Source organism: Wyeomyia smithii, chromosome 2, assembly GCF_029784165.1.
Source record: "Wyeomyia smithii strain HCP4-BCI-WySm-NY-G18 chromosome 2, ASM2978416v1, whole genome shotgun sequence".
In the NCBI taxonomy this organism is placed as follows: domain Eukaryota; kingdom Metazoa; phylum Arthropoda; class Insecta; order Diptera; family Culicidae; genus Wyeomyia; species Wyeomyia smithii.
The window spans coordinates 51,569,007-51,641,095 of NC_073695.1; the positions used below are offsets into that span (position 1 = coordinate 51,569,007).

General features: G+C 39.6%; 6 protein-coding genes across 6 annotated transcripts in view; 3 read left to right on the forward strand and 3 right to left on the reverse strand.

The window, feature by feature from the left end:
- Nucleotides 1-30,008: 30,008 nt before the first annotated feature.
- Nucleotides 30,009-46,618, forward strand: LOC129720239 (collagen alpha-1(IX) chain-like). The gene is made up of 13 exons (XM_055671689.1): nucleotides 30,009-30,137; nucleotides 38,642-38,691; nucleotides 38,772-39,199; nucleotides 39,258-39,626; nucleotides 39,691-39,762; nucleotides 39,821-40,009; nucleotides 40,065-40,175; nucleotides 40,232-40,318; nucleotides 44,599-44,866; nucleotides 44,921-45,319; nucleotides 45,380-45,502; nucleotides 45,571-45,657; nucleotides 45,719-46,618. Exons 1-13 carry the CDS (start codon nucleotides 30,133-30,135, stop codon nucleotides 45,841-45,843), a joined length of 2,313 nt encoding a protein of 770 aa, XP_055527664.1. The 5' UTR covers nucleotides 30,009-30,132; the 3' UTR covers nucleotides 45,844-46,618.
- A 7,354-nt stretch (nucleotides 46,619-53,972) lies between these two features.
- Nucleotides 53,973-54,616, reverse strand: LOC129720241 (uncharacterized). Its single transcript, XM_055671691.1, has 2 exons — nucleotides 54,513-54,616; nucleotides 53,973-54,448 (listed from the first exon to the last, which is right to left on the reverse strand). Exons 1-2 carry the CDS (start codon nucleotides 54,528-54,530, stop codon nucleotides 54,155-54,157), a joined length of 312 nt encoding a protein of 103 aa, XP_055527666.1. The 5' UTR covers nucleotides 54,531-54,616; the 3' UTR covers nucleotides 53,973-54,154.
- Nucleotides 54,617-55,126: 510 nt separating this feature from the next.
- Nucleotides 55,127-55,684, forward strand: LOC129719613 (uncharacterized). Its single transcript, XM_055671004.1, has 2 exons — nucleotides 55,127-55,270; nucleotides 55,334-55,684. The coding sequence occupies exons 1-2, from the start codon at nucleotides 55,127-55,129 to the stop codon at nucleotides 55,682-55,684; spliced, it is 495 nt and encodes a 164-aa protein (XP_055526979.1).
- A 415-nt stretch (nucleotides 55,685-56,099) lies between these two features.
- On the forward strand, nucleotides 56,100-56,651 carry LOC129723695 (cuticle protein 18.6-like). The gene is made up of 2 exons (XM_055678057.1): nucleotides 56,100-56,202; nucleotides 56,261-56,651. The coding sequence occupies exons 1-2, from the start codon at nucleotides 56,188-56,190 to the stop codon at nucleotides 56,492-56,494; spliced, it is 249 nt and encodes an 82-aa protein (XP_055534032.1). The 5' UTR covers nucleotides 56,100-56,187; the 3' UTR covers nucleotides 56,495-56,651.
- Nucleotides 56,652-69,716: 13,065 nt separating this feature from the next.
- Nucleotides 69,717-70,580, reverse strand: LOC129725400 (calphotin-like). Its single transcript, XM_055681188.1, has 2 exons — nucleotides 70,483-70,580; nucleotides 69,717-70,409 (listed from the first exon to the last, which is right to left on the reverse strand). Exons 1-2 carry the CDS (start codon nucleotides 70,495-70,497, stop codon nucleotides 70,002-70,004), a joined length of 423 nt encoding a protein of 140 aa, XP_055537163.1. The 5' UTR covers nucleotides 70,498-70,580; the 3' UTR covers nucleotides 69,717-70,001.
- Nucleotides 70,581-71,854: 1,274 nt separating this feature from the next.
- Nucleotides 71,855-72,089, reverse strand: part of LOC129723788 (pupal cuticle protein C1B-like) — a 639-nt gene continuing 404 nt past the window's right edge. The window contains exon 2 of the mRNA XM_055678210.1: nucleotides 71,855-72,089. This exon is cut by the window's right edge and continues 206 nt beyond it. Within this exon, the coding sequence (XP_055534185.1) occupies nucleotides 71,996-72,089 (94 nt within the window). The 3' untranslated portion in view covers nucleotides 71,855-71,995.

Genomic DNA, 72,089 nt, shown 5'->3' on the forward strand with positions numbered 1-72,089 from the left:
AACTTAGGAATTGTAGAAATTCATCTCATATATTTCTGCTAATTCAAACTTGTTTTAGGAAATTTGAGCTGAACATTTCAAAGATTAAAGTATTTTTTGGTGTAGTGAGTGATTTTGTTGAGTGATTAAAATAAAAAGTGGTCCGCTAGTGATGAAAAAACTTTGGTTGGCTGCTGAACGAGTCCCGTTGTTGCCGTATAGAACAATGAGTGGATTTTGTTTTCTGAGGTAGGTGATTGAAATAAATGTGTTTTCAAGTGCAGATGCTCGACTATAATATCAAATTTTGTGCTCCCAAGTGAGTTTTTGAAGATTATACTTTATGAGGAATCTAAAGTGAATTACTTTGATGATTTTGTTTCAGTATTGCCTGCTTTAGGTGGAGCGAGCTACACATAGCGAGTGTTTCACGAAAGAATCGTAAACGATTGCACTCGAGTGATCGCAACGATACTTTCAAATGTTGGTTGCTTGCAGGCGTAATTCGGCTACTCCACGTCGTGCTTTCACCGTGATATACCGCGATGATTCTTAGTGATTTTAAATATCACATGCTAATGCACCATGCTATCTTTTCCATAAGCATTGATGATACCTATTTGCTTCGGTAAGCAAACAGTTGAACGCAATCTAACGTTCATTTGGATTCATAATTTTGTATCACTGGCCATAATATCTCAAAGATTCTCGCGATACCGTTGAAGGCAAGTGAACTTGGATACAATAAATACTATCGTGTTTGAATCATTCAGTCTCCTTCTACGGTATTCGGAACTCTTAGAAGCGAAAAACAATCAGCAGCGTTTCTATGGAAAACTTGTACGCGAGCGGAAATAATTGAACGATACTTGATGAATCAAAGAACACATTTGCATGAAATATTGCTAGTGAGTGAAAATTTTCATGCTTGGCGGGGCCTACCTCGAAGTCGACGGCCTCTATCGGGATTTCTGCTAAGTATAGTCTTCGCTGGTCGTTCTTCCGGCATTCTAGCTATGTGCCCAGCCGACTGCAACCTGCCGTGTTTTATCCGCTTAACTACATCCGCCGGTGTGTACACCTGATATACTTCATGGTTCATGCGTCTGTGCCCAACACCATTTTCTAGTTTGCCGCCAAGGATTGAACGCAAAATCCTACGCACAAAAATACCAAGAGTTCGCCGATCGGCCTCTTTCAACGTCCACACTTCATGGCCGTAGAGAGCCACGGGAAGGAATAGTGTTTTTTAATTGTGTGCAAAGCAGAACTGATTAAAACTGTTTATTACATTATTTGCAAAAATCAAATTAACCGTTTTCGTAAGACAATGTTCATTTTAGACCTAAGTTGTAAGTGGCTCTGCCATTTTTCATATTATTCACGTTCCTCTATTTTCCCAATTTTGCATTTTATTTTATTCCACAAAGAGATTTAATTCTGTATGAAATACGAATAAATGAAACGAGAATCATATTCTGCGTTTCAAATTCTAATGGAACAATGGTTCCATTATACAAGTACAATTTTCTGTATACGCCGTTATTTTCCAATCAATTGCTGGAAGAACGAAAGAAATCCTTTAAAAACTAATTCAGTTAGAACCATTAGAAATTTTGTGATACTTGAATCTGACAAATGAATCAGGGATTCATTACTTGCATTAATCGAAGAAAACAGGTCCCAAGCTCTTGAATACTCATCAATATTGACAATTTCTATGATGGGAACGAAAACTCTGCTTAATTAGCTGTCTTATGAACATATAGAATACCTTTCTACACAGAAAAAACTTTAAACAAACATCTAAAGTCAACAAAAACTATAGCGATTTTCTGAGTACTGAACCCTCTGCAAAACAGATGCAAACTGCTTAAATTACTGGATTGTTGGAAATTATTTTTCTCGATTGGGAACATTATTATTGTGATTATTGTGAAAGTATGCTAAACCAGTGCCAATATATATTAAACAAATTGATATACCCTATTTTTGATTTCAACAGAATTGGTTCCTTTTTCTACATATCTTGTAAAATAGCCTGAAATCTGATACACATAACTATCGTGGTATAGCCATAGCCTCATAAATTCATAAACCATTTGAAGCATTTGACAATCAAAAAATATTTAGTGTTAAGGTAGAACTTCTGAAATGACTTGAAGCATGTATAACCAATTGAATGCAATGAGCAAAGTCTGGTGTCTTTTAAGGTTCCGTAATAAGTTATACATATTCTACATGTGACGCAGAGAAAGTTTGTAATTGTAAGAACATTCAACCTGTTATCTTTCGAGACTCATAAACTGTTGAAATCCTACATACCTGAGGAATAGAAAAAGTACAAGAGTAATTTCTATCGTAAGCCAGATTGGACTTCATCTCCTTTTTCATCTCGTATAGCACGTCGTATGCTTACTACCATACCACCATGCTTCGCACTTTTGCCAAGTTGCATTTTTACACACCTTAATCGAAAAATGCATATATTTTTTGCAAAAGAGATTACCGTTTGGATGAACCAATAGCAATATTAGAATCCTAGTTACTCATTCAACAACTGCTTACTAAACAACGTTTAATTGAAGACACATAACGGTTAAGATCGACCCTTGTCCCAAGTATGGTATTTTCGGTTTTCGTGTAAAAAATGGTCTGCAGCCAGGGCAGCAAGCTTCATTGTCGTCACGACAAGCACCCACTTCACAAACATGTTTGCCCTATCCACTGACGACTACGAAACGAAAAGGTTATTTGTACCACTTTCGTTCCGTATATAAAAGCCCATTTGATAGTCATGTGGCTGTACAGCGAATTGTATAAAATCCCCCAGTACACACCCTTTAATGCCTTCTATACTTGCGAAGTATAATAAAATTTATGACGCAATCAACTCTCAAAACAAAACTAAATGCTACTTGAGCGCTAGCGAAGAATTCGTTGTTTATATCCAGGAACTAAATTCTCAATCGACTGATCTCACAACCGGCACTGTTCCAATTCCATACCGACCATCGCGCCGATTCAATCCGGATCTAAACAATCGCAATTTTCAGGTTGCCGACCTTCATCGACATTGAAACCATAAATCTGATTTACACGGTTGGGTAAGCGGAGTCCGATGCTTTAATTGTCCAAACGAGCGCCTGCCGATACGTACGCACGTAGGAGCTTACTCACTACTGCCCTGCTGATCTTGCCCGGTTACATATCAAGCTGCCTTCGGTGTGTAACATCGACCGAGAGGGGACCTTCACCGGAAACTTACAATATCCAGTAACATTGTCGCCGGAGCGCGTTTGTCCCCTGTTGTGGCCAGTTTCTCGGTTACTGCCTTCCTTCGGCATTGATCGCTCCAGAGAGATAGGTCAAGCCGCCGCGCCGACCGGGTTTCAGGCTGCACCTGGTCGATTCTAGGCATCGCGATTGTCAGTCTCGTTTACTCGAGGCTGATGATTGAAAATGTAAATTGCTCTTTGCAGCGGCGGAGGGCAGCTGTTGTAAGCGAGCTTCCACTACTATGCTAATACCTTCACACGTTGCTGGCGAGAAACTTACGGGGTTTACCCGAGACACGAATGGGGCGGGCAAAATCATCGATTGAGCGATCGGTATTGCGCCGGGTACGGGACGCGTGGTAGCGAGCGACACTTTCGATTTCAATAGCGCGCAAGCAGAACATCGCTTCAGAAACGTGAACCAGGCTGGAAATTAATTATAAACATTGGAATATCGAGCCGAGAATTGTTGGCGGGCCATAGCGTGACCCAAACAGATGTCAGTAGATTGTAAATTGATTGTCGAGATCATGAATCTGTGATTGGGTTTCTCAAGAACTAACCCAAGTTTGATGATTTATTAGCGATTCATATTTCTAAAATTGAATTTAGAACAAAACGGACGTTGTACTTGTTTTCATATGTTGCTTATTCTGGCTTTGTCTTCACACAATAACTTTAGCAGTGTAGCATTTTGGACCACTAGAAGATTGATACAGGAATAAGGTGGTCGGTATTACCGTCTTTTCGAAAAACCGGTATTTCGGTATTCATAAAAATAAAAACCGGTAAAACCGGTAAAAAACCGGTATTTTTATTTTTTTCTGACTAATACAAACCAGGGGCGAATCGTGATCTTTAAACCTACTTGTCAACTACAAAATTCTGAAAATCATAGTTTGGGGAAATAATGACGATCATGTCCGCGGAAAAACGCAAGTCATTTTCTCTATACTATTTGAAAATAAAACTGAAAAATAATTAAATATTCACAGATTTTAGGATTTGAAATTTATTTTTTGCCTAACGTTTTAGGTCGCGTTATGGACGTGTCGCTGCATAATTATGTTTTTTGCGTTTATGAGTACCTATGCTTTATTTCGACTCAGTTTTTTTTCTGTAAGATTTGGACCACTTGTTTTGATCTTTTGTGGTGTTATACGATCCAGATACAACACTGGATAAATTTAATAGTGCTTGTAAAATTTTAATGAATGTATCCAGTGATATGATTTAGAGATACACCGAATAATAGGGCTGCGAAAAAGTTATTTTTGAAAAATACCGAATATTCGGATTATCGAATAATGATTTTAACTAGACTTTGTCTAGGGTAATCCACTTTAATTCATGAGTAATTTGGTTTTTATTTTTTCTCGTTTAATCATCATGTTCTGCTGAATATTTGGCCATCCGTTCGGCCGAATATTCGGCTGAACAGACGGCCGAATCTTCAACAAAACATGATGAAAAGATGAGAAAAATATAAAACCAAATTATTCTTGACTTAATGTGACTTACCCTAGACAAGCTCAAGTCAAAACCATTATTCTGTAAACTGAAGATTAGGTACTTTCCACAAAAAAACTTTTTCCCAGCCCTATTATTCGGTGTAACGCTAATATGATTACGACGAACATAATTTCGAAACTCATATTAATAAAAAAACATGCAGAATTTTATTTCAAATTTCTTTCACATCGCGAAACTTAGTTTTAAATTAAAGAATAAATTGAAAATTCTTAGAGGAACAATTATTGAAACTGTTGAGAAGAGGAAATGAATGAAGAAGAAAATCGGAATGTAATCCGGAGAAATCTAAGGTAAATACTTCTCTATTCTGTTAGATGCTCTTTAAACAGTTCTTCCAATGTCAGTAAAACCTGAGAAAGCGACGAAGCTTTGACCATGCTACAGCTATTTTAATTTCCATTTCTCAAGAATAAGGAGCAGTAATTTTTAGGACGAAATTCTTTACTGATTGACAATTCCATCCTGTAAACGCTTTGTATCAGGAACAACTTTGGGGCCATCCACATACCACGTGACCTGCTTGGGGGGTGTGGTTCTGGAATGTCCACGGTCCTTACAAAAAAATAAAAGAATTTATATGGGCATTTGTCCACGGGGGGTAATAATCGTTAAAAATCTGTCCACGTGGTATGTGGATGGCCTCTTGTTCATAACTAGGTGCAACCTGTGCAATGCATACGGAGACACACAAAAAATAAATCCCAAATCCAAATGTATTTGTATATTATTTTTTTAGTTTTACCTTTGAATAGCACAAAACGAATAATGACATACGTTTGCTCGCGGACAAGATTGGGATTACTGCCCCAATCTATGATTTTCAGAATTTGTGGTTGAACTGGTAGGTTCAAAATCCACGGGTTGCATCTGTAAGTATGAGTGTGTAAAAAGATTTGCTGTTCTACTTGAATAATAAATGTCTTGCTTTTTTGATATGAAGTTTTTTGACATATTATCGATACACACGAATACATCATCTGAACCCAAGCAGATCAAACAAGAAGGAAACTAAAATTGATAAATAGGTAAAAAAATTAATATTCAAGGTTGCTTCTGTCTAAATATATTTATTATATACACCGTCATGTGTTTCGTAACGCCTACCTAAGAGGGTAGCATTCATTAACCTTACAATGATTTATGAATATTGTGACAATTTTCTTTTTTAATTTTAAGAAAAATACCGGAAATACCGGTTTTTCGCCTCTCCAATACCGGTATTTCGGTATTGGAAAAAATATCGGTTTTACCGGTTTTACCGGATTTTGTTTTACCGGTAAACCACCCTATACAGGAAACTCTATATGATAATACAAGAGAAGTTCGAGGCATACTGGTTATTGGATTGATAGTACCTTTCCAAATTTCAGTTAAACCTTGTGAATTTGGTGACATATTTCGAAAGTCTTTCATACATTATAGTATGGGCCCTTTTACAAGAAAAAAGTGTTCCTCAACAGTAATAAAAGAACCTGATGAACTAATTGATAAGCTCTAAAAGTTTAAAAACTACTCAAGAGCGGTCTGGCTATATAACAAATAAAAATATCAAAAAAAAACTCAAGCAAACTATTAATAAAAATATCACCGGCAAAAAGAAATTTCATTGTTGTGTACCTACTAACAACAATCAAACAGCTTTAAAAAAAAATTCTTATTTAAAAAAAATTCAAAAGTTAATAGATTTTTTGGAACAGCCAGAAAAAGTGTGTTGTAGAACTACAACATAATTAATAAAACATTTTTGAAAGATGTTAAAATTGTTAGTTGTAAATTATCAAGAAACGTAAACGTTTTCACAACTTAAAAACCAAATCAAAAATAAGTTTTCTGATATTATTTCAAGCTTTTCCGAATATAAGCCTTCGCTTGACACTCATCCGGCATTCTCGCTACATGCCCAGCTCACTGAAGCCTGCCGTGTTTTATCCGCTGGACTATATCCGCCGATTTGTATGCCTGGTACACTTCATGGTTCATGCGTCTGCGCCAAACACCATATTCTAGTTTGCCGCCAAGGATTGAACGCAAAATCCTACGCTCAAAAACACCAAGAGCTCGCCGATCAGCCTCTTTCAGCGTCCATGATTCATGGCCGTAGAGAGCCACCGGAAGAATCAGTGTTTTATAGAGTGCAAGTTTAGTACGGATTTGCAGACTGCGGGACCTTAGCTGGTTACGTAGTCCATAAAAGGCCCTGTTTGCGGCTGCTATCCGCCTCTTTATCTCACGGCTAACCTCGTTGTCACATGTCACTAATGTTCCCAGGTAAATAAATTCGTCGACTACTTCAAATGTTTCCCCATCTAGCACCACCGCAGCATCAACCTCCGACGGACTACCACGCACTCTGCCAGCCACCATGTATTTCATTTTGGCAGAGTTTATGACAAGCCCTAATCTCGCAGCTTCCCTCCTGAGAGGTCCGAAGGCCTCTTCCACTGCTCTACGGTTGATACCAATGATGTCGATATCGTCCGCAAAACCGAGAAGCATGTGCGACTTTGTAATGATGGTGCCGCTTCTCTGCACACCAGCCCTCCGTATAGCACCTTCCAATGCGATGTTGAGCAATAAGTTCGATAGCCCGTCACCCTGATTCAAACCATCTAATGTCACGAACGAGTCCGATATCTCACTGGCTTTCCTGACGCTTGATGTAGAACCTTCAGCCTAATCAACTTTGTTGGGAAGCCATGTTCGATCATAATCTGCCATAACTCATTTCTCTTGACTGAATCGTACGCTGCCCTGAAGTCTATGAACAGATGGTGCGTCTGCAAGTTGAATTCTCGAAATTTATCGAGGATTTGCCGCAAGGTAAACATTTGGTCCGTCGTGGAGCGTCCCCCTCGAAAACCGCATTGGTACTCGCCAACAAAGGTCTTCGCAACGGCCTCAGTCTGTGGAACAGGATGCGGGAGAGAATTTTGTACCCGGTATTGAGAAGAGTTATGCCCCGATAATTGCTACAGTCCAGGCGATGACCTTTTTTGTAGATCGGGCAATTCTTCAGCAGTCCACACTCTCAGCTCTCAGATGGATGGCACAATGCAGCAGTTCGCTCCCGACTTTGAAGAGTTTGGCGGGAATGCCGTCCTTCCCGGCTGCATTGCAGTTTCTTAGCTCGTTCACTGCTTTCTTCACCTCGACCATCATTCTCAATAGTCATCCTGCTCCTTTCGACTCCACTGTTTCCCTCACCGTTCAACAGCACACTGAAGTGTTCTTTCCAACGCCTGGCCACCTCTGTTTCATCGGTTAACAGGTTCCCCTCACCATTGTGGCACATGACAGGGGCTGACACGTTTCGATTCCTGATTCCGTTCACCTTCTTGTAGAAGCTCCTCGTATCGTGCCTGGAGAAGCAACCTTCCGCCTCCGCAAGAATACGCTCCCAATGCTGTCATTTTTTTCCGGCGATGGAGTCTCTAGCATCTTGATATCTACCCATGCTCTGACGAGTCACAGCCGTGGCCAACATGTGACCCCTGGCGCGGTTCTTTTCCTTCGTCACTCGCTGGCACTCAGCGTCAATCCACTCATTGGACGTAGCTGCCTCACTTCTCGCGCTGTAGTGCTGATCGAACTGTGGATGTGCTTCCACTGTTCATTCAGGTTCCCTTCAACTCTTTCCTCAATCCGTTCATCAACCTTCTGCGAGTACTCTGCAGCCACTCCTTCAGTTGATAGCCGCTGGATGTTCAACTGCATCCTCCTCATTGCCTTGGATTTCAACACGTTGGACAGCCGGGCGCGGATTTTGGCTACTACGAGATAGTGATCCGAGTCAACGTTCGGTCCTCTGAACGACCTCACGTCTGTAACGTTTGAAAAGTGCCGTTCATCAATCAGAACGTGGTCAATTTGAGAGCAAAGCTCTCCATTCGGGTGCATCCAGGTGCGCTTACGTATGTTCCGGCGTGCAGAATAAGTGCTACAGATAGCCACCCCCCTAGCTGCAGCGAAATTAACAAGCCTCAAGCCATTGTCGTTCGTAGTAGAGTGGAAGCTTTCCCTACCAGTTACGGGGCGAAATAAGTCTTCCTGCCCGACCTGTGCATTTGCATCTTCGATGACAATCTTTATATCGTGTCCTGGACACTCATTGTATGCCTTTTACAGGAGCTCATAGACTCGTAGACTCGTATCCCGGTCGGCACCACGTAGAGGTTGGGATAAGAGTTGCTGGACAGAGGTGAATGACCACAATAGAATCTCAAGTGACACGTGTCCAACCATTCGTTGGAAAGTTATAGATGGTTACAAATATTTTTATAGCCAGAACTGTTTGTATGATCGGTGTGACGTTTTCGGCAAAGCAGTAGATAATAATGTTGTCTTTTATGGAAAAAATATACACTCTAAAAATTAGCTTAGCTTGACTGACTGCACATATCAATGATTGCACTCCGTGATTGATCCGAATCAGTAAAATTGCACTGTGAATCAACTGAATGGGGTTGGGAATGACCGACCGTTCTCATTGTACAAGTTTTAGTGACTCAATACTTTAAAGGATCAATAACGACGCCGGCCACGTCCTTGCAATCAGGTGGAAAGAGAGAAGGGATGTTAGTGTGACCCTTGCTATTTGGAGACCGTGTTTACCTCTGCATCTCCACAAAGGTCACATACACTCATACAGGTCATATACACTCTTAAAATTGTTTCTAAAGTTGAATGAAAAATTAAAAAATTATTTTTAAAAGCCGAATTTTCAAAACCTTTTTTTCTTTATGAAAACTACAAAAGATTAGTTTAACATTGACGACTTTTCGATCATGAAAAAATCAAGAAAAAAAATTATAATTCTTTGAAAAAAAAATTTTGTTTTCACAGGGTATAATTTTTGGAAGGATAAAAATTTATCTGCAACTTTGCCAATGGCACTGCTTATCAAACTATAATTTATTTTCACATTTGATTTCTCGGTATTTTTCTTTTTTTTTTCTTTTGAAACTAGAAATAATTTCCTTTAAATTGGACAAAAAAAGTTTGAAATCGCTTATCTGGTTCAATAGTTATGAATTTTTGAGAATGAAATGTATCGAAAAAAGTCATTTTTATGGTCACCCTATTTCAGAGCTGATCGCTTAAACGACCCAATGAAAAAATACAAAAGCACGATTGAAGCACTTCAGGTGTCCAGTTCATATTCGTACCAAATGGCCATAGTCTAATTTTACTCCCACGGCCAGTTTTGGCCGCCATTCCTCTGCGTTTTTTCGAGAAGACGAAAATTTTGAGCTGAAATTCAAAACATCGATTTCCATTGACACCCTACTGTATATTCAATAAAATTTTTATAATTACTTAAATTAGTTTTAGAATCACGTGTATAGTACTCAAATTATTTGCAATAAATATAGAACCCTCTTAATGTCTTGATTGTTTTTCCATGCAATGGGATGATTAACCATCAATTTAAATATATACGCGAAATACATCAATTCTACCCTAGATTCCTCCCTTAATGTGTTCCACATACGGTCGCGAATATACATCACTCGTTGATAAATTAAATACATTGAGTACATCCGACCACGCTTGTTAATTCGGGTCAAATCGTTTTGTATTGTGCTTCCAGCCTCGGCTGTGACGTTCCGGACACAAAACACCAGATATCTTGTTTTTTATCCCTTCTCCATATTTTACTTTGCCAACTCTGCGTCAACGCTAGCTTGCCGATTTCCCAACTCAGCAGCGGCGGCATGTACTCGGCTGGTCGTTGTTATCGGAGCTATAAATTCAGTCGGCAGCTTGCGGTATATCCATTACCAAAGACCAGCGAAAACCCTGCGACCAGACCGGCCACAGACGGGTCCGTATAACACCCAAGGAACGGGTGGGTCTCTGCCGCAACCGCGTGGTACGGTGATTTTATTCCACTCACAGAAGTGAGCCGTATTTTCTTTCGCTGTGGGAAAATATCGCGATCCGGACTCGCTTGTCAGATGAGTAGCTAGGATCGGTGAGAACTTTAATTAACTCCACCGCGTAGCTTTTCCACCCCAACAGACGCTTCTGCTGTGACCTGAGCCAAGACAGCTGGACGTATTAATGAAATGTTGCTTTTCTATTGCAACCAACTGACGCGATACTGCAGGTTGGTGTACTATTGCATAAGCGGAGACCCTTGCCTGACACCACATCGTGGTACTGTAAGAGGATACACAGGTGTGCATTTAATTAAATCACCTTCACACGTTTAGCTGCAGTGCAGCACCATACCTCAACAATGCTGGGTTCTACAGTAGGAGTCCACATCACCAAGACTACCGGGGGACAAATTTTTCATGTCAACCAGATAATCGAGTGTAAGAGCGAATCGATTAATCGCTGCAGTCAGTAGAGGTTCCGCCAAATGAGCGCTGGAAGTAGACCGACCTGATTGACTGGACTGACGTCAATCATGGGCTGGTAGCTGCACCGTCTAAACTCCAAATCTGAATCACTTTCCGAAAGTCGCTCGAATTAAGTACGGTAGATCTAGACGATTGATAGTAATTGCTAACATTATGGGAACACAGACGGCGTCCATTCCAAATGATTTGCATCAAGATCGTCAGATCAAATTGCGATCGGTATCGCATCGAGATCGTGGCCGAGACCCTCCGTTTGGTTCTCCCAGTGCAGTGCAGTGCACAGTGGAAAGTAAAGTGCATCGAATTTTCGTACAAGCCGCATAGCCGTGCGCAGGGTTTTTTTTCTCATCTAAATCTCATCGCTCACAATTCGCATCACCTTTTTTGTTGTCTACGAATATAATATTATAATAAGTTTCAAAGTTCTCATTTCAAACCAAACGACTCCCCTTCCTACATAACTAAAATTCTGCGCACGACCATGACGTATCGTAACTTCGGTGTATTCTGGTCTGCGGTTCTTCGGCTGCATACATTAAGTCATTATTTTCTCACTAATTCCATCTGCATGGGCTTGGCGAAACATAAATAGGTAGAAGTTGGCAGATTTACAACAAAAGCTAATATACTGATCCTGTACACGTCATGTCGATTTGTTAGAACCGTTGGGAAAGGTCGAATTTGTTCGTGTTTCATATGAACCCTTTATTAATATAAGAGCTACTGTATGCAAATAATCAAAAATGTTTTATTCGTGTTCATGGCTAGAGTAAGATAATGCTTTCCGAGAAATTCACACTAAATCCGTTACATTTTGTTTCACTTATGTGAGCAACAACAAAAATAAAAACGACTATCGTTATCATTCTCACAACATTTGGAGCTGCATATCTAGCAAGGCTAGCATTTAATTACGGTACCTACACATCGACACCTAATCGACAGTGTGCCAAACCAAATATAACCATTCGAGAATAAATTTGTCCCAGTGACAGAGATAATCACAGTGCTTTCGGGCCATTCATCTTGAGATGGTAACACCGCACCATAAGACCATCGTCGAACCGGGCGAACAACAACGCCAGTCGGCACTCAATTTGGTCCGAAAAAGTAAGTACCCACCAACGTATCAGAAGGTAATCACTACTACCGTTGCTGCTGGTGTTACCAACATGGTGCCCGAGCTACTCTACAACCTTTATTGCAACACCGTCAGAAAAGGTCGCAGGAATTCTATACACTTTTATCAGCACTGGCTAAGCGATCGGCGCGAGCCCGTTTGGACCGTCAGACCGAATGCTGGCGGCAGCGGTGTGTTGAGCCCCAAACTGGAGATAGATTTATTGCGATCGTCGATATTTATGGTATTTTGCGTGTTTTTGTTTTTGACCGTGCGCCTTGGAAAAGCTGCTCCACGAGATCGCCGGTGCCGGTGGTAGAGCCTGAAAAAAAAAAAATTACCGCGTGCTGCACGAATAAGTGAGGAGCTTTCTAGCAGGGGCAGCTAACACTATCAGCAGATCGAATGTTCGAAGTACGTGTGAATAGAACTAAATTACCGCGTCTGATTTATTATCAAACATGGGCTCGCAGAAATCGTGTACGCCTGAAATGATTAGTATAAAGCTAGATCTAAGCCGTGCACAGTTTTTTCGATTTCGCGAAGATCTGTTTGGTGCGATTGTGTAATTGTTTGTCAATTTTTTTCTGGTCTATGCCGGGGCGGTGCTTTTAACGTAGATATATATTTTAAACACTATTGCGCTCACATAGTGATTTTCTATATGTTGAAACATATGCAAAAAATCATTTTTGATTTGGCTAGAACCTTACACAGATGTTCCTTAGAGCTAATACACTGTGCTACAGCGATTTAGAACTTCTGAAGTGATCTAGCGTAGGTTGTAGGTTTTGTTAAGTGTAACATTCGCTCATACTAGAAATTTTCCAAACACCTCCAAAATCTGAAGTAATGGTCAAAATACGGTTTTTTGGACCTCAGTGCATACAATTTTTTCTAACTCAGTCATTTCTCAACCGATTTTCAATATTGAGGCAGTTTTGGAAAGAAGATAAACAGAGCTTTCAAAAAATCTACAACCTACAACCTCCACTAGATCATTTCACAAGTTCTTGAGTTTTTTCACCATTTGTAGCACCGCGAAATGATTGTGGTATAGAAGCCAAAAATTCTGGTTTTCTTAAAAAATATATAACTTAGTCTAATATTCACCGATTTTCACAAAACCACTTTTGTTTGATTCGTCATTGAATATAATTTCAAAAGTTTAGTGTATTTGTAGTATCTTTCTCACAAAAACAAGTGGCAAATTTCAAATTAAATTGAAAAATTGCGTGGAAAAAACTCAAAAATTATATTTAAACTCAAATAACTCAACATGTTTTAGTTATATTAGTACAAACCAGTAAATGTTTTGAAAGCTCTGTTTATCTTCTTTCCAAAACTGCCTCAATATTGAAAATCGGTTGAGAAATGACCGAGTTAAGAAAAAAATAATGCACTGAGGTCCAAAAAACCGTATTTTGACCATAACTTCAGATTTTGGGGGTGTTTCGAAAATTTCTAGTATGAGCGAATGTTACAGTCAACAAGACCTACAACCTACACTAGGTCACTTCAGAAGTTCTTGCATTTTTTTTTTCATTTGTAGCACAGTGATATCATTGTGTGGTGTTATCGTACTTCTAATCTCCACTGGTGATCCCCGTGGCTCTGTGGTTAGCGATGTCGGGTTCGATTCCCGATCGAGTCGAGGATTTTTTCGAGCTGGAAATTTTCTCGACTCAGCACTGGGGCACGGTGTATCGTTGTACTTATCCTACACATGCAAAATGTGCCAAAAACAATATCGATAACGAATTCTCTCAACTAAATCTAGTTGATCGAGACCGCTATAAGCCCCCAGGCTAAGCGTGCGGTATTGTTATATAATCTCCACTAATTCATGATAAGGGTTTATATAAAAATAGCATTGATGATTACAAACATTTTCAGAGTCATAACGGATGATTGATCGGTGTGAAGTCAAAGTCAAAGCTGTAGATAATAATTTTGTCCTTTTGAAAATGAATATACACCGTACAACATTTAATTACCCCAGAAAGCTTATTGTTATGTCTTTTTTTATGAAAACTTAGTAAAAATGTCTAAACATAAAATGAGAAAAAAGTTAAAATTTTCAAAAAAAAGTTTTTTTTGAGCTGCAATAATGGTTTGTTTGATTGGTATAGTGCTATTGGAAAAAAATCAGACAGCAATTTCAGAAAAAAATATACACCGTAAGACAAAAAAAAATGAGAAGACACACAGATATTTTATTGTAAATAAATATCTTTAAAAACCCTCTTTTCGAAATCATTAATTTTTAATTTTTCTTTTTGAGTTTTCTCTCAACAATAACAAGAAAGGAAAAAAATTTTGCTCATAGGAACATCTGTGCAAAGTTCCAGCCAGTTAAAAAACAGTCGATTAATAAGTAGTCGATAGTCACGTTCAGTCCGTTTTTGCAATCCACGACTGGGTAAAACGGTGTAATGAAAATGCAGTTATCGGAGATATTATTTGCCCTTCTTGTCCCTTCTCGTAGAGGGTTCTTTTATCCCGATCCGGATCACTCAACCTTTCATGTTTGTGCACTTGACCTTTTGGATGGATACAACGCCGCAAATCAATAACAATTTTTGAACGAGAATGGCCGCTGCCCTGACCTTTTTTGTGCCAATACTGAAGTTTTTTTTTGTTCACACAACATTTATTTGACACGGCACAATACAAATTAATCAATACTGAAGATATCGCCTCCCGGTTATCTTATGTTGTGGTTTCAAATACACTATTGGTTAACTGAGTTAATCAGCATCCAGCTCTTATTATTACATTTGACAAGCAGAGTGGCGTAGACAATAAAGAGCCCGTAAATCAGTCTTTAAGTAACTATCAGCCTTTTAGCGAGCAGATTACGAGGAATTTTTAAGTGCATTGCAAAGTGCCGACTGGATAAATAATCTAAATCCCCCAAAGTTTATAAGGCAATGATTTCTGCTCTATTGTATTCGGTATGATTGCTCGATTCGTACTATGAACGAGAGTGCTGCCCTGATAGTCCTCAAAACCACAACACTTGAGAAGAATTAAGAATCATACATTTAAAAAATATTCTACGAGTGTTACAATATCGCTGAGAAATCTTTACCGGATAGTTAACCATGAATACAAAATTCTTATATATAAGCGGAGAATCGAAAGAAGCTTGAAAACCGACCCAATACAGTTCTGGCCCTTTCAAACGTTCAGCGGAAAAAAGTGGAACTGCTGTTAGTGCTCGATGAAACTAGTTACCCAAAAAACAGAGCATTCAAAAAATATTATCAGATTCTTTGAGGCTAATTTTTCAAGTGTTTTTCGCGAAAAAGCTCTTACCTTTAGTCAGATAACATCGGCCACCAGCAAAATCGCCCTTGATCAATATTGATCAATCTTCAATCGTCACTAAGTTGGAACACTTTACTGACTGTGATGAAATCCCTGTCACGCCCCTGCCCTCGTTCCTAAACGTTTCTGTGTCACCATCCCACCACACAACGTTCAATGGACAAAAAGGAAAAAAGTAAATTTTTTAACCAATTGAAATGGGGATATGTTTTACATACATAATTAATAACCTCGTATGTCCACCTATTCAATTATGGAACGTATTTACTGTGAAGTGGTTTTAAAGTTTGCACCACACAGTTTTGAATGATATGTCTGTAACCAAGAATGGGCAATTTATCGTACATCGGTTTTTTGTATAACACGTAGTATATCTGTAAAATAACATACAATATTCCGGGTATAATCATATTTGAATGTTTGGCAATAGTAAAATGGATATAAATATAGTTAATGGGGAATTGAAAGTAAATAAAATAAAACCCAAATGTGGTGGAATTTCAGTTATCTTTTTGTCACCTAGAAATTACTGCATAAGCCAGTAAAAAAAGTAGATATTCTAGGAAAATCATCATTTGTGCGTGGCCCCAACAGCCTTCCTATGTCGGTTTAACATATGTTGGTTTAATACCACAAAAGATCAAAACAATGGTCGCAGTGGTCCAAATCTTACAAAAAAAATGTTGGTTTAAATTGGATCCACATCTTGTACTATGCCGTTTCTCTTCAAAGAATTACTAGCGTGTAGGAGAATATCTTTCACAGCAGAAAAAACTGCTTTTACACTGGTGAGCAAGTCGACGCACTTGTTTGAATAGAGCAGCTTATCGGTTGTATCTGAGAAGCTTGCAGAAAAACACTGTAGTGAAATCTGAAATATCTCTTCTGAGCGATAATAAACTAAGATGAGCTTTGTAACTCGAAAGGACGAAAGGCACAATAATTACGCAACAGAACTAACTGTAGTCCTTTTACAGTGAGTTTCATGAGCATACATTGAATAAAACAAGCATTTGGGTAAGAAAGTAAATTACGTTTTTTGTCGAGTTTGCTTTGCATCTCGAAACTGAAAAAAAAAACAAAACAAATTGCAACTATTGCTTTTTAGTTTGACTTACCTTACCAGTCAGCTCCAAGCCGAAGTGTCCCTTGCTGTTCGAAGAAGTCGTCTCTATACAATTCGGTCCATGGCTGCAGCTCGCCCGCCATGTCAACTGCGGAAGCCCCATCCATTCATCCGCCTCCGCCATGATACATCTTCCATCTGCACTCCACTACAGATGGTACTCAACACCTTCCGTTCGAAAACCCCAAGGGCGCGTTGGTCCTCCACGAGCTTGGTTCAGGTTTCGTGGCCGTAGAGGACTACCGGTCTGGTCAGTGTTTTGTAGATGGTTAATTTCATGCGGCGGCGAATTTTATTCGAGAGGAGCGTCCTCCGGAGTCCACAGTAGGCCACGGTGCTACCAAAGACCGTTATTATAAAAAAAAATGCACCAAAGAATTTGAGTACACCAATCGATCTGCTATGACGTCCAGAATCTCTGGTCAAAATTTCAAAATCATCGTACGCTACATTTTTGAGTAATGCTTTTTTTAAGGTCGTAAGGTACAAAAAAGTGATATAAAAACGACGTAATACTTATTGTATAGCACGTTTTTTAACCACCTTTTTATGAAATAACTTCCAAAATAGTTTCTATACATTCCAAGGGTTATATTTCAAGACATTAACAATTGGTGGAAAGATTTATTTGAAAATCCCACAGTGCACAGTGGTTTAAACTCGAAAAAACGTGATCATTCTAGATTTGACTGTGAAAAATTGATGTACTCAATGTCTTCAGCAAAATTGTTCCATAGAATAAGCCTCACTTTTGGCGTTTTTAGTTTTTCGATCAATCCACCTAACAGTTAGATAAAAACAAATATTTTTTTTCTAATTTTCAATATACTAGATAGCTTTCTTCAGTTGTTGTGGAAAATTTTAAAAGAAAAACAATTGCTGAATACTGCGATGTCCTATCTGTACGTTGGACACGACAAAATAGAGTTTTTTGTAGAACACCTCTCTTTAAAATCAGTTTTTTGTCTATAAGTTATAGACAAAAAACTGATTTTAAGGAGGGGTGTCCCAGATAAAAACGTTATTTTGTCGTGCCCAACGTACAGATGGACGCAAATTGTTCAGCTCTGCTTGATTCGCAAAATAACAACACACGAGTTATCGTACGGGTGTTTTTTTTTTGTCGATTAGTTCTTGTGCTGCGCGATAACAATAGCCTGCAGTTTATCGGTAGAAACATCTTCTGCACACTGGTATGGGCAGGCTACCCCACCAGTGATCTGATACGCAGCTGATATATCAGCAAGAATAATTCTCCGCACCGCTGATACCCCGCTAGCAGCACGGACCACCATACGATCGAGCGAGTGGAAGTCAACTACAAGTGGCATCTACAAGGCCACTGTGTCACAACGCGAAGCTGGATCGTCATTGTTTGTTCTGCGGAGACACTCGATTAATCTTACTATCAGCCGTGAGGTCGTGACTTAGACGTTCGGTGAAGTATTCACTTTAGAATTTTTATCATTATTTATATTATTACTATCAATATTATTATTATTATAATTATTATTATTCTTATTGTTATTATTATTATTATTATCATTATTATTAGTATTATTTCTATTGTTATTATTATTAGTATTACTGTCTGTTTTATTATTTGATCCATTATAGTTTGAAATATTGTTTTTAAAATTTAATATCAACTGTTTGATCCCCCCCCCACACATTCGAATATTTATCGTTTGTGTGCGGTAGAGCGTAACGCTCCCGCAAAATGGACGACATGCAGGCGCAACTATTCCTGGATGTGGAAACAAATGGGGAAGAGATTGAGATCTCCCCCATCAATTCCCCTCTACCTTCCCCGCTACCTAGCCCCGTACCAAGGGTACCGGCAACACGGGTGAAAGCTTACCCAGATGCTTCGGAAGGTCCGTTCGTAGTTTACTTTAGGCCCATAAAGAAGCCTCTTAACATTATACAAATAGGCAAGGACCTGGCAAAACAGTTTTCGGCCGTAACCGAGATTACGAAGGTGAGGCCGAACAAACTGCGAGTTGTCGTGAGTAGCTTGAAGCAAGCAAACGAAATTGCTAGCTACGAGCTCTTTACAAGGGAGTACCGCGTGTACATCCCTGCCAGGGACGTGGAGATCGACGGTGTGGTTACCGAAGGAAGCCTCACGGTCGATGACATTTTGCGTCACGGGGTTGGCTGCTTCAAGAACCCCCTGATTCAAGATGTAAAGATACTAGATGTCAAGCAATTACATTCAGTATCCATCGAAGAAGGGAAGAAGAAATTCCTCCCTTCGGATTCCTTCCGTGTAACATTCGCCGGATCCGCACTGCCGAACTACATCTCTTTGGACAGGGTTCGTCTGCCTGTACGCCTGTTCGTACCGCGGGTCATGCATTGCCAAAACTGCAAGCAGTTAGGTCATACAGCCACCTACTGCTGCAACAAGGCACGCTGCAGCAAGTGCGGAGGCAATCATGCTGAGACCGCTTGCAGTGAGGATACTGAAAAGTGTCTTTACTGCGAGGGAACTCGGCATGACCTTTCGGCGTGTCCCGCGTACAAACAGCGCGAGGAAAAAATTAAGCGTTCCCTTAAGGAACGATCAAAGCGCTCTTTTGCAGAAATGCTTAAGAGGGCTGAGCCACCCTCGACAGGAAACATCTTTTCCTTTTTGCCAACCGATGAGGGTTCATCTGACGATCCCGTCGAAGGGTGTTCTTATGCCTTGCCAGAGGGATCTAGAAAGAGGAGAATGCTCAACTCTCCTAATCTTTCTCGCAAAGGTCGTAAGATAACCCCTAGCGGAATGACCAATAAGACAACACAGAAAGGAAGCGGTGAAGAAAAACCGAAGCAAGTACCCCCCGGTTTTATTTTCAAATCAAACCAGGAGTACCCACCGCTTCCTGGGGCACCAAAAACCCCTCGTGCACCCATTTCTCGATCAGAAGACATAAAAGAAACAGGGTTCATAAAATTCTCTGATATTGTGGACTGGATATTTAAAACATTCAACATACCAGATCCCCTTCAAAACATTCTTCTTGCCCTTCTCCCCACAGTGAAAACCTTTTTGAAGCAACTCACAGCAACTTGGCCCCTCATTTCAGCTATCTTATCTTTCGATGACTGATACGTCGAAAGAGGTTAGGAATTTTGTCACTGTGTTACAGTGGAACTGCAGAAGTATCATCCCCAAATTCGATTTATTTTCACATTTGATAAACACATACAATTGTGATGCGTTCGCGCTCTGTGAAACTTTTCTCAATTCAAATGACCAACTCAATTTCCACGATTTCAACATCATTCGTCGAGATCGAGACTCACGCGGTGGGGGGGGGGGTACATTTAGGGATCAAAAAGTGCTATTATTTTTTCAGAATCGACCTCCCCTCGATCTCGAATATTGAAGTTGTTGCCATTCAAACGAATATGAATGCAAATAACCTTTGCCTTGTTTCGTTATATATTCCCCCATCCGCGCGGATTGAACAGAAGCCACTCCTTGATATAGCAGAATTGCTTCCCGCACCTTTTTTGGGAGATTTTAACTCTCACTGTTCGCTATGGGGGTCGCTGTACGACGACAACCGATCTTCTTTAATCTGTAACTTGATCGACGACTTCAATATGACACTTGAATACTGGGGAAGCAACACGTGTACCTAATCCTCCAGCACGTGAAAGCGTGCTTGACCTATCCCTCTGCTCGACATCACTAGCGTTAGATTGCCAGTGGAAAGTAATCAACGATCCCCACGGTAGCGATCATCTTCCAATCGTTATATCAATTGCTAATGGTTCAACTCCCCCGAACCCAATCAATATTTCCTACGACCTTACACGTAATATTGATTGGAAGCGTTATGAGTCTTTTATAGCGGAATCTATCGAGACTCACGAGGAACTTCCTCCGGAGGAAGAATACGCGTTCTTAGCTGGCTTGATAATCGACGCCGCGACTCAAGCTCAGACGAAACCGATACCCGGGGTAACGATTAGACAGCGCCCTCCCAACAAATGGTGGGACAAAGAGTGCTCTGAGCTGTACGCGCGAAGGTCCGCGGCGTATAAGGGCTACCGGGAGTACGGCACTGTCAACCTACTTCGAAAGTACGAGGCACTGGGCAGGCAGATGAAGAGCTTAGTGTAGGCGAAAAAACGCGGGTACTGGCGGCGGTTCGTAAACGCGTTGACGAGGGAAACAGCGATGAGCACTCTTTGGGATACCGCCAGGCGCATGCGGAACCGTGACGTTTCGAATGAGAGTGAGGAGTATTCAGATCGCTGGATACTCGATTTTTCCAAAAAGGTCTGTCCGGACTCTGTACCGGAACAGAAAACCTTTCGCGACGCGTCTTTAGTAACTACGGAAGAGCCTCCATTTTCGATGTTGGAATTTTCAATGGCTTTCCTGTCGTGCAACAATAAGGCTCCAGGGTTAGATAGAATGAAATTCAACCGGTTGAAGAATCTACCCGACTCTGCCAAAAGACGCTTGTTGAATTTGTTCAACAAGTTTCTTGAGCTAAATATTGTTCCGCATGACTGGAGGCAGGTAAAAGTCATTGCTATTCGGAAACCCGGGAAACCTGCCTCTGATCACAATTCATATAGGCCGATTGCGATGCTCTCTTGCCTCCGGAAATTAATGGAGAAAATGATCCTCTTACGGTTAGACAAATAGGTCGAAACAAACGGTTTACTTTCAGATACTCTATTTGGCTTTCACCGGGGCAAAGGGAAGAACGATTGCCTAGCGTTGCTTTCTACTGAAATTCAACTCGCATTTGCTCGAAAAGAGCAAATGGCTTCTGCGTTCTTGGATATTGAGGGGGCTTTTGACTCTGTCTCTGTAGAAGTTTTAAGCGCGAAACTTCATTCGCAAGGACTTTCACCAAATTTGAATAACTTTTTGCTCAATTTGTTGTCAGAAAAGCATATGTATTTCTCACATGGCGATTCGACAACTTCCCGAATTAGTTACATGGGCCTTCCCCAGGGCTCATGTTTAAGTCCTCTCTTATATAATTTTTACGTCAATGACATCGATGAATGTCTTGCAAATTCATGCACGCTAAGGCAACTTGCAGACGATAGCGTTGTATCCATTACTGGAAGCGAGGCTAGCGATCTGCAAGGACCATTGCAAGATACCTTAGACAATTTGTCTGAATGGGCTCTTAAGCTGGGTATCGAATTCTCTTCGGAGAAAAATGAGTTGGTCGTTTTTTCTAGGAAGCATAACCCAGCTCAGCTGCAGCTCCTACTAACGGGTAAAATGATCACTCAGGTTTTAGTCGTTAAATATCTCGGGTCTGGTTCGACTCTAAATCTGGGCTTGCCATATTAGGAATCTGACACGAAAATGCCAACAGAGGATTAATTTTCTTCGTACGATTACCGGAACCTGGTGGGGTGCTCACCCAGGAGACCTTCTAAGGTTATACCAAACAACAATACTGTCAGTTCTTGAATACGGTTGTTTATGCTTTCGCTCCGCTGCGAACACGCATATTTTGAAACTAGAAAGAATACAATATCGTTGTTTGCGTATTGCCTTGGGTTGCATGCAGTCGACCCATACGATGAGTCTTGAAGTGTTAGCGGGTATTCTTCCGTTGAAACATCGTTTTTGGAATCTCTCTTACCGGTTACTAATTCGATGTACGGTCATGAACACATTAGTAATTGAAAATTTCGTGAGGTTGGTCGACCTTCAATCCCAAACCAGATTTATGACTTTATATTTTGACTACATGGCTCAAGATATTAACCCTTCTTCATACGTTCCCTTCAATGTCGCACTTTTAGACACTTCTAACAATGCTTTATTCTTCGACACCACCATGAAGGAAGACATTATTGGTATCCCGGATCAATTGCGCCCACAAGAGATCCCTAAGATTTTTTTAAATAAGTTCAAACATGTGAGTTGTGATAAAATGTTTTATACTGACGGATCTAATCTAGATGAGTCCACTGGCTTCGGTGTTTTCCACGAAAATTTTACCGCCTCCTACAAACTCGATGCTCCTGCTTCCGTGTACGTCGCAGAACTTGCTGCTATTCAGTACTCTCTTGGGATCATCGAAACCCTGCCCATAGACCACTACTTCATCTTCACAGACAGTCTCAGTGCCATTGAGGCTCTGCGATCGATGAAGACTGTTAAGCACACCCCGTATTTCCTGGGAAAAATACGGCGGTTTTTAAGTGCTTTTACAGATAAAAATTACCGGGTTACCTTAGCGTGGGTCCCTTCTCATTGTTCCATTCCGGGCAATGAAAAGGCTGACGCTTTAGCTAAGGTGGGTGCTATTGATGGCGATATGTAAGACCAATTGCTTATGATGAATTTTATAGCATTTTGCGTCAGAGAACACTCAACAGTTGGCAATCATCATGGAACTCAGATGAACTGGGACGGTGGCTACATTCCATTTTTTCTAAGGTATCGACGAAAGCATGGTTCAAGGGGTTGGATGTAGGTCGGGACTTCATTCGCGTGTTGTCCAGACTTATGTCCAATCACTATACGTTAAACACGCATCTCTTTCGTATAGGGCTTGTAGACAGTAATCACTGCGTTTGTGGCGATGGCTACCATGACATCGAGCATGTTGTTTGGTCGTGTGCCGAATTCTGTGATGTTAGGTCCGAGCTTATAGATTCCCTCCGGGCCCGAGGAAAACAACCGAACGTTCCTGTTAGAGACATCCTGGGAAGCGGTGATCTGCAGTACATGACACAGCTATACTGCTTTCTGAAAAATGCTGACATTAAAATTGAAAATTTTCTTTGTCTATTTTTCAGATTAAGGATACAAATATACTATGCTGAAGACACGGAAACGAAGAGCCCGCATCTATGCAGACACAAATATTTTGAACCCACAACAAACAAGAGTACAATTGATCTACCAGTTGAAAAACAAAATTCCAAAATAGTTTTAAGTCAAAATTGTATCTCCCCTCCTCTTACCTTAAATCCCCACTAGCTCGTAGTCGGCCGCGAGAATAAAAAAAAGGTCTCCCTCTTTTCCCTGCTAACGTAGAATTAATACGAATTGTACTTGGCTCAGTAAAACAGAAAATGTATCGTGCCGTGTCAAATAAACTAATTTAAACTAAAATCGTACAGATAGGACATCGCCGTATTCAGCAATTGTTTGTCGTTTAAAATTTTCCACAACTTTGCTGAAGGAAGCAATCTGGTATATTGAAAATTAGAAAAAAATATTTTTTTCATCTAAGTGTCAGGTGGATTGATCGAAAAACTAAAAACGCCAGAAGTAAGGCCTAATTCAATGAAACAATTTTACTAAAGACATTGAGTACATAAAAACAATTTTTCACAGTCAAATCTAGAATGATCAAGACTTTTCGAGTTTAGACCACTGTGCACTGTGGGATTTTCAAATAAATCTTTCCACCAATTGCTAATGTCTTGAAATATAACCCTTGGAATGTGTAGAAACTATTTTGAAAGTTATTTTATTAAATGGTGGTTGGAAAACGTGCTTTACAATAAGTATTTCGTCGTTTTTATATCACTTTTTTGTACTTTACGCCAATCAAAAGGGTATACTCAAAAATGTACCGTACGATGATTTTGAAATTTTGACCAGAGATTCTGGACGTCATGAGGAATCAAATGGTGTACTCCGATTCTTTGGTGCATTTTTTTTATAAAAACGGTCTGTGGGAGCACCGTGAGGCACGATTTCCTGCCATAAGGCGTCGACGAATTTCTCTGCTGGTGTCGGGCTTTGCAGTTCCATGTACCGATTTTACAAAAGTAGTTCCTTATTTCGTCGCCTAGGTCTGTGCCGGTTGTTTCGATCCGTATTAACTTCTTCAATGTTTGCAACGTTTGGTGTTTTGCGGGTGGCTTTTTGGGCCTTTCCCAATCCCCTGTCGTCGGAGGACCATCGAGTCAGCTCTGTTTAAAGTCCCACGCTGACACCAGGATTTTGATCAGCCGATCCTAACGTGGAGATCAGACGCTGTTTTGAGCCGCACCATCTAAGTGAACAAACGCTCAGTTTGGCGAAGCATTTCCTCTAGCGCTGAGATATGGTTACCGCGCCAACAATCGCGTCGCACCTTCTCACTTAGCTTTTGTCGGATGACAATATTGCCCAGGCAACGCCAACCAGTTGTGTCCATGTTTCAACTGGTAGTCTATTGTATCATATGACTCGTGGAGGCGTGAGATAGGAACTTGTGGGGGCCGGAGCTAAGTTTGACGCTTCTTCACAGTTGTTAACTCACCATTTGAAGCCCACTTTTAGTTTGAATCGGCCTCAAATCAGGTAGTTAAGTAATTTCGTGCCTTTTAAACTACACCCAATTGTGCGCGGCCCCAACAGCATTCTAACGGTCTGTTTGTCTAAACCGGCACCAAATATAAATTAACTAATCGGTGGCTAACAACCCGTCTGAATGCGGTATATTTTCCCAAGTCTGTATCAAATGTGAAAATGCGATGTAGAAAAAATATTGATGATTACAAACATTTTTAGAGTAAAAACGGTTTGTTTGATTGGCGTGACGTCTTCCGTAAAGTTGTGGATGGTAATTTTGTCTTTCTGAGAAAATATACACCCCGAAAGAAATCATGTTTTCTTTTGAGAAAGTAAGTTTAAAAACCCAAACCAATCCACCTAGCGGTCAGACCCAGCCTTTTGTGGAAATCGGTTCAGCCATTTCTGAGAAAAGTCAGTGAGTTTAAGTAGCCTTCGGAATATGTTTCTTTTCAAAGCTTGATTTCACATATTTAAACATGACAGATAAAGTAAAAGTTCGATTGCAAAAAAAAAATCAATAGGGTCTAATGGGGCAACTAGACCTTCCATATAACACTGATTTTATGAAAATCGGTCCCACCATCTCTGAGAAACATGAGTGAGATTATTTAATCTCCAAAAGATGTTTCTTTCCATAACTTTTGAACCACATGTCCAATCTTTATTAAATTCAAAAGTTAAGGTTTTTTAAATAGCCCGTTCATCTAAACCAACTTTGTTCAAATCGGTTATGTAGTTTCTTAGATAATGAATTTTCGTGATTTTCATGTTTTGTTGAATAACATACAAACTAAAAGTCGGATTACTATGAAATTTAATAGGGTTTCATTGGGCAGCTAGACCTTTCATTTGAGAATAATTTTACGGAAAACGGATCAATCATCTTTGAGAAAATCGAGTAAGATTGAAAAGTTGCTCAAACACACATACACACATACACACACATACGCACACATACAGAAAATGCTCAGCTCGTCGAACTGAGTCGAGTGGTATATGCCATTCGGCCCTTTGGAGTACATTATTTTATACCTTCGGTTTTGCCAGTGATTGTTATATCTTTCTAAGAGAAAGGCAAAAATGCTTTTACAGGCATTCCAAGGAAAATTTCACAACAGATCATTTGAATTGGCAGATAGAAGTATAATGTCTTCGACAAAGTTGTTTCTTATAAAATGTGCTAAATCTTCACTTAGCAAAGCAGATTTTCATATGCAAAAATAAAAAAAAGAATAGATTAATCACAAAATTGTAACTTCCATAAAATGAAGAACAATTAACAAAACAACTTTGTTGAAGACACTGCGGCTCTAAAATTATTTTTTTAAGTAAAAAGTAATAAGTGTGAATTGGTGCATTATTTAAGTAGAAATCATCAATAGCCAAAGGAACAAGGCCATTTAATTTGGTTGATAGAAGTATGATGTTTTCAACAAAGTTGTTTCTTTCAAGATTTGCTACAACTTTGCCGAACAAATTGGATTTTGTTTCTTATGTATTCCTAATCGGACAACCATCGATGTTTGGCTAATCTTTTGTTGTTTCTATGAAAAATAGTTGAAGAGTTTTCTTATAAGACACGACCGCATAATTAGAATTACGACAGCCTGCCTCATTACAGTGAAGCAGTAAATCAATGATAATTCTCTTGTAACTCGCTCTTTTGATTAATTGATTGGTAACCTGAAGCGAAGTGTTGATTTTGGATTGGCATTTACCGATAATATGGGATGATTCTAGTTCTTTTGTTGTTCTCCGCTCAGTACAGACTGCAAGGAAAAAAAAACAAGACATACCATGGAACGGGGTGAAATTGATCAATTTTTATAACAATTTCCAATTAACTAGCTTCATGTACATTTTTCCCGAAATAGTATAATCTCAAAACAAGTACTTGTATGTGCTCCAGTAAACCTCTATGGCTATTGGTGAAATTTCTATCGTCTACTTCATGAAATAAATTCGATAATTCTATAAGGTACCATGAGGTAAACTGGGGGGAAATTGATCACCATTGAAATCCATACATTCTTTTGGCGATGTGCTTTTTTTTCGATATGCTAAAAATAAATGATGATTTCTTTACTGAAAAATATCATTTACAGCTAGTTTGGAAACGAAAATAACGATATTTCAGGTTAAAATTGGTAGGTTAAAAAATGGTATGGAATGATCGTTGTGGAAAAATTACATTTTTTGAGCTTTTATCCAACTTTACTCACTTCTCCATATTAAACGTAATTAACCCTCAACTAAGATTACTTTAAGTAAATTCAATACTTTTTTGTTATTTGAAAACTGGTTAGATCAAATTTGATTGAGTTTTGACTGAGTTAGAAGAATTTTCCGAAAATATGAAAAATTGCACCGGGCATGCAAGGGTTAACTTTGACAGGTATGTGAATCATGCAAAAGTTGCGTTTAAGGACACGTTAACATTGCCTAGTGTTCTAAGAGCAATATCTTTTGATCAGTACTTTTTTCACAGTATTTTTTTCACGAACTTTCAGGTGATCAATTTCACCCCATTCTACGGTAACGAACGCTGGGATCGAATTAGTTACCTGATCAGTCTTACTGCACTAAAATCAGCAGCTGCTCTGCCGGCTGTGGGTCGAGTCAGTTTTCACTGAGTGTCAACTGTCCTCTTTCTGCAGTCATCGGTTATACAATGTAGACTATATTTCTGTATGCTACCTTTTATACGCGACTATTGAATAGCGAACCAGAGCGAATGAAATAACCAAAACAACAGCAAATCGGTTCAAATTGAAATCGTTTGTATACTTTAGTGTCTGTGCTGGGAAAGAAGGCCTTGTTTCAGCTCTGATTGGTTGAAACATGCGTTCAGCAAGATTTTGAGTTCTCAATAGTACAATAGTTAAAAAAGCAGTTTGTTTGAAAATATATCCCAATTGTTAAGTAAAAATAAAAATGTATTCTTGTACTGATCCTAACCGACTTCTCCTGAAATGCTGGTTAGGTGACAGCCTGACAGCAATCATAACCGTAAATATATTACACAATTGCCCTTCTGAGGCCGGATATAGTTTAGTTGGCAAAAGGCATAAACTGGCGAGATTATTTTTATATAGACGTAATTTAACATTTTACTAGCTATAAACTTAATTAATTAAACTAAATTACTGTTGTTAAACGTGCCGTCATCTCGGTGTACACGCAAAAAAATGCACCCGTTTTCAATAATCGTTAATTATTTTATTAGCCTTAGAGTCAGTACAGTTTGTCAACAGTATGTCGCCAAACATTTGCTCATTAAGTCACTTATCTGTTTATTTATAGTTTTTATTATGAAAACAGTGGATCTTTGTTGCAAGATTAGGCAGATCAAACACTACCCGCTGCAATTGAACGACTATCGGATTAAAGCTCTGAAAGGTGCATTGGACCCGGAGCGATACAAATCGACTAGCACGGTTTATAAAAAACCAAGTTGACCTCTCCATCGTTTGCAGACCTAATGAACGTTCGTAACGTCAAGCTGTAAAATTTGTGATCACCATTAAAACAGACCGAGAGAAAAAAATGCGTTCCATTCTAACAAATGAGATCGGCATGTGCACAGTAAGTTAATGTATCATATCGAAATCAAATGAAATATTTTGCAATTAAAACTGACTCAGAACTCGTATTAGTGTTATGCTACCTTGCTAACAGTATTGTAAACTTTACGAAATAATGTTGAAAGATTATATGGTACGATGGTTCAAGAACGAATTATAAATTTCGATAAATCGAAGAAATTTTTAAACGTCTTATATGCGAAAAATTATAAAGATTAACTACAGCAGATTGTATTGAATGGCAATAATAAACAACTCAACCCCCCACATAAACCTGTTGAAACGTTTTGCTGCGTTCGTGCGCGTGTTGTCGCTAACTACTTAATCAATTTTGATACCCATGCAACACGCAACAGTTGCCAACCGGATAATGTGTTAGTTTTTTTTATACGTTTCCTGAGGAGCAAAAAACTAGACCCATGCTGTTCTCGACATTTCATCGATTATCGTAAACGCTTAACTGCAACGGTCGCCAATAGCGGGTTAAATGCACCACAAACGTCAAATTTTAAATTAGTCATTTTCACATATTTTTCTCATACATCTGTTATCACACTTGTCTTAGGGGGCATGAGGTGAGATTCCAACATAAAATAATGATCATTCGTTTTTAATTTGCATCGCCGTACAGGCGGCTTTATGTTGTCACTCTGTTACTATTACGCAAGTCGTGCGTTCACGGCGGGATACAAAACTGTTTGCCTGATCTATGAATAATGACCTAATCCGCTGTAGGTTGGTAAAGTTTTTTGTCCGCAGTGCCACATTCAATCTGTATTGATCTGAGTTTCAATCTGCAGAAAAAAGAACTTGTAAGAATAAATGAGCTAAACATACATCTAACCCCGTCTCGTTTAGGGCATTTGCTGACGTTTTGATAGACCGGTCAGTTAGGCATGATTTTCACTCAGCGACAGTTGATTAAACAGGATAGTAAGTACCAATATGCTTAGCTTAAAATTTTTGTAACATGTAAGAACCTATAACATAAATTCGCAATTTTTCATTTGGAGACGGAAATAAACTTTAAAATGAATACGCCGCTGTTCCGGTTGAAGGTCATTTAACTACAAAACTAGATCAACACAATTGCGATCATCGCCTCTAGGCTGTCACATCAGCAAACGCATCTGGTAAGCATATTAAACATTCCGGAGGCAAATGTCGTTCATTCGGATGTTAAGTTCTCTAGCAAAATACATGTGCATATTTGGCGAGAGGAGTTTGATTTACTTGGGCGATATGGCTATCGTTGAGATGATTCGGTGTCATTTTAGTATTATTTTTTTTCTTCTTGTTGGATATTTTTTACCGGAATACCCATGTGGTATGACGATTTGCAGCATGCGGGGTCATTATTTCAGCCTAATTGTGCTCATTTGCATTTCGATTTTTCAGTTTCGGTTCGAATTTGGGGACGACTAGATCACTTTAGTGGTTGTTGGCAAGTTTTTGCCTATTGGGTCTGTTCAGTTTACAACATTATGTTTATTGGGGACTCCTAGCAAATTGAAGTTTTTACATGTGAGCATGAGGTGCGTAACTAGATTGAGGATACTCTATAAAGTTTTTCAAGTTTAACGCTTTTGCTTTAACGAAACTATTTGTGAGAATAATGCTGCTGTTGATGAAAAACAGTCAACACGATGAATATTTGAAATAGAGTGAAGTGCTCTTCTAATTCAAAGTGTGTATTTTAAGAGGTGAATCAGTGTGAAAAAGATGAAAACAAATTAAAACTGTTTGGTTTGGTATTTTGGTACGATGGAACGAAAATAACATTTTTCCAAGCTGCTTTAGAAATTTAAAAAAAGTTTAATCTACTAAAATTTTGTGATACCTATTCGAAAACTATGGTGACAGTTGCTCATAACACATTTTCAAGGATAGAGAAAATTGGAATTGTTATTTGAAAAATAACAAGCATCAACTAGGACAATATAGAAAAAATGCTCAATTTCTTGGGGGCCATCCACATACCACGTGGACAGATTTTTAACGATTTTGATCTCCCCCCTCCCCCTCCGTGGACAACTGCCTATATGAATTCTAAAAAAATTGTATGAACCGTGGACATTAGCCAACTAACAACCCCCCCCCCACCCCAAAGCTGTCCACGGTGTATGTGGATGGCCCCTTGTTATCAAATTTTATTAATATTGACTTCATATTAGTTGCATTTAAGACAAGACAAAATCGATGGAAAATAATGTTAAAAAGTTATTTATAATTTCATTTTGTTGAAAAATTGAAAGGGTACAGGCTCGAGAGTTTAAAAAGCTATTGAAACCTACATTTTACCTTTTCTATCAACAGATAGAGTAGGTTTTTGACTTTTTTCCATAGAAAAATAGGAAATTATAGGAGGAAATGTTTGAGTTAGTTGGCATATAATGTTAAGTGGAAAGAAACTGATGTTTATCTCTACACAGGCGGCTCCTAAAGCTGCTTAAAATATGTTTCCTCCTGTATGTTGATATTTTTATATAGGCTTTTGAGCTACAAGGTTCGAATTAAAGTGTATGCTAAAGTACATACAGCGCTTAAGAAATTACTCTTATGTTTAAAATATGTCATCGTCCACGGAAAATATTCAGTTTACTCAACCGCATTTATACGTGTGCAAAGTTATATTCAGATGCAGTTGGATGAATTTGGAAGATAGGACATGTTATAGAGAATAATGTATGCAGGTTGTTTCGAACTCGGGAGAACAGTGACGATCTTGCTTCTGCTGCGCTTAAAATTTTGATCCAGTGCCCGTGGCTCTCGTCACGCTGAATTCATCCACTGGCGTGCACAAAGGGACTAACCAATGGGTTTTCTTTGACTTTCAACTCGACTGAAATATGCATGCACAAACTACTTTATTGAGGCTTAAAACATACTTGAATTTCTTCGTTTGTCTTAATCTAACAGAAATACGTTAACAATTAAAACGGAAACACTTTCTCGACCGGTGCGGGAGTACTGGGTGACTATGTACCAGTGAATCGAATCATATCCAATTTGCAACTAACTGAAGATGATCGTGGCTCGCATGCAGCGAGCGTGTATCATTTGATTGTGCATCTGATAACTCGTAGTGAGTGTCAATCGTGCCCTTGAGTGCAGATAGCAATTCGTTGCTTCCCGAATCGAACAATGGTAAAAAGTCAATTTTCCCGAAAAAAGTTTGTAAGAATTGCCCGGTTTGCTCGAACAATGAAATAAATTTGTAGACCGTGTAAACAAAAACATATTCCCAGTAATTTGGTTAAAACGAAATCATTAAAAAGATATGTCAATTTGAGTTTGAGATAAATGGATGATGAAAATTGAAAACGTGTAATAATCTACGTTAAATATAACGTATGAGGAAAAAAAATCCGAACAAACTTTCAATTTCAAATTAAAATCTTGCGCAACTTATTTTTCTATACATGTTTGTTTATTCAAGTAATGTAACTCATTTACAAACCTCATAGGAAAAACTAAGTTCCACATCGCGCTGATTTCCTGATCCTCTGGGATACTTGCTTCATAGCTTCATGAATTCCGGATGTTTCAATTGTTTTGAGCTCCTTCTTGATATTTTTTATCAAACAATCGACGTTTTTTGCTCTGTGACCTTATATGGTAGACCATTCGCTTCAAATTTGCTGGAAAAGTTTCAATGAACTGCAAGTTTGGCACATTTTGAGGATTGTTTACTTTCGGAATAAACCCGATATTGCCTTGCCGCAAATTCGCTAAAGTTGCATTAGCATAGTTTGACAATGCAAGGTCTGGCCAAAACACTACTTTGTCATTTTTATGGTACTTAAATTTATAGTTTCAAACCCATTTTATGCAGCTACTTGTTCACCGTTTTTGAATCAATCGGAAATTTATTACCCAGCTCACGATATGATTACGCCGACCGACCAGGCGTTTCCGCCCTTAATTTCGCTCGAATTTTGCACTCTTGCAAAGTGCATTTTCGTCCGAAACCAAATTTTTTTTGAAGGTATTTCCATCCTTGGAGAGTTTGTCAATAATGTATATAAATGTTTTTTTCTATATCCAAGATCTTTAGAATAGTGAAACACTTCACTTTTAGATTATTCTTCATTTCGCTCACAAAAATTGCAAATCAATTTAAGACGATCTTCTTCCGACCACGCCTTTTTCCCAACTAAGCGTCACTTGACAGAATCGACTAGTCATGTTACCAGTTACATAAAAGTGGATCTTCATTTTGTGGAAAAGGATTTTTCGATTTGTGGAGCACTTCGAAATCGTAGACCAATTTAAAAGTTGTTCGGATTTTTTTCCTCTCACATTAGCATGAGCATGAGCATGAGCATGATTGACCGCCCGCGGTTGCTACTCCGTTATTGCCAGATCAGCTGTAATTACACAGAGAACCAATGGATGATGCTTGGGATTAACATTCATCCTCAATGTGTAAAAACTGGTGACCTTAATCTTTATATTAGGCAATACCAGCGCCGGCCGCATCCGAATGCAGGTCAAAGAAGGAGTGTGTATAGGAATATGTTGACGTGATACTCGCTTTATTGGAAGCCGAGAACACCTCTGCACTTTCACGAGAAATCACTGGGATGTTGGAGAAAAGGGTAAGGTTTGCAGCAGGTTTCATTTTGGTAAACGATGCGCTGAGTTTAAATACCGGGTTCTTAATAACAAATATCGCGCGTACGAGTTCATTATATCTTCTACGGAAATCATAACGCGATCCGAACTCATTTCGGTTGATGATGTAACACCGCAAAAATAAAGCGCACGCGAGGATACCGGACCTATAACCTAATCAAGACAGACTCAAATATTCGAAAATCTGTTTATGAAGTCATTATGCAACAACCGAAACGTATCTCTCATTGATTTATCTTAGCTGACTACACAATGTTACGAAGCAACCAGATATGCATTAACCAAAAACAAGAAAAAAGCAAATATATAGACCCTCAACCAGGCTTCGAAATGGTCACGGTAGAACCAATTCTCACTGCGATAATCGTCTTCTTCTTCCTCTGACGCTACCAAGGCTCGCTGTCTGAATACATTCTTAAACAAACATGTCAAATGAATATAGCCATCACGACGTTATTTTCCTAAAACGTATTTTGACATTTTTTCTAGAAATGAGAATTACACACGTTGAGTGCGTGTATTCTGGAAATTTTTTATGTCACTGATCTTGTAATAATATTTCTCAACATTAATGAACGAAGTAGACAGAAATAGGCCGAAATAACATCGCTAAACGATTGACAGTGTGCATCTCTTTGATACGCGAGTGTCGTTTGACTATCCTTTTCTTTCTGTGAGCTGAGCGGCGATGGTTTGGTTGTTTTACATTTACGAGCAAAAGCCGACTGTGACGCACGCTAAGGAAGCGAGATCAAATGAAAATGGTGACCGTTTACAAGTCTGCCCTCAACACATACCGCAAGCGGTCAGCAAGAGAGCTTCAAAAACGGCCTATTTGCTTGGCCATCGCCGTTCGAATCGAACGGAAAAAGAAAGAAAACGAAAAAAAAAGATGTGTGTGTTGACAGACGAGTCGCGTGTAATCCTGATATTAATTGCAAACAATTGCGATATTTGGTGGCGAATTATTTACGACATTTATCGAACGAACGGAACCCACTCCGAATCACTGCGTGCTGGAATAGAACCTACGGGTGGACAGTCTGCGAATAAATGGTTTGGAACACCTCGGAAGTCACAACACACCGAAAATCTATAGTTGAGCAAAGCTCACCTGGGCCGAAAACACGTTTACCCCGGAAAGCTATGCGCGACCGCCCGGAAAGCTATGCGAGACACGGTATTTCGCGCCGATTACCACTTACTTCTTGAATAATAAAGCGAAGACACCCACTGAGTACGAAAAACTGGCAAAGTTTCATGCATTCATAGCTAGAAAATTTTTAAAAATGCAAATATGCATATCTAACAAGACCGAGTACTAATAAGATTTAACAAATTGCCAAAACAATCGCAATCAAAATCCATTTGCCATGCTGACCGACAAGATTTCTACATTCGGATTTTTTTCCTCTCACGTTAATCGTAATAGTTGTTGGAATATTTTTTCAATATTTTTTGTACCAAGACGTCTGCAAAACGACGATGCTGGTCATTTTAATCCAAGAATACGCGAACTGTGGTTAGTTATCCGCTCGAGAATAAAGAAACAGTCTGTTACCACTCAAAAATTATTATAGTTATTCTACTAGTAAAATCCTATTACATCTTTTAGAGATGGTTTGGCAGTTTTTATATTCAACTTTCTTGCATCGTGAACAACAATTGAACAATTCATCAGATTATATTTTCTCATATCTATATTAACAATTTCCAGGATCTCATTATTTTTAAAGATCGATTCCCGAAAACTGATAGGGTGAATCTACCCTGGATGGACCACGTCCTTTAGTAGACCACCAGTCAGATTACTTCAATTTATACAGAAACTCTAGGAATTTTCAGAAACTTTCATCGGGAAACATCCTCTCCAGCTAAGGTAAATAACCCTTTAGTGGATCCCTTTCCTATAGTGAACCACTCGCTTGATTAACTCAATTTATGCGAAAAATAGAGGGATTTTCAGACAACTTCCAACGGTTTGCAAACGTGAGAAAATGCTTTAACAGGTGATGCATTACCTTTTTTTCGAGTCTTGTGCCTTACCGTTCAACCTCAAGCGAATTTAAAGTAATCTGACAAGTTTTCACCTATAGGTGAGAGGTCCACTATAGGTCAATTTATTTTATAAATATTTCTCGTGATTTTGGCTGAACAAAAAGTTTTAAGATGAAGGTTTAATGGAAATTACTGTATATTCCTCGAGTTTTCACATAAATTGCCAGTCGGTCCACTATAAAAAGGGTTCCACTAGCGTGTAATTTAGCCTAACTATAATTCCCAGACTAATGACTAAGATGAAGCTGCTTTGGTTAGACCACTACATTCAGTGGACCACCCTGATGGAAAACTGTTCACTCTCATGATATAGAATAAATAGCCTATGGTGGACCTCATTCCTTTATTAACTTATAGTGTACCACCCGTCAGATTTACTCAATTTCAACTATAGTTTAATTTCTTTCCCCAAATCTGCATCCGAATCACGAGTAACATTTGCAAATTTTGATTTACTTGAGGAATTCTTAGAAAACATCCGCGGGAAAACATTTTATCCAACCAATCTGCATTAGTCACGAGAAAAATTTATAAATTCCGATTTAACGTTCAGAGAGATTGAGTTAACCTGACGAGTGGTTCACTATAGAAAAGGGTCCTCTATAGGTTAATTTACACTATCTAACATCTTCTTCATCACTGAAAAATAAAGTTAAACTTAACCACGGTAGTAGGTACTACAGAGTAGTTAACCTATACTAGATAGTGGGCTACTCGTCAAACTAGCTCAATTTCGCCTGACGTAAATAGGAATTTATGGTAAATTAACCTATAGTGGATCCCTTTATTTTATTAACCTCTGGTGGACCACTCGTCAGATTAACTTAGTTGCAGACTGGCTGGATAAGATGTTTCGCGATGGAAGTTTTCTAAAAATCTCTCCAGTTTTCGCATAAATCGAGTTAATTTAGCGGGTGGTCCACTATAGGAAACCACTATAGGTCAATTTACCCTACCTATATTTCGCATGTCTCCCAGATGGTCTCGAGGTACGATGCTGGCCTAACAAGCCAGTCTTCGTAGGTTTGAGTCTCGGCTTAGGAGAGACTGTTAGTGTCAGTAGGATCGTAGCGCTAGCTCCGCAGTTGACCTGTACACTAAACAGTCGGCTGCGAAGTCTGTGTATAAAAAACAGAAGGTCAGGTTCCGAACCAACGCTTTGCTTTGCTTTATATTTGGCAGACTGATGACCACAATAGAACTAGGGTAAATTAACCTATAGTGGACCACCTGCTAGATTAATTCGGTCCTCCACCCTGACGAAAAACTGATTACTCTCTTGATATGGAGTAAAATAGCTTATGGTGGACACCTTCGGAATTTACAAATCTGATGTAGATTGGCTGGATAATTTTTATCGCGACAAAAGTTTTCTGAGAATCTCCAGTTTTTACAAAAATTGAGATAATCTAACCAGTGGTTCACTAAAGGACGTACTACCTTGGATGTAATTTTGGAATTTGGGCGGGTTATTTTGATGGGGATTTCCCAAACAAGTCATTTTGTACGTGATATGTGCTTGATGATTTTTCATTCTCCTAATACAGTTTACCTAATCCAACTACTGAAAATTCACTAATTTGACCTGACCTTTTTTTCCTAATGGTCCTAATGGCCGAATGGCATATACCACTCGACTTAGTTCGACGAACTGAGCATTTTCTGTACGTATGTTTGTATGTGTGTGAGTGTGTGTGTGTGTGTGTGTGTGTGTGTGTGTGAGAGAGAGAGAGAGAGAGAGAGAGACTGTGTGTGTGTTTGTGAGTGTGTGTGTGTGTCTGCAACTTTTTATTCTCACTCACTTTTCTCAGAGATGGCTGAACCGATTTTCATAAAGTTATTCTCAATTGTAAGGTCTAGTTGCCCCATAAAACCCTATTGAATTTTATTGTAATCGAATTTTTAGTTTAGAGGTTATGTATCAAAATGTCAAAATCACGGAACACCATCATCTCAGAAACTACACAACCGATTTGAACAAAACTGCTTTTGAATGAATGGGCCACCAAAAAAAACCCTTAGCTTCCGAGTTTTATGAAGATTGAACATGTAGTTCAAAAGTCATGGAAAGAAACGTGTTCTGGAGGCTGTTTAATCTCACTCATGTTTCTCAGAGATGGCTGAACTGATTTCCACAAAATTAGTGTCAAATAAAAAGTCTAGCTGCCTCAAAATACCGTTTGAAATTCATTGTAATCAAACTGTAACTTTGTCTGTAATATATCAAAATGTGAAATTTACGATACTTCATTATCTCAGAAATTACACAACCGATTCGAACAATATTGGTATCAAATGAACGGGCTAGTTAAGGGAACTTTATAATGATTGAACAAGTTTGTTCAAATGCTGTGAAAAGAAACAGGCTCCGATGACTTTTCGAATTCACTCGATTTTCCATAGAAGGCTGGACTAATTTCAATAATCTTATGTATGTGGGTGAATGTTATGTTAAAAATGTTCGGTATAGTTTTGCTTACGGTTACCAGAAATTCGTTATTTAGATTGAAAAATAAATCCAGCAGAAATTATCAAGGTGTATTTCATTCTATAAATTAAAGTACATATTTGTGTAAATCTATTTAAACAAGTAACAAGTTCGAATGTGGAAGGCCGGGTCTTACCGCTATGTGTATTAATTTGGGTTTTTATATTATTTGTAGGTCAGCACACCATAAAAGCTTAAAAAATACAGAAAGTCGACTTTCGTATCTGCCTGAAGCACCAAGACTTTGCTTTGCTTCATATCATTCCGATTACAGAAATATCCTTATTTAATATTATTATACTATTCTAGGCTGTTCTCCGTAAACCAGAATTCATCATTTTGATTTTTAAAATGGTGTCTGGAGTCAATTTCCAGACTCTGAGCATTACTTTGATTTCAAGAACATATAAGGTGGTATTTGTTCATTCCACGCTGTTGTCCTGAAACCGGATGTTGCAAACATTTGCGTCTGCTCTGCGTCTAGTATCAATTACAGGTCTTTGAGCATCAAATATTCATATTAAAGGGTATTTGGTCATTTTGACTGTTTTCTAAAAAAAAAGAAGTCACCATCTTGGAATTCCAAATTAAGTCTGGGTCGATATCAGACCTGTTGATATCATTCCTATTTCAAAAATACACATTGGATGATATTTGGCGTTGTTTGCAGTTTTTTGGTTGATCAATAGAAATATAGAAATTTTATACATAAAAAGTTATTATCCAAGAAGTGATAACATTCAAGCTTATGGGCCGTCACGAAGCGGGCTTTAGAACGCAATACAAAATCCAATTTTTGAATAGTCCCAAATCCTATAAATAACCTTTTTGATACGTTTTCTTTGTTACTTCCAGAAATCTACTAATCGTGATAGTATATTTGCGCATAGCAATCGTAACAGCACGTAAGTAAAGCATATTTACCAAAAAAGGCATAAACTTTGTACCTAGATATTTTTTAATACCGTTACTGCTACGTTTTCAGAGGACATCTTCGGATTCGGTGATGACGATGAGGGTCCCTGTGGTCGCTGGAAACCGGGCGATGTGGATCTTCGCTCGTTCGACTTGATCCGGGAGTTCCACTTGGATCAGTTCGAGCGCAGTGGGGGACATGTTTACCGCATCCAAGGTACAAACAACTTGCAGACGGCTTATCGGTTGGAGAACCAAGCTAATTTGACTATGCGGTCAATCGATGCATTTCCTCGTGGTTTGCCGCATCAGTTTTCGTTGGAGTGCACCTACCGGACGGAAGCAGAACCTGTGTCTTCGTGGCACCTGTTCGAGGTGACCAATGAGTACTACGAGAGTCAGCTGGCAGTAACGATGAATCCGGGACGGCAGACGCTGGAAATTGGTTTACCGGGTGCAGAGGGAGAACTTCAGGTCATAGAGTATCATCACTCATCGGTAAGTTGATAGATGTAATTGATTTTAGACATTTCAAAACTTAGGAAAAATATTACAGCTCTTCGATCAACGTTGGCACAAGATTATGCTAGGCGTAACGAACGACTTCCTAAGCCTGTGGGTCGATTGTAAACCGGTTAAGGATGTCGACGGGAATCTAAACGCACCGTTGGAGCCACGCACTCGGTTTGACACAGACAATGGTTTTGTGTCGATTTCGCGATTTGCCGAAACGTCGGTAATGGAACCAGAATCTCCGGTCGTAGATTTGCAGTGGATGGTGATGAATTGCGATCCAACCAGGCCTGCCCGAGGCACATGCGATGAACTGCCATTGTACGATGTGGCCCATGTGGACAATCGGCTTCCGTATGGTCCGGAACCCGACTGCAAAGCCATTTGTCCACCGGGGTACAACGGTACTGATGTGAGTAAACATAAACACGTTCTTTAATGACTTTCGTGTATGGATAATAACTTAACGTTTAAAGGGAGCTCCCGGAATTCCTGGTATGCCCGGTGAGAAAGGAGCTAAAGGTGAACCAGGTTTCAACGGTAGACGAGTGAGTGCAATTTTCGTTTAATTTATCGTGAAATCGAATAATTTGTGATTGTTCTTAGGGCCCACCTGGACCTCGAGGCTTAGAAGGTCCAGCAGGAATTTCGATTAAAGGTGAAAAAGGAGAAGTGGGTGCAATGGGTTTGAAAGGCGAGCCAGGTGTCGCAGCTGGAGCGGCTGCGACTGTCATTGGTCCTCCTGGCCTGCCAGGTCCACAAGGACTTTCAGGAATTGGAGTCAAAGGTGAAAAAGTATGTTTTTGAAATTTATTTTTCATTACATTTGTTTCAACGGAATGTTTTTAAGGGTGAGCGGGGGTTGGTTGGATTGACGGGACTGCGGGGTGAGTCCATACCGGGACCACCTGGTCAGAGAGGACTTCCCGGTCCTCCCGGGATAGGGCAACGAGGAGAAAAGGTGAGGTTAAACTACGCAACTGAACTACTCTCACTGAATATTTTTTACAATTATAGGGTGAGCGCGGTGATACTGGATTTCCCGGACGAGAAGGGGTTTCCTTACCAGGAATACCTGGAGCTAAAGGAGAGAAAGGAGAGCCTGTAAGTTTTTAGAGTACCATGGAACGTGGTGAAATTGATCAATTCTTATAACAATTTCCAATTAACTGGCTTCATGTACATTTTTCCCGAAATAGTAAGATTTTAAAACAAGTACTGGTATGTGCTCCAGTAAACCTCTATGGCTATTGGTGAAATTTATATCGCCTACTTCATGAAATAAATTCGATAATTCTATAAGGTACTATGAGGTAAATTGGGGTGAAATTGATCACCATTGAAATCCATACATTCTTTTGGCTATGTGCTTTTTTTCGATATGCTAAAAATAAATGATGATTTACAGCTAGTTTGGAAACGAAAATAACGATATTTCAGGTTAAAATTTGTTTATTTTGGTTCACGAGCTGCTTGTTGCTAAATTTGCTCTTACTTGATCGTCGTTAGACCGATTTCAACTCGGTTTGTTGCAAAAGCTCAACAACTAGCTTTAAAATTAAAATTTTTGTGGTTTCCTGCTAATTCATCAGTATTTCTTTAATGGTATGGTATGATCATTGTTGAAAATTACATTTTTTGAGCTTTTATTAAACTTTACTCACTTCTCCAAATTTAACGTAATTAACCATCAACTAAGATTACTTTAAGTAAATTCAATACTTTTTTGGTTATTTAGAAACTTGTTTGAACAAATTTGATTGAGTTTTGACTGAGTTAGAAGAATTTTTCGAAAATATGAAAAATTGCACCGGACATGCAAGGGTTAACTTTGACAGATATGTGAATCATGCAAAAGTTGCGTTTAAAGACACGGTAACATTTTCTAGTGTTGTAAGAGCAATATCTTTTGATTTTTTTGACGTAGGACTACGTCTAACCGCACTATATCGAGATACATTCTGCAGAAACTAAAGCCAAGGTGTAACGTTGGAATGAAAGATTTCAAACGGTGATACTGATGTTACCACATGATGGATTACAATAATCAGTATGTCGTTGGATTGATAAAATGATGGACAATTTTGTGATTCCTCAGTTATCATTATCATTCCATTGTTGAACAATCAAAATTTCATAAAAGTTTCATGGTCGAATTTTCACGAACAATGTACCAATCACATGCGAGCACGCCTGGCACAGACTTCATGAGTAAACACCAACTGCCTGCTTTAATATCCTGTATAGAGCAGTAGCAAAAAAAAATTGACAAAATCTCTCCGTCCCAAAAGGTCAAATAATGTTCGCTTCCATGAGCCTAGACTGATTTGATGTCTTGAAGGTGAAGCTTTTCCGGAAAATTCGTAATCACCTCCACTATCAGACAGTTTTACGTTCTGCTGTTAGAATGCTATTAAAACTGATGTCTTGGAGGAAAACATGCTGGCACAGGCAACAGCACTGCACCGAGCAATATATGAATAGAGCGCTGGTCACTCCTTGTCTATCAGTGCAGTAGAACTCGATATTCATTTGTGTGCAGCCAAGCCAAGTAGAGACTACATTGCCGCTAACGACGCACAGTGGGGCGTGTTGGGTTAACGCGTAGATATCGTTTTGCGAACTGGAACACAATCGAATTGCCGTTTGGTTTGTTTGTTTGAATTGTCTTTTTGTTTCGTATAGTAGCAAATATCAGAATTCAATATGATCATTCGGGTGCCGCAAAATACGCTGCGCCACCGGAGAAAACAAAATTCTGTACGTGTCGGTAGAGGCAGGTAGCAGGGTATATAAATTAGGTTCATTGTACAGATAAAATGCGTTGTTTATTTTGGAACTCTACTCTGTGTTTTTCTCATGTCAATTTTAAATTTTCTGTGAATATACATTTTTGTTTAAGAACTGTAATTCTTTTTTTATATATATATGCCCAGCTGCAGCGTTAATACGCTGGAATCTAAGGCTGGGACTTTTGAGCGGAATCTAACAGCATTACAGACGAGCGTAGCCATGTTGCTTACTTCGACACTGCAGCCTTACGGCTATCTGATAGATTCCAAGTTTGGTTTCGGATCGTTTTATTGGTTACTGTTGCACTAGGCCCAAGTTATATAATGAATGTAAGGTCAAAACCTCCAGGAGCAATTCAACCTGACAAGACCAAAGTCACAGATGAACAAATTTACTCTGGACTGGAGGTTCCAACGGTAAATATATGATTTGAATGGAGAACGTACCTGTTATCACCGGTTCATATTACCGATTTTACCTTACATACCACAGTGGTGTTGGCTATACCTTTCCAAGCCATCCAACCGTTGATACTTATGCCGGCAGTCTTCCTCGTGTTCTTGGTCGTTCCTCCTCACGTCTGTTACCTTTATTCATGCCGTCATCTGTCCTCGATCGCTCTCCTTGATATGTCCCATGCAAGACCGTTCGCGTTCCTGCCCTATGTCACGTACCTGGTACTTTCGTTGTTCTACTGCGTGAATTTTCATCTCGCAGCCGCAGAACGATAAAAAAAGAGAGAAGGGAGTGGATTAACAACAAAACCAAACAGTACAGTCAACACACATCCACATTTACACTGTCAACATATTTTGAACCCTTTAACCACCCATAGACGCATGAGAGTCATTCTAGCAGAAAAAAAGAAAAACGTACAACTGATAACGAATTTCTTTATTCCACTGGGTCAGAGCACACCCGCCCCTGGAATAAAGAAACGACCCCGCAACTCACGACGCAAGCAAGAAAGACATGCCAGACAGCTGTCGACGTTCAATGCATGGGGCATTGGTATACCGAAATTAACAAAAGTTACGATGCGCGACTAACTATTTTTGAGGTGCCAAATACGCGATAATGGGTCGAATCAAAGAGAAAAAAGAAACGTTCCGACAGTAGTCAGATTGTAACTGGGATTGACATATGGGAATAAAGAAATTCGCGCAGTTAAAGTAGCTGATATTTAGTGAAAAAAAAACACACACACACACATGTATATATATAGAAAAATGATAATATGAGTAGTAGTAGTAGTTGTGAGAGAAATTAGAAGGGTTAGTAATGCTACTTTATATCTGAGTGCAATGGGTGGACGTCAGTCACGAGGTTTTGTTAGTAATGTTAGGGTTAGTATAAACCTCGCTTAAGCCCTACCGACCCCGCCAGAATTTAGTTTTGTTAGGTCACGCGAGACTAAAACCAGCGGTGTGAAAAGTCAAGCGTAATCAAACATAAGGAAAAAAATACAAACGAATGCTATTATGGTGATTATTTAATATTGAGTGGTTACTATTATGTTATTACTATATTATTATTTATATTATTCAGCAGGGCATAAAAAATAAAATAAAAAATTATTATTTATATTATTAGTTGTCTAATCAAAAATTGTGTTAGGAAATACGCTTGACAGATCACCGTCAAGTCCTCCACCCATGGGCAGGGGTTTAAGAACTGTAATTCTTTTTAGTTATTTTTCCATGAACTTGTAACTGCAGGAAGATTTTATTATGTGACATCTTTACCGCTTGGTGATCGGAGAGTGAGCCATCGTTCACAAGACATATATAAATATTGTTTAATTTCTACTAAATCGTACTCAATTTAGGTCTGTATAGAAGGTTGCCTTTTCGCGTACTGAAGAAAATTGACTGATTGAATGGCATTCATCAATGTTAAAGAGAATATTTTTTCTTCAAAAAAATAATCAAAATACAGACCCAGTTCGATTTTGCCAAACACGACACGGCATAATTTTCCTGTTGCCAAGATTGAACCATGCCAAAAATGAACGGTTCTCTTTTCATGACTTTTTTCATAGATATTTCCACCAATGAACTAGTTTTAGTTCCAAGTCGTTTGGGGTGTCGCTTGATGAATTGAGGCTGAAGACCTAGATACTTGATATTATTACCCGAGTTATTAGAGGCTTAGTACTGCTCAGATCATGACCATTATGTTACCTGCATATGTTCCGGTCATATTTCAGGAACCGTTTTACCGATACCGGTCATCCGTCTCGACAAACATAAAAACCAAAATACCCTTCTTTTGGAGGATGTTATATTGGTTGAAATAATCAAGAAAACTAAGAAATGTGATTAGACATAATCTCTCGTTTTTGGCACATGTGTGCCAAAATCTAACCGTACCAAAAGTAAAACGAGCTCAAATCAAACAGAGCCTCAAAAGGAAATATAAAACCATTGTAGTCCTACGTCAACTATGCGGTCGTGTCTTAGATACCACCCTCCTACTATTTTTATCACGAATTGTCAGGTGATCATTTTCACCCCACTGATCAATTTCACCCCATTCCACGGTATATCGTAGTTATTGTAAAAAAAATCGTAATCCTACAAATTTTACAGGGAATTACTGCACCACCAACACTGGTGCGCGGAGAAAAGGGAGATACTGGTGCCCGAGGACCGACTGGTATTCAAGGTCTGCCAGGTGCTCCTGGTCCAGTAGGTCCTCCGGGGCCTCCTGGTCCTCTCGTTAATGAAGCTGCATATGCCACGGGTAACTTAGGAGTTTCAATCCCTGGACCACGTGGCTCTCCAGGTTCTCCGGGAGCTCCTGGTCCTCCGGGGCCGCCCGGTCCACCAGGCTTACCCTCAGAGACGATTTCTACAGGTAACGAGACAACAACACACAAGTTTATTCTATTTATTTTTACATATCTTCAAGATAGTGGAAGGTACTTTGAAAATTTCATGTCTTACGGGCATCGAGGACCGGTTGGATACACTGGGTTGCCTGGAGAACGAGGCGCAGGTGGTGATCGAGGTCCAGAAGGTATTGTTGGTCCGCCGGGTCCACCTGGTCAAGATGGCATACCGGGACTCCAAGGTCTTCCTGGTGTCACAGGACAACCTGGAGCTCCCGGTCTACCAGGGCTACCCGGCAGAAGTGTCTTGGAAGCCGAAGTACGAGATATTTGCGCGGCAGTTTTACGGGATCAATTGGCACAGATAACGGAGGGTCTAATTGGACCTCCTGGTCCACCAGGAGAGTCACGATCTGGAAGACCAGGCCAGCCAGGAAAACCTGGACCGAAGGGAGATCGTGGCTACCAAGGTCCTCCAGGTAATTTTTTTACCTACTTTTTTGTTGGAAAACGTTACACTTTAGACAAATATTTTTTAGGCGATCGAGGCTATCCAGGAGAAGGCGGAAATCCGGGTTTACCTGGGGTTCCTGGTGAGCGAGGTGAGCCAGGATTAGATGGAAGAGCCGGAAACGATGGATTAGGACGAGACGGGCCTCCAGGTATGTTTTGTAAATCTATTAACGAGCCGATAGACAAAACTTTAATAAAATACATTTTGATATTATAGGTCCTCCTGGACCTCAAGGGCCACCAGGTGCAGAAGTTCAAGGTCCTCCCGGTCGTCCTGGCGAGAGAGGAGAAACAGGGAAGTCTGGTGAGCTTAGCTATAATCATCTTCATTAAATTAGAGTTCTAAAAGTTTTTTTTTTTTTCAGGTATGCCAGGGCTGCGGGGTCCGCCAGGTAGTCCTGGGGTATGTCCGAACGATTGCTATATGGCAGCTGTCGCTGCCGCTCAAAGCTTCCGAGCTAATCAGCAAACAAAGGGGCCATCATACTAATGTGTAAAACATCACAGCTATAAACGAATTATACGATGATAGTCTGCAATTATCTAGTTGATTAAATGTAGTTAAAACAATATTTTATCTGAACGGTTTGCAGAAAGAACCTGTGCAGTAAAGTGATAATCAATTCAGTCGTAAACATGGATTGACCAATTTCAGGTGTGAAACAGCGGAAATTGAAAAGCTGCTCTAAAACAAGTTTCACGCTTCTGTATTGAAGAAATTTCCTTTACGCACTGGCGCAATACAGCATGAACTGGCAAGCTACGACTACCGGCAAAAACACGAATGGGAGAGAGGAAGATTACCTACCTCACGGAATAGTAATTGGTCATTTGTTAAGTTCATTTCCAGTTATTAGGAAACACCAATGTCCTAACAATGTTGAGCAATAAGAAATAATTGTAAAACTGAAACTAACATCCCAAGTTCAAAATTAAACACAGTGTTCTTAACGAAACAGTACATTAAAACATAAGCTCGCATGACTATTTATGAGTTCGGTCGTACAACCAGCAATTAAATATAAGTTTTAACCGTGCGTTTGCTGATGTGTATATTTTTCAAGTTGCAATTGTAAACGACCTCTCCTTTCAACTTATAACAAGCCCTGCCGTTATAGCAGAGAGAGTGAGCGTGAGTTTGACAATGATCAATCATATTTTACGACGGTTTGTTTTTTGATACAATTATTAACAAACCCTGCTGAAAGCATATTTTATCATTTTTGCAGACATCGGGTCAATATAATCGTTTGGTATGATTGTTTTGCCACGCCAATCAAGTTTTATAGCAAGCAAAGTAGTTTTCCACACGTAAAGATATTAGGTTGGTTTCTCAAAAATTCCCATGCTATTTGTGATCTGTTTGTACATTATTTTAAAATGTCGAATTTCATTCACCACTGTTGTACAAATGAATGTCCCAAACGCAGATACACTGATTATTAGTAATACATAAATAAAATCGTAGAATATATGTAAAAGTTTTTTGAGTAATAAAACATAATCTTTTCTTATAATTGTTTACGCCAAGTGACATTGTGCAGCTTTTTTCGAACGATTTTTGATATTTTCGAGCACATTACACACTGACAGTTTTGCTCTGAGCTCCAAAAAGAGCTATCGCCGTCATTTGTCCTCAGGCTTATCTAAGCCACAAAGTCGAAGGCATACGAAAAACGAAGCATAACACTTCAAACAGTGAAGTGAACGGTGAAGTGAAGTCTTAAGTACAAGACATCTAGCTATTACATAGAATGGTTATAGAAAGTAAACTTGTGTTTTTACTAGTCATACTAAGCACAATCACAATAGCGCACATGAAGTTTCTTATTGTTTGCCCACTATAAGAGTAAACTAGAATAATAAAAAACCTAAACACTTAAAAAAATGTGAATGTGCATTTTAAACAACAAAGAATTCTTCAATAAATATGTACTCTCAGGACAATACTGCTAAATACGTTTTTTGTGAGATAACATTAAAATACGTTTGAAATTATACTACTTTTGAATGTTTTTTTTTCGAAACGTTATTTTATCATTTATTTCATTTTATCATGTAAAGGCTGTATCCAGCAGGAGATTTACTCAGCTTTAAAATAACATTAATAGAATTGCTCTGAGTGGTATACATTTAAAGTTAGCGCCACGTCCTGTACAGTTTTGTGTTATTTTCTAATTTTCTTAACTTAAATTCGAAATAACTTGGAAACGGATGCATTTTCGAAGCAGATCACAATAAGATGTTTGTTTTAAATTAATTGTTTGAATCATTCAAATAGGATTATTTCGAAAAAGGTCGAAATCAATCTAATATTTCTTGAAAAACAAAATTAAAAAATTCAACTATTTCTTTTGCCAATTAAAACTGCGTGTTTATCAAGAAGTTTTTTGAGTAAAAGTTGATTTCCAACAAAGCAGCATCCGTTTCCTACAATTCATTTTCGGGCAGTTTTCCTAAAATACAACCTAAGGTTTCATAGCAACCACGCTTTGAATACTTTGAAATGAAAGCTTGGGCCAAAATACACAGGGGTAAACAGAGTAAGACCGCCTTGTGAGGTGAACCCGACACCGTTTCAGTGCCAAGTTGTATAATAATTGAAAAATTTCCTAAATAGACATGTTACAAAATAATTACATAACATTTTGCACCTCTTTCTGCTTTGATAGTGCGCGAACGGTCACAGAAATGAACAAAAACAACCTTTCAGTTGGCAACCAGTCAATGCGCTATAGTTTTGCGGCAACGGGACTTCTGGTTTTTCTGTCTAAAAATCTATTGTTTCGTTTGTGATAATACGTTTGATCGCTTGCCTGAAACTGTCTTCTTTCGGAAATATCGAAAGCCGTGAGTAATCTTGACATTTTGACTACTTTTTCGGTGGAATATGAAAATGTTCCACTGGGGGTAAAGCCGCCCACTATACATTGGGTAAAACCGCCACCTATACTACTGTTTGCTGTTTTACTTCAAGACCCAAATGCCTTGACACTACAAGTAGAATATTGACAGGATTAGTAAAACAATTTCAAGTCATATGAGACAACCATGTTAATCGATCATTTTCGATTTGATTGAAGCTTCTCTAATAATATTTTTTTAACAAGACTAATTTTTGAAAAAAACAACTTGTGTAAAAATGGTAATTTTAGAGCCAGGACGGTTTGTTTGATCGGTATGACGTCTTGGGCAGAGTTAAAAATAGTGGTTTTGTCCTTCCGAAAATAGTATACACTGTAAAAAAATTTTAAAGGAAAGATAAAAAATGGAATTAAAAATAAAATTTTTATATTTGTTTCGAAATGTCCTTGCCTGCAAAATCTACAAAAGGTTAGCTAAACTTTGATGGTTGTTGGATCATGGAATAATAAAAATTTTATCAGGTCAAATTTTGTAAAAAAAAATCTGGTTGGCTTGTTTTATTAGTAAAGAGTCGTTGGAAAAGTCTCAGATAGTAATTTTGTTCTTAAAAAAAAAAGAATTTTTCAAATATGAATCAAAAAATTTATAATTATTATTATTACTCTATATATAACAAGTCTCCGAAAAAATCATACAGACAGGTTTAATGAGTATTCTTTTTTAGCTTAAAGGTAGGTATATTATAAATTGAATATCTTGAAAACTCCCAATTCTGAAAAATCTATTTATTATGAAACGTTACCTAAACATTGATTTGAACTTAGACAGTTAAAATATTAGAAAAGTTAAAACTTCAGATTTTTTACAGTGTATTTTCTTTAAGAAAAACATACCATCTGAATCAACCGTTTTGGCCCTAAAAATATTTGTTATCCTTAACAGATGGTGGGCGTTCTTACCCCGCTGGTGAGCGGGCTCACCCTGCATGAAAAAGATCTGGAAATTTTCAATACATTTTTAAAACTGAAAATAAAGCTGGCAAATAAACAAAAATATTTCAGTTCTTATTTTTTAGATGGGTGCATTGAATAGAAGAGCTTCTTAGCAAAGAAAAAATGAAATTGCAGCCGCAACTTTTTTTTCTATAAACAGAATCGCTTAAGGGGGTGGTCTTGCCCCGCTTACCCCTGCGTCCTTTCAGAAGTTTAATAGTTTTCCTATCTGTGAAAAATATTTAGTTGGCTTAGAGCAAGCGCACCGGTGGGTTGCCATTTGAAATGCTATTCTCGCAACGCTGGCCGTTGCTATTTTGGATAGTAACCGATTTTCGCACCGGTCGTTGCTATTGCAGATCACCAATTTTTACTATATCTCTTTCGCACCGGTAGTTGACAATTGTTGAAGACCGTCACTAACTGGCGTTGGCAATATGTTTGTTTGTGTCGTATTACTCAGAAATTCTCAGAAATCAACTTAATTGTCCAATGGCTATTCTACTCAAAGCTGGCGAATTGTTATTAGTTGTACACGCTCATAAATAATAACTCATGAACTGAGCAACTCTGACGTCAACGTAGACGTCAAAAAATGAGTACAAGTGCTTTTCGATTTTGAGTAACTTTCACTCTCTTTTTGGGTTCCCTTCATATAACTTCTTTCAGTGTAACGTCGCATATAACGACGCCCAATTTGGATGTGATTCTGATGTGCTTCAGATATTTCAATTGTGTACGCTATAGAAGGCATTAGAATTGTTAATTTTTATCTCCAGGTATAATTATTAATGATTATTAAGTGCCGTTCATTGGTCATGGCGTATTATATCCAGTGATGAAATCGAGCTGTACCCAAAAAATGAGTAATATCGTACGCAAATTCTGAGTAATAATCACTCATTTTTAAAGACGCCTAGTGTTACTCAGTTTTGAGCCTTTGTGAAGTTACTCAGTTTCTGAGTTGTTCCACTTTTTACGAAAATGCGTCAAATGTTGCTCATTTTAGAGTTAGTAGCGTGTATTTTCTACTGTCTTGGTTCATACAGTTTGCTATTGATATTTGCAAATTTGCAGCAAAAAAAAAAAATTAAATGCTGAACGCTAAAATTGTTCTCTAGTATTTGGTTGATTCTAGCGATTAGGAAAATGATTTCGCGAAGCAAATGTTTTTCTACGCGAATATAAAAAGATTTTTTTGGAAAGATTCGGGGCTGCTCTCAGCCTGGAAAAACGGCCTAATATTGACAGCCATGCCGAGGCAGGTGCCATCCAGCGTTTTAACAATGTTTTTTTGTTTTAGAAACACCGGTCTATACCGGCCATTTCCGACGCCGCTTTCGATTGCGTAGGTTGTTTTTGAAGATTGAAACAGTGATAGAGGAGAAAAATGGACGCAACGGGATAATTGCGACAAACGTGCCTTCAAAAGTGTCAGCAGCAATAATCGGCAACACTTTCGAGCAGTTTCGTTCAAACCTTCCGGGTTGATAAAATAATGACACGGTTGGCCAATCTTGTGAGGACTTAAGCTTTCTCCGTGTAGGTTAGAGTGCCAAACAAAATGGCTTATCTCCTACGATGTGTTTAACCCGTAAAGACCCGGGACGGAGCTTGTTTTTTGAAAATGCTCGTTCTCAGCACTGGAACGGCCGATTTGGGAAAACTTGAACTTTTATTCAAGGGGAATAGTTGCTCTTAGTTTGAGTAAAGATGCCACCCCTCTGGACCCCTCCCCGTTTTTGTGAGACGCAGAAATGTCTGTGTTTTTTTTTCTAATTTTCCAAACAGATTGAGCAAACACTGGGAATTTCCAAACGTATCAATTGCTCCATGTATCAAATCATGTCAGGTGGATGAAATATGGTATGTAAGAGTGAATTTTGGAGTTTCCAAATTATTTCAGTACGAAATCACAAAACTACGTATATTCATAAAAATTCAAACAACAAAACCGTTCTTCAAATTTTAAGCTCTACATTTTTGCGGTAAGGTCTCCTGAATCCATACGTGATGAAATATTTAAACCAGTTTAAATTCACCAAAGTACGTATTTTCATGGAAACCTAATTTTTTCAGTCTCTCACGGTAGGTTTCAATTTTTTTCAAGCTCTATATTTTTAGAGTAACATCTTCTGAATCCAAAGATGCTGAAAGATTTATTCTAGCATGCACAGATTCAGAGAAAATCAAGTTTTCATAAGAACTCGTACTTTAGTGAATTCAAACTCGTTTTTCTCTAAATCTGTGCATGCTATAATAAATATTTCAGCATCTGTGGATTCAGAAGACGTTACTCTAGAAATAAAGAGCTTGAAAATTGAAGAGCCAAATTCAGGAGACCTTACTTCAAAAATTTAGAGCTTAAAATTTGAAGAACGATTTTCTTATTTGATTTTTTATGAAAATACGTAGTGTGGTGATTTTTTACTGAAATAATTTGAAAACTCCACAATTCACTCTTACATACCATATTTCATCCACCTGACATGATTTGATACATGGAACAATTGATACGTATGAAAATTACAAGTGTTTGCTCAATCTGTTTGAAAAATTAGAAAAAAACACAGACATATTTGCGTCTCACAAAAACAGGGAGGGGTCCAGAGGGGTGGCACCTTTACCAAAACTTAGAGCAACTATTCCCCTTGAATAAAAGTTCAAGTTTTCCCAAATCGGCCGTTCCAGTGCTGAGAACGAGCATTTTCAAAAAACAAGTTCCGTCCCGGGTCTTTACGGGTAACCAAGCGGGGCAAAGCACTTTGTCCTCCGGCGCCGACCAACTATGCCCGCATACTAAACACTCATTATTTTCGTAATATTATAACGAACATTCATTGCCGAGCACAACAAAAATATACAATTTGACATTTCATCAAATAGCAACGGTTCGGCTCGTTGCTATCGCGTTGCCAAATTTATTAACTCGCTACTACCCGAGGTGAGAATTGTTATTTCCCAAACCAAGATAGCAACGCCCGGTGCGGATGCCGCGTTATGGTGAGAGTTGCCAAACTAGCTTTAAAAACTTCAATTCAGCCACTGGTGGGCTTGCTCTTAGATCATTTGGCCTGGAAACGCTCAATTGTTGTTGAACGCAGATTGTATCACTTGGAGCTCGCCGATATATTAACTTATGTATGTTTTTAAAAACCTAACCCATCGCACACTGGGAAAAAATGTATGAGCTGGCAACCTGAAATAAAGCATTTCTTACGTAAAATTGGTCAACAAATCGATTGGTGATGGCCTTTTCACCCTATATTTGCGTGTTTTTGGGTTGACCAATTTTACGTAAGAAATGCTATGTTCCAGGTTGCCAGCTCAGCGGCGTTTATGCAGCGGGAATTTGGGTCCATTTTTTTTCATAGTAGATGGCGCTAGCAGATGGTGTTTCAATCGTTTAGCTGCTTGACGCTCTGTTCATTTGTCTAGAGGTAGAAATAGAGAGGACTTCGGGAAGTCGTGCCGTAAGTAAATTTACCACTTCCACTCTTTTCTCGTAGTCTGCAAGATCTGCGTCCGGCTGTTCAACGTATTGAAATTCAGGACAACAAGGAATATACAGATGAACATCCAGCGGTTACCAACTGGAGAAATATTTGCAGAATACTGGCAGAAAATTGCAAGCAGAACCTGAATGAACAGTGGAGACATATCCACAGTACGATCTGATGAACAGTGGAGACATATCCACAGTACGATCTGCACCACAGGGCGAGAAGTGTCGGTTACAACTGCTACAACCACGTCCAATGTGTGGTTTCACGCTGAGTGCCAGCGAGCGATGGATATGGAGAATCGCGCCAGAGTTCACATGATGAATACGGCTGTGTGAAGTCAGAGCGGAGAGAGGTACCGAGCGCTAAAACCGCTGAAAAGATTCTCCATCGCCTGAAGAAAGGCGGAGGGTTGCTTCAGGCACGACGCAGAAACTTCTACAAAACGATCAGAGGAATCAGGAACCGAAACATGTAAATCCTTGTCATGTGCAACGACACGGAGGGGAACCTAATTACCGATAGAGCAGAGATGGGCAGGCGTTGGAAACAACATCGCAGTCTGCTGTTAAACGGCGAGGAAAACCAGAGGCATCGAAAAGATATTGATACTGCATATAATACATCTTGGGAAATTTTTTTAGAAAAAACCTTATTCCATTTGTGACTCTCGTGAGGATTGGGAAACAACCTCTGGTCAGTTCTCGTAATGCTTTGTTTGGCACACATTTTCACATTATTCTTGCGGAGACGGAGGATTGCTCCAGATCCAGACACGACGGACGCAGAAACTTCTACACGCAGACCATTGGAATCAGGAACCGAAACGTTTAAGCCTTTGTCATGTGCAGGGAGGTGAACTCGATTACCGATAAATCAGAGGTGGTCAGGCGTTGAAAACAACATTGCAATATGCCGTTGAACGGCGAGGAAAACCAGAGGCATTGACAGGATATTGATCCTGCATATTGAGAATGATGGACAAGCTGAGAAACTACAAGGCAGGTGGAATGTACAACATTTTTTTGCACTACGGACCAAACTTTTTGCGACTAATCCTTGATAAATGTTCACTTTCGTTCAAAGAAATGCCGCAGAAAAAAATTGAATTTAGAACATCCATTCCAAATGTTGGTCAATCGGTCGCTAGATGAATATTTATCCAGGCACAATAGCGTTAAATTCTCAAAGTAGTCAGCAAAAAATAGATGCCTAAAATTTCATTCTCCTTCGATTCAGTTTAAAAAGGAAAAACACCATTTTGATTTTCAACAATGTATTGCAGTTGCTTAGAAATTAACAATGAAAAGCTATTTACAACAGAGGATGTCCGCCAAATTTTTCCCGATCGTAGTGACCGCAGCAGCCATGATTTCCGGTCGGCAGAACATCAACCAAGTCCGGATTGCTTGACGGGATACTAGGTTAAAATTAGGAACGTCTAGATCACATAGCTGGGGGGAAATCCGGTGTACGCCGAGTAGGCACCAAAAGCATGCAGACCGCTATACGCAAGCGGAGCATGTGCGACTGCCGCTGGAGCAGCTACCAGCTTAGCCGCCGGAGCTACCAGCGGAGCAGCAGCAACGTACGGAGCAGCGATTGCGTGATTGATGGTGTGGGCATTGTAGGAGGTTGCGTACGGTGCTACAACGCCTGCCGCAGCTAGCGGAGCAGCGACTGGGATGACTCCAGCCGACACTACCGAGCTTAAGGCACAGATGGCTAAGCAGATCTGGAATTAATTTAAAAGTATGATTAAAATTGAAACAGTTAGCTTCAAACCCAAAAAATCTTACAACAAATTTGGCAGACATTATTTTGAGTGGAGTTTATACAGAGAAGATAGAACTGAACTGAAGGAGTAAAAGCTAACTGGTAACTGACGCTGCATTCGAAAAATTTTCGTTTTTATACAACAAATTCCAAACCAATTACCGCCGATGCAAGTCGACTCGAAGGGACAATCGCAAATCGTGCGGTCATTACGCTTCAATTTTTCCATTCGGTCGGTTTTCCTTTGGTAGGGTGACATCGCTGTCTGAAGAATAATTCAGCGAATAAAAATGGCACGCCTTATGAATAGCAATTAGCGCAATGCGATCAGCGCTCGAGGGATGTTCATTTTCGATTCGACTAGTAAACTACAGTTGTGGAAAGATTTCAATCGTGAAAAAGTATGACGAAATGAACAACAAAAAATATTTGTTGAGGTAAATTACTGCACGAATGTGTTGTTTTTCTGTGATAAATCTGTTATTTGCAGTTAGCACGAAAAGCACCGGACATATCGATATAAACCACATTGTACCAATGCATGTTACTTCATTTGAAAACAATGTTTGGAAAAAGAAAGTTAGTTGTTTTTGTTCAGATGCTGTCAGCATCTCAGATTTGTTACGCTTTGTTCAAAATGATCGTAGAATTTGATCGCTACGAGATCGAGTACAGTGTGTTGGGAAACTTCTCGAAAATTCGAATTCGAAAATACAATCGCACAACACCGGTGATAAACGGATCCTATGATTTGGCGTACGATTTGGATGACAATTACGAAGTAGCTACTCTGTAAGTTATTAACTATACCATGAAGCTTATCCGTTGCTTTCCCGGCTTTCAGATCGGAATAACTTGCTCTAGAAGTTCCTTGGGAAATAACCAATATAACGCCATTCCAATGAAACTGTCGCCGATGCCAGTTTGTAACTTCATCAAAACTTATGCCTACGACTACCAGTACATTTATTTAAACAAATCTAATTTCCCGCAAGTTCCACCGGAAGGGTTGTGTCCCTATCCAAAGGGAACTTATTGGGTCAAAGATTTGGCCTTGGATTCATCAGCTTTTCCACCTGTTCTTCCAGAAGGTTACTATCGGTGCTATCTGGATGTTTACTACATCGCCAACCGGACTTTGCTGCATCATCAGGCTTACTACAGTAGAATTAGAAAAGAACTATTAAAGTATTAAAATTATTTCTACACGTTTGTTGAGACTTGCCCATCCCTACCCGCAAGAGTTATGTTCCAAACACCTGTCGAAATGAGGCGTCATACCCTTTCGCCTTCATCAACATGTCCACGCACTATTCAGTCCAGGCATGTATTTGTGTCTCGGTTGTATGCTAATTGGAGTGCTGATTGATCAACGTTTGTGCCCATCGCCGATTGCATAATCGCTTCCACCCACCACCACCAAGCACAATACGGCCTAACCTTGGCGAGGTCGTCCCGATCCGCCAAGACAAACAGGGTCGGAACCTTGTCAACTGTCGACCGGCAGCGCGATCGCAAATGTGTTTTCTGTTTGCAGATTTTTTTCAGGATAAATCCGTTCATTGACAGAATATTGAATTTACTATCTGCGACCAGAATTATAATTTGCCGTGCATCTAGAAGAGTATAAATACTGAGTTCTTCGGATGAGCGAGACACAGTTCCATTCACAAACAGTCATCAATCAGTTCAGCAAAGATGTTCGCAAAAATAGTAAGTCGTCGAAATATGAATCCTTTTTTGTCATATGCTTTAATTATTCTATCAACAGATCTTCTTCTGCGTTCTGGCCATTGCCAGCATCTGTGCCAAGCCCCAGTTTCCACTGGCATATTCTTCCCCTCTGTTGGCCAACCCAGCAGTAGCTGTTGCATCACCGTATGCAGCCGCTTACACTGCTCCTGTTGCTGCTGCGTATACTGCAGCTTCTGCTCCACTAACCGCTGCCTACCCCAGCGCTTATGCTGGATATCCCTATGCTGCCTACAACTCGGTTTTCCTATAGAAGCTTCCACATGCTATAAACAATGTTACCAAATGGCTTTAACTGGACCTGGATGAAAAAATCTGCGATATGGTTATAGAAAATGCACCCTCGCTTTTTAAGTGTAATAATTTATAATTTTCATAATAAAGGCACTGTTTGACATAGCAAATCGAAATTATGTTTAAGATTGACTTTTTAAGGATTCCCGGATCCGCTATAAATAAGTTTAAACTCGGGCATAATCTGGTCTTTGGAAATACTAATTTTAAAACGTAGTCTCACTCAGTAAATCTTTATAACGGTGATACCTAATATTACAATTCGATGGATCAAACTTCAAATAAGTTCTACTTGGAAGATTCGGCTATCCTCATATTTGATTTAAAATGATTTTTTTCCTTTTCCTATTTTGTAGTAATTCTTTTTACGTTAGTCAGTGTTGGTAGTCCACCATATTGCGACATTTCGAGGAAAAGGTGATTTAAAATTTACCCTTAATTTCCTCGTTTCTTCAATTTTATGGCATTACAAACACATCTCTAAGAACAAAAAACTATCAAAGGTATTGGTTTTACACTATCGCAACCAGTTAATATGCAGGTACTTTTCAAAAGTACTTGCATATTTTTTCCCATCTCATACAAACTTCACCAGCAATCGGCGGTATAACCGTTGCTTGTACAATATAATTCCAATTAATCAAATGACATATTTCTACGTATAATTTAATACCCACATTAAGTTACGAGCTTCTAATGTTCTGAAAGTTGTTACTTGTATTATTCTTAAATTCATTCCCGTTGAACAAAATCAATCTGTTTCGGGTCAATATTTCAATCGGTTCAATGGATATTTTTGGAATCGGGATTATGCCCAGAAGCTGATTATCGACCCTAGATACAACTTCGAATCGAATATTGTATTTCCAAATCGAGGATATAATAAGGGGCGGAGTGGGGGAAGTCGGTGTTATTTATTATGAATTGATAACATCGAACAGAACCATCACTGGTGCACGGTATCGTCTTCAATTAATGTGATTGAGCCGACCAATACACGAGAAACGGCCGCAATATGAGCAGAAGCACGAAAAAGTAGAACTACTGCATGACAACGCTCGGCCTCCAACCAGTGAAAATTTCACAATGAGAATGTAATGCTAGTCCCAAGCACCATCTATCTGGTTTATTTTGCAATTATGTTGGTTGGACCAATAACGGAGTGCAACTACGGGCAGTCTACCTAAGCTAAACTGAGCAAAGGTATGCATGACAACACTCGGCCTCATACTGCCAAAGTCGTTAAAAATTACACAATAACGATTAAATGAAAATTACTGAAACACTTTTTCAATTCCAGTATTGAAAATATACGATAAATAACTTCAATTTGTTTTCAAGTCGATTTTCTCGGCAAACCGCGACGTAGTGGTGGTGATGGACGACGAGACTTATTTCAACCTGGATGGTAACGATTGGTAGGGCACTTCGTATATTACATCTCCCACGAAGGAAGTGAGCTTCTATGTGAAGTTTATTCCACACACCAAGTTCCCCAAGGACTGGCCGTGAGTGGGGAAATTCAGAGTACGAAATACCTGCCGGTTGTTGCGTCGTTCATCAAAAAATACCATAAGGGCGAAGACGCGGTGTTCTGGCCGGATCTAGCGTCAGCCTACTCGAAGCGATCGTTGGAGGAAATGGAGCTGCTGAATATCGGCAAACTCGCCCAACGTCCACCAGCTGCATTCCATCGAGAGCTTCTGGGCAAACCTGAAGCGTAAGATCTTACTTACTTTACTTTGTTGGCTAACGGACTCGGTCTAGGGCCGAACGAATTAGAGGTGTCCAGCTTCTTCTGTCTTGGGCAGTCGTTCTCCAGTCTCCTCGTACACCAGCAGATCGTGCATCTTCTTCCACCACGCACATCCACCGCGTGCGAGACCTACCACGGAGTCGACGGCCTTTTCCTGGTTCTCTACTGAAAATAGTTTTGGCGAGTCTCTCGTCAGGCATTCTGGCTACATGTCCAGCCCACTGAAGCCTGCCTCGCTGTATTACCTTCACTATATCAGTATGTTTGTATACCTGGTATATACGTGGTTCATGCGTCTGCGCCATCCTCCATCTTCTAGTTTACCACCAAGTATCGATCGCGGAACTTTACACTCAAAAACTCCGAGCAAAAAACTCGTCGATCAGCTTCCTTCAGCGTTCATGCTTCATGTCCGTAAAGGGCCACCGAGAGTATCAGCGTTTCTTTCCACGTTTGTTCTTCGTACTGCACCCTCAAGAGCGATGTTAAACAGTAAGTTGGAGCGCGCATCCCCCTGCTTTAGTCCGTCCAACGTTACTAATGCGGCTGATGTCTCGTCAGCTATCCGCACGCATGATTTTGATCCCTCCAGTGTCATACGACTCAGCTTAATTAGTTTCGTAGGGAAACTGAGTTCCAGCATGATCTGCCTCAGCTCGTTTCTTTTCACCGATTCGTATGCCGCCCTGAAGTCCACAAGCAGATGGTGAGTCGGTAAGTTGTACTCCCGGAACTTATCGAGGATCTGTCGCAGGGTGAAGATTTGATCCGTCGTTGAACGCCTCTGTCGGAAACCAGCCTAGTATTCGACAACAAAAGATTCCGTTAAGGGGCTCAATCTGAAGAACAGGATACGGGAGAGCACTTTATATGCGGAGTTGAGCAACGTTATGCCTCGATAGTTACCACAATCCAATCGATGGCCCTTTTTATAGATAGGGCATATGAGACCTTCCCAACCAGTCGTTCGGCATTCGTTCATCCGTCCAGATCCTTAGTATTATCTGGTGGATATCATAGTACATCCCGCTTTCAGAAGTTCGGCCGGGATACCGTCCTTCCCAGCGGCCTTGCCTTTTTTCAGCTCACTAATCGGCTTTTTCACTTCCTCCTGTGTTGGTGGCTGCACAACTTGTTCGTCACTTATAATTGTCATCCTGTTCCTGCTCTGCTCATCCGGCTCCTCACCGTTCAATAGCGCCTGAAAATGCTCCTTTCACTTGGCTGCAACCTTCGGTTTATCAGTAAACAGGTTGCCCTCCTTGTCATCACACATGACCGGCACATGGAAATTCCTGCTTCTGACTCTGTTGACAGTTCTATAGAATCTCCGCACGTCGTTTTAAGCATAGCTGTCCTCTGCGCTGGCGCTCGTACTCGCGCTTCTTTCGACGGTGGGTTCTATTTTCGGCAGCTCTTGCCACCCTGTATCTCTCTCTCTGTTCTGACGCGTAGCCGCAGTGAGCATGCGGCTCCTGGCACGGTTCTTCTCATCTGTCGCGCTCTGTCACTCGGCACCGAACCAGCCATTTGGCTGTCTTCCATGTGCCGTACCTACCACCTCTCTCGCAGTCGTTTCGATGGCGCCGTGGATGCTGTTCCACAGCCCATTTATATCTTCCACTCCTTCCTCCTGCTATTCTGCGATCCGTTGATCCAGCTCTCTGGCGCATTCTGCTGCCACGCCATCAGCTTTCAACCGCTGAATGTTGAAACGCGTCGTCCTCTCTGTGCGAGATTTCAGCACGAGATAATGGTCAGAGTCAATGTTTGGTCCCCGAAGCTTGTCGTGTTTTGGACATTCGTCATAGATTCGCTCAAGCTTGTCATAGAACTCATCTTTGACTTTATCGGATTTGTCGTGTGTCGGTGCGTAGGTATTGATTAGACTGTAGTTGAACAATTTGCCCTTAATCACGGTCATCGACGGGCCTCCACCGGATGACTCTTGTTTTCTGACTTCCCAGCACTACGAAACCGACGCCCCGTTCATCTGCTTTGCCGCCACTGTAGTAGATGTGGTACTTCAAAGAAGTGCGTGCAATAGGGTCCACTGCACGGAATTCCCTTACTCCGGATTTTGGCCACCGAACCTCCTGAATCGCTGCGGTTTCGACTCTCTGCCGCTGTAGTTCTCGAACAAGCAAGCCAGCCCGCGCCGGTTCATTGAGAGATCGGACGTTCCAAGTACCCAATTTCCAATCGTTTACCTTAATCTTTTTCCGTGTCCGTAGCCTAGGTCTTTGCCGATTGATCCGTTCCGTATTTCTAAATTTGTTGTTCGTGGTTGAAGAAAGGTTTCGGTATGCTACCTTACCAGGGTCGCGATACCTACATCCTGCTGATGGGGCTGCCATCTTAGGTGTAGCTGGCGGGATACAGCATTCCATAATTCAGCCGCCCGCTCCGGGTCAGACGCTGTTGTACGCCACCCCTATGGGGATACAGCCGCGTACGACCCCCTTCCCAGTCAGCATACGACCATGGTTTCCACCAGGGTTGGTTACCCGATCTCCGCTAAGGTTACTCGTATTCCGGTCGGCACCACGTGGAGGTTGGGATAGGAGTTGCTGGACAGAGCTGAATGGCCGCATTAGGGTCTCAAGTTACACGTATCCAGCCATTTAGCAACCGATACTGTGTAAAAAACAGCTTATTATAGTCTGTTACCATCACTGTTACTTACTATAACAATTTTACGCGAAGACGAAAAATCGTGCAAAAAAAAACGCGTTATTTGAGAAAACGACGTAAAAAACGCGTTATTTGGAATATTTGGAAAACATATGTTTATTAGTTACATTTTTGATATAATGAACTCAGTGAATATTGTATAAATCAACATGTTTGCAGATGACACAGTAATATTCGTAGTATTTATCTGATATTCGAGGCTAGAAAATTCCACAAAACAATGTACGCTTAACTCAGTGTGCTTCGAACGATTTACCAATTTAAGAGCCAGTTCGCGAAAAGCGCAACCACCTTTCTGAGGGACGTTGTTTGGATGTTCTCCGATTGAGTTGAAATTTTTAGCGTTTGTTTGTCTGTTCAAGGCAGGAAGTTTTGCGAAATTTCAATTTTTTCCATTGAGGTTAAGTGGGGTACAACGGACCTTAAAGGTGTTATGTCCAAACACATTCAAATACGAAAAAGTGCAATAACTACTGCTAGACTTGATGGATTTTTCTAAAAAATTGTGTTATTATTCTTAATGTAGAATACTTCAAAACAATATTTCAAACGAGGGTAAAACGGTTCTAGAAGGTTTTATTTTTCCAAAAACCGTCGAAATCACTAAAATCTCAATATTTCCTGTTGGGCTTAATCGATTTCACTGAAAATTTGGATAATCACTCTGCCTTACCAGAGCTACCTACTTTACCATAAGATAGGCCTCATAGAGTAAAACGTTTGAAGAATTTTTTTTGCGAAAATTGCCATCAAAATCACCAAAACTGCAAAAACTCAGGTTGGACTTGATAGATTTGCGGAAAACTTAGAGTTTTACTTTTCAATAGTACGAAGAAAAAAGGTGTTTGGCGTAATTTAAATTCCACTATATGCCTCAAAAATGAAGAGAAAGAATCTTTCAACATAACAATTAATGGAAATCGCACAGACAATGAACCAACTGTATCAAATGAGTTTAATAGATTCTTCAGCACGATCGGACCTCAGCTTGCTGCCACAATTAACAGTCACAGAGATATAAACAAATTCCAAACCTTGCACCCAGTGAACAGCTCCATTTTCCTAAGACCCTGTACGCAACAGGAAATTATATTACTTATAAAAGAGTTGAACTTAAAAAAATCCAGTGGGCCACACGATATTCCACCGGCATTCGTTAAAAACCATCATATGTTCTTTTCATCTTTAATGCGGGACATCTTCAATGAGTGTATCGAAACTGGCAATTATCCCAATTGTCTCAAAAAAGTCAGAGTTACTCCTATCTTCAAAGGTGGCAATAAATTCGATATAAATAATTACCGACCGATCTCTGTACTCTCGGTCTTGAGCAAAATATTAGAACAGCTGCTAGTAGCTAGGCTTCAAAATTTTTTGAATGAAAAACACATTCTGTACAACCACCAATTTGGATTTCGCACTGGATCAAGCACACTAACTGCAGCAAGCGAACTAGTAGATGAAATTTATTGTGCAATGGACTCGAAGAAAATCGTGGGTGTTCTATTTCTGGATCTAAGGAAAGCCTTTGATACTATCGATCACGGAATATTACTGCAAAAACTAAATAACTATGGGATTCGTGGAAGAGCAAATGATTTAATCAGAAGTTATCTTACTGGAAGACTACAGTGTGTACGAGCAAACGACTCTCTGAGTCTACCATCTAAACTAACTGTTGGCGTACCGCAGGGTAGCAATTTAGGGCCGTTACTGTTCCTGATGTACATGAACGACCTCCCAAACTTGCCTTTAAAAGGCAAACCGAGAATGTTCGCTGATGACACTTCATTGTCATATCCGTGCACTGACCCGTATCGTGTTATACGCCAGATGCAAGAAGACCTATCAATACTGCAGACCTATTTTGCTGAAAATTATGATTTTTCATTCCCCTCGTCTAAAACAACCCGTTCACTCTGAATTAAAAATAAATGGCACGACCGTGCGAAAAGTAGAAAAGTATAAACACCTTGGCTTAATACTTGACTCTGCACTAAAATGGAACCATCATATAGAGCATTTACGGCGAGAGATCAGTTCTACATGTGGATTACTTTGGAAAGTTGCGAAATTCATTCCACAAAAGCAGTTGGTCACGATCTACTATATACTCGTTCAATACAAACTGCAGTATCTGGTGTCTATCTGGGGTAATGCGAGTAAAACAGCACTTCACTCTCTACAAGTAACACAAAACCGTAGCTTGAGAAGCATATATAAAAAGCCGTTACTTTTTCCAACAATCGAATTATTTCGGCAAGCAGACAAATCCATACTGCCTGTGACAGGACTTCGAGACTTACAATGTATGGTGCAACTGAAAACTATCATGGTCAGTCCTGTTGCCCATCACAACATCGCGCCTCGACATCCAGATCATAGATATGTGTTAAGAACCCAAAATAATCTTCTCTTAGACCGCCCAAATACGGAAAAGCGCAAGAAATCCTTCACTTACCACGCCACAAAATGTTATAACGCATTACCAAGACATGTAAAGGAGTTAAATAACATAATAATTTTCAAAAACGCTGTAAAATCACTGCTTCGAACGAAAATCAACGCCCACCTTTGAAAAAGAAGAGTTAGACGAAAACTAAAGTTCAGTTGTCAAACTGCATCTGCCAATTCCTTCAAGACTATTGATCAGCGCCCCCTCGGAAGAGAACCATCTCACTGGGGGTGCAAATCGGAAATTCAACCCACCACTATCAACCAACCATCAATACAAAACAATATTGTTAACTGTAATCATCAATGTCACTTTTGGAAATAAATTAATTATTATTAAAAGGTGACAATAGTGATAAATAAATTTACATGACGATAAAACATTTTTCTTGAAAAATACTTGACGATTTTCGGAGTGCTGTCTTCACTACAGAGAAAGGTCCAGAACTCAGTCCTTTTTAGTCAGTTTCCAAATGATGCATCTGGATTTGATATCAAGCTCTTTAGTTATTCTATAAAATGCTAACTTCGGGTTCTGGACTTTTTCTGTAGAGAAAATAGCACCCCGAAAATCGCCAAGTATTTTCCGAGAAAATTTTTTTTCGTCATGTAAATCCATTTATTACTTTTGTCATCTTACCCTTAAAGTCTTCAACTAGAGTAATATTCAAAATTTTGAGCAAATCTATCAAGTCTAACTCGAGCTCTTGTAGTTTTGGTGATTTTGACGGCATTTTGGGAAAAAACATTTCAATGAACGTTTTACTCCAAATGGCGTATCTTTTGTTCAAGCAGGTAGTTCTGGTAAGGGGCCGTTTGATAATTACGTAAGCATATTTTTTTTTATTTTTTCACTTTTTAAGCCCACCCCCTCTACCTCCCTTGTAAGACATCGTAAGATTTTTGGATACCTCGCTCCCCCCTTGTAAGATCTCACTACCAGCATATACAGATTTTTATCAGTCGGCATACTATAGCACAACCTCCCACCAGCCAACTCCCACCACCCGCACATGGGCGGGGGATGGGACCAATATTCCCAGAGCTCAGACGCAAGCCATCTGCAGTGAGAAGCAGGCGTTTTTATTACTACTCGACCGACGCCGTCCATATGCTAGGGGAACTGCTCCATTATTCGTCTCATTAAGCCGATATTCACGAAGAGTGCACGGATGAAACACCAAATTTGTACGAAATCATTGAACAGACAAACTAAATATGCTTACGTGCTCTTATGGAATCGTTCAGCATCATATTCTTAGTAAAATTAGCTAGATTTATCCTGAATTTTGTAAAACAAACCATTTTTCACAACGCTTTCGTATCCATCGCAAAACTTAAATCACTGCTCAATTATTCATCTCACGACGCACATAGATACGAGAGCTCAAAAACGTGAACTTAATTCATTTGCTCTCCAAACAATGGTTTCATTGACATACTATCTTCCAAAGATATTTAGTATATAAAAAGCTATTTTGTGCTCTTGGTGTGTACAAAAAATGATGCTCTTTTAACATTTTTTGGCAATAACTCGATTTGTGTGGAAACTATCTATTTTGTGTCTTCTACAAAGTTGTGTGTTTCAATGATATACAAATATATGCCAAACATTGTTACCTCCTAAATGATACAGTTTTTTGTATATTCGAGAAAAACTAATTTTAGAAACAAGTCTAATAAGAAACGTTATATATCCAAAACAAGAAGAGTTAGGAGAAAAGTGTCTTCGACAAAGTTTTTTGTAATAACTTTATCTTTAACTTTGCTGAAAACACCATTTCTCTAAAACGTAAGGCTAAAAAGTTAGATTTTGCAGCGCCACTAGCGGTTGAGTTTCGAACTAAATTTTTTTGTCATAATTTGAGCCTTTTTATATACTAGATATCTTCGGAAGATAGTATGTCAATAAAACCATTATTTGGAGAACAAATGAATTAAGTTAAGTTCACGTTTTAGAGCTCTCGTGCGACGCCCCCATATTCATCACACTGTTAATCATGTATGAATCACATTATCATGAATGAACGTAGCCGCAGCCCGTCGTAGTTGGTTACCTAGATATCCGCTGCAGTTGTTTACGTGCAAAATTGGAAACCTAGGTAACCACTACAGTGCTGTAGATTCATGTCAATTATGTCAAAATAATTCAACATCTTGAGTATGATTTTTCCGTATTCACAGAAACTGATTTAGCAACTTTCAATTATCTTCAACGCAGTGAAACAGATGAAAATACATACAGTTGAAATTTAGGAATTGTAGAAATTCATCTCATATATTTCTACTAATTCAAGCTTGTTTTTGGAATTTTAAGGTGAACATTTCAAATATTAAAGTATTCTTAGTGTAGTGAGTGATTTTGTTTAGTGATTAAAATAAAAAGTTGTCCGCTAGTAATGAAAAAAACTTTGGTTGGCTGCTGAACGAGTCCAGTTGTAGCCGCATAGAACGATGCGCGGATTTTGTTTTTTGAGGTAGGTGATTAAATTAAATGAGTTTTCGAGTGCAGATGACCGACTATAATATCAATTTTAGTGCTTTTAAGTGAGTTTTCGAGGATTATACTTTATGAGGAATCTGAAGTGAACTAAGAAGAATCCATTCCATGGATTAGCAGATTGGTTTAAGAAGAAAATATGCGTTTATTCCTGTTGAGCATGAGCATGAGCATGATTGACCGCAGTTGCTACTCCGTTATTGCCAGATCAGCTGTAATTACACAGAGAACCAATAGATGATGCTTGGGATTAACATTCATCCTCAATGTGTAAAAACTAGTGACCTTAATCTTTATATTAGGCAATACCAGCGCCGGCCGCATCCGAATGCAGGTCAAAGAAGGAGTGTGTATAGGAATATGTTGACGTGATACTCGCTTTTTTGGAAGCCGAGAACACCTCTGCACTTCCACGAGAAATCACTGGTATGTTGGAGTAAAGGGTAAGGTTTGCAGCAGATTTCGTTTTAGTAAACGATGCGCTGAGTTTTAATACCGGGTTCTTAATAACAAATATCGCGCGTACGAGTTCATTATATCTTTTACGGAAATCATAACGCGATCCGAACTTATTCCGGTTGATGATGTAACACCGCAAAAATAAAGCGCACGCAAGGATACCGGACCTATAACCTAATCAAGACAGACTCAAATATTCGAAAATCTGTTTATGAAGTCATTATGCAACTACCGAAACGTATCTCCCATTGATTTATCTCAGCTGACCACACAATGTTACGAAGCAACCATATATGCATTAACCAAAAACAAGAAAAAAGTAAATATATAGGTCCTCAACACATACTGCAAGCGGTCAGCAAGAGAACTTCAAAAACGGCCTATTTGCTTGACCATCGCCGTTTGAAACGAACGAAAAAAGAAAGAAAAAGAAAAAAAAGGATGTGTGCGTTGACAGACGAGTCGCGTATAATCCTGATATTAATTGCAAATAATTGCGATATTTGGTGGCGATTAATTACGATGTTTTGTCGCGATTAATTATTTACGATATTTATCGAACGAACGGAACCTACTCCGAATCACTGCGTGCTGGAATAGAACCTACGGGTGGACAGTCTGCGAATAAATGGTTTGGTACACCTCGGAAGTCACAACACACCGAAAATACATATTCGAGCAAAGCTCACCTGGGCCGAAAACACGTTTACCCCGGAAAGTTATGCGCGACCGCTCTATTCCCTCTTACCGACGCATACGCGCGGAGACACGGTATTTCGCGTTGATTACCTCTTACTTCTTGAATAATAAAGCGAAGATACCTACTGAGTATGAAAAACTGGCATGCATCATGCATTCATAGCTAGAAAATTTTAAAAAATGCAAATATGCATATCTAACAAGACCGAGTACTAATTAGATTCAACAAAATGCCAAAATAATCGCAATCAAAATTGCTAACCGACAAGATTTCTACTTAATTGAATTAAAAATTGTCTATGTGTTTCAGTATTTACTCAGAAGCTAGAAAAATCATAAAACAAGGGCATAAAACTGCTCAAAATGAAAGCAGAGAAAAAAAAACATTGGTTCCCTTTTGCCATGCAAATCAAACAAAAAACACAGGCAAAACGTCACCAACACCAACCCGGTGGCATCGGTCTTGTTTCCTGAAGCTGCCGTGAAAGACAGTGGCGCTAGTCTCATTTATGTTCTTGAAGGTTTGTTCACACAGCAGTGTAAGCGTGACGAGCAAAGCATGATATATGTTGTAGAGAGTTATGCGGCTTGAATCAATTTAAATATTAAAAAATAGCTTGGCTTAGCTTTGTAAATTTGAAACACACAGGCATTGATACGCTTTCTCTTTTACACATACATTGAGATGGTATTCTTTACCACGTTTTGCCAGCTACCTGCAAGAAACACCGCCATTCGCAATCGGCAAGAGCAAACGTTGTGTACATTCTATAACAATGCAACGCATTTATTGTTTGTTTTATCAAGTAAACCTCTCGACGTTATGTGTAATAAACATATCATCCGAAAACAACACGTAAGTACACTGCCGCTGAACACCGACACTATGTGCACGTATGAACAATGCTTTTTTTCTTGTTTCGATGAATCAGCTGTCAAATTGCATGTAAAATTGATCCAGTGATCCAGCTAATGCTGGCGTAAACGTCAGTGTTGTACTGGCTAATGTTGTACGTAAACGTCAGTGATGCCACCGGGTTGACCAACACTAATACTTATCCTTTAATTCCCGCGTCCTCTCTGAACTATCCTGCTAGTGCGAGAAAGTGCCGCACGCAAGAGCAACGGTCATCCTGCACTCGCACTTCTCTCGCTTTTCCTTGTTCAACTTGCACTTACTCACACACACACTTATGACCAGGCAAGGGCTAGCGGGAAACGTGCTCCGCCACCGAAAAAGAAATGCAGCTCTCACAAATTAGCCACAAAATTGCACGAATCTTTCACGGATTTCAACATTGACGTCACTCTCACCGCCACATTTCGTATTACCTTTTACTCCACCCTTTGCACTTAAAATATAACGATTACGCGACGGGAAGGCTAAATAAAATACGTCGACATTATTGCACTATCCCCAACCGTACTCGACAATCCTAGGAACACTTCATCGCGATTCAAATCAAACACTCGGAATTCACACCGAAACAACAGCGGCCTCTAAGAAGAAAATATGCGTTTATTCCTGTTTTCAATTAAGTTTTCATGTTGTATGAGATGAATATATGGACTGAGATTAATAATGGAGCCGTTCCCCTATGTGATTTTTTCGAGGATGCGAAAAATGAACACGGGCTGAGGATGTGATTTAGATTTTGAAAAAATTACCCTCGTCCAGACGGGACGCGAACCTGCAATCTACGTAATCCCATCTGGTCAAAGGAAATTTTCTCCACTCCAATCACATTCTCAGCCCGTGTTCATTTTTTGCATCCTCGAAAAAATCACACACATTGCCTGCTTTACAACTTAAAATACAGTTTGTGTCAATTGTGCATTTAGTTGCTGAGTAATAGAGTGTGAAAGTCATTTTTCGAGGAAAAAGTCAATCAATCAGAGAAAACGGGCCTCAAACTCTTGAATTTTGTTCAATATCGACAATTTCAATGATTATAACGAAAACCCTGAATAACTAGTTGTGTTACGATTACGATATTTTTTGAATAAACATCAATCGAAATAAAAAACCAATCTAAATTGCAACCATTCAGGCGCCACTTCGGGTGCTGAAAAATTCCCCTGCAAAACGGATACAACTGCTTAAAATAGGTTTGAGGTGATTGAAATAATGTCCTTCGATTGGTTACTTTAGTTGATTATTGTTAACGTTGCTAAATTATTTTTAGAGAGTAAGATACTAAACAAATTGATATACCTAGCGGGGGCCTAGTGTGGTTGGTAACGTCTCCGCCAACCACGCTCGACGCCTGGGTTCGAATCCCACCGCCGACATAGGTGTCGATGGTTGTGAGGTGGCGTGATCCACTAACAACCAACCCAACTGGTCTAGATTCAATCCCAGCCGACACCGGGAGATTTTCTGAGGCGAAAAATCTCTGGGATCACGCCTTCCATCGCATGAGGAAGTAAAGCCGTTGGCGCCGGTCCGTTAATAAACGGGTCGTGAGTTAGGGTCCTGGGTGTGGAGTCGCCTCCCTGGGCGTCGGTGATTGGCCACAACAGTGGCGGAACTAGACCGACGGAAAATAAGCGAGAATAAAAAAAAAAAATTGATATACCTATGTTTGTATTTCACCTTACACATTTCGACTGTTTCGTCTCAAAACACCAGCGGCTTCATAACCTGCTTAAAATAGGTTACCTTCCCATATCATAAATGGCGAAGCCTTTCGCTCTCGTGTTAATCATGGGCAAAGCCGTGCTAATTGCTTCTGACAGTTAATAAAACCACAACATCAGTCTCATTCATTTCATTTATGAATGGTTTACAGTTTCGTGAATTATTTTCATTTCGACTAGCATTGTAGAGTACTACCTAAATAATATACAATTCACTTATCAACTACATACATCACATTACGGTTATTGTAAAAAGTACTGCGTTTACACATAAACCGAGCGATGACGAATAGTAGTCAGATAAATGGCTGGTCGCCGCACTAATTTTGCTGCTGGTGCTGCACTAACTACTTTGGCGACTGGTGCAGTAGCCACAACTGTCGGCGTAGCGACTACGGCCGGCACTGCCGGAATGGCAGCAGGACCCGGTGCGTACACAGGATAGGCGAAAAATGCCGGCCCCGTTGGGGGAGGAACATAGATCGTCGGGACAGGTGCTGGGAACGCGGCAGGAATTGGAGCAGGTATGTGGGCTGGTACTGCTATTGGCACTATTCCGTTGTACGTCCGGGCGAACACCTGGGAACTGTGAGCCGTGACGAACGCTGGAGAGATGTGGGCGCACACATGAGGTTTGGCACTGACCACAGCCAACAGACAAATTACGAGCAACTGGAATTGTAGGCCGGATGTTACATGTCGAATTTATCGGATAACTAAATCAATCGCACACACACGCACTTACCACTTTGACAACCATTTTAAAACAAACTTCTATTGATGTATCGAAAAAGGAACCGTAACAATAAACGAACGATTAGTGAATAATAATCGAAAAATACCGTTATCGCTTTTTATATCACCAACTAACTGCCTCATCGATGGCGATTAAACGCCCTACTATAACGTTTTGTGATATGGAACTCCACAAATAGTGATGCCGGGAGTAGTTGTGGCAGCCAACATGTGCGTATACTAACGATGTTTTATGCGCAGGCGTGCTTCACGTTTTTTGGGTTTTTATTTCGAACCAATTCTTAAATACCTATACCTTAGAGTATTATACAATCGGCCGAAGTGGAACGGTGACACTCACCCCGTTGGAAAACCGAAATTGCGAATTTGGTTATGAACACCAAAAATGGCCATGCAAAACAAATCCCTAAATAGGTGGTATTGTATTCAAATCAGCAGCCCCTAGTTATTGGCCTAGGTACATGGCGAAACACTTTGTTTACTTGTTATCAGTCAGTGTGGTGACATTGGGTTCGATTGAAAAATAATTTATGATTATTGTGGAATTAGACTTCATTCACGAACGTATTATTAATAAGTATTGGTTGCTGGACACGAACCCAACCTTCCGTTTTGAACAGTTAGCATAGGATTCAAGTGTGTCGTTCTGATACAATACCTATCATAGTCCGTTTCCTTCTATATTGTTGGCTTTTGAAGCAGATACGAGTACTTAGCGAGGATATCGTACAGCCATCCACGAGATTTTAATGAACGCTGAAGGATGTTAGAAGGACAAAACATGTTAACACGAGATATAATTTCGTCCCGGATTTGACCAAAACAGGAACCGTAAAGGTTAAGTACTGAACGACTGAGGGTATGTTGGCAGATATGCTGACAAAACCCCTAAGCCGGGTCAATCTGCAGTAGATGTGGAAGAAGAAAGGTCTCGGAACACCGCCCTTGAGGAGGAGTGTTGAAGCGGAATGTGTCCAAGTTCAAGGCGTAGTATCCTAGAATTTCTAGACGCCAGCATTAGTTCGACCACGATTATTTTGTGTATAGGATTAAAAACAAGTTCAACGTATTTCATATCCTTGCTTTATTTTATTCTTTATCGATTTCGGAGTTTTCCAACAGTATTTCGAAGTCGTCGTTTTCTTCAACAATTTGTCAATTGTTTGGTGTACAGTATTATGACTCATGCTGTGAATTTTCGAGTGTTTCAAAGTTTCGTCCGTAGAAAACTTGGAATACAGTTTTCCCTGGTTATTTGTGAGCTATTCATCCTAGATAACAATGTAGGTTTTGTGATACTCTTTTAATACAGTTTTTTGTCATTTTTGGATTGTTTCTTTAAATTAGAAAAAAAGTTCCAGTTTTGTGGTTTCTACTAGTATTTTAATGAGTTTGTTTGTAATTTTGCACTTTGCTCAGAGCTAAGAACACTGCTTCATGATATTAACATCGGTACAAATAGTTGGAAGCCAGACCAACGCTAGACATGAGTGCGTCCTAGTTTAGTAATAAGTGTAGGGGGATACTCCGAAGGATGAGTAACCAACTGGGCCACCGGCAGAGTAGACAACTGGAGCTCCGGCAGCATAGGAAGCT

What these genes read in the sequence shown, in the direction of transcription:
- LOC129719613 (XM_055671004.1), top strand. Translation starts at nt 55,127, where the DNA reads ATGATCGTAGAATTTGATCGCTACGAGATCGAGTACAGTGTGTTGGGA. An exon ending in ATTTGGATGACAATTACGAA is followed by an intron (nt 55,271 to 55,333) that starts GTAGCTACTCTG and finishes CCCGGCTTTCAG; the next exon opens with ATCGGAATAACTTGCTCTAG.
- LOC129720239 (XM_055671689.1), top strand. An exon ending in CGGGGTACAACGGTACTGAT is followed by an intron (nt 39,627 to 39,690) that starts GTGAGTAAACAT and finishes TAACGTTTAAAG; the next exon opens with GGAGCTCCCGGAATTCCTGG. An exon ending in AAGGAGAGAAAGGAGAGCCT is followed by an intron (nt 40,319 to 44,598) that starts GTAAGTTTTTAG and finishes CAAATTTTACAG; the next exon opens with GGAATTACTGCACCACCAAC.